General features: G+C 35.3%; 1 protein-coding gene and 2 long non-coding RNA genes across 7 annotated transcripts; all 3 read right to left on the bottom strand.

Annotated features, from left to right (window-relative positions):
- Nucleotides 1-2,108: 2,108 nt before the first annotated feature.
- Nucleotides 2,109-9,175, bottom strand: LOC149771567 (uncharacterized). Its single transcript, XR_016418214.1, has 3 exons — nt 9,037-9,175; nt 5,163-5,218; nt 2,109-2,196 (listed from the first exon to the last, which is right to left on the bottom strand). It is a non-coding gene; the product is annotated as an uncharacterized LOC149771567 (long non-coding RNA).
- Nucleotides 9,176-10,264: 1,089 nt separating this feature from the next.
- Nucleotides 10,265-16,466, bottom strand: LOC149771566 (N-lysine methyltransferase KMT5A-A-like). The gene is made up of 4 exons (XM_089948344.1): nt 16,422-16,466; nt 13,698-13,791; nt 12,811-12,964; nt 10,265-10,397 (listed from the first exon to the last, which is right to left on the bottom strand). Exons 1-4 carry the CDS (start codon nt 16,464-16,466, stop codon nt 10,265-10,267), a joined length of 426 nt encoding a protein of 141 aa, XP_089804470.1.
- A 23,272-nt stretch (nt 16,467-39,738) lies between these two features.
- On the bottom strand, nt 39,739-57,443 carry LOC149771565 (uncharacterized). 5 transcript variants are annotated; one of them, XR_016418209.1, is made up of 6 exons: nt 52,854-53,203; nt 42,477-42,598; nt 41,428-41,624; nt 40,770-40,927; nt 40,468-40,574; nt 39,739-40,015 (listed from the first exon to the last, which is right to left on the bottom strand). It is a non-coding gene; the product is annotated as an uncharacterized LOC149771565 (long non-coding RNA). The 5 variants fall into 5 exon arrangements; XR_016418210.1 differs by lacking the exon at nt 52,854-53,203 and adding an exon at nt 42,913-47,531 and having other exon boundaries at nt 42,477-42,566; XR_016418212.1 differs by lacking the exon at nt 52,854-53,203 and adding an exon at nt 42,913-43,608.
- Between the last annotated feature and the right edge of the window lie 4,943 nt (nt 57,444-62,386).

The following is a 62,386-nucleotide window of genomic DNA, read 5'->3' as shown; positions in this document are numbered from 1 at the left end:
GGTTTTTCATAGTCTTTAAAAACACTGTATACAATCTACCTGTGTTTTCTTACATATTTGAAGACGAAATATAAGGATGAATGTATATAATTATATTATCAACTTTATAACCCACTCCTAAACTGGCTTGTTATTTGCCAAGTAATTCATTTTCATCCACCCACTGATTTATCTTCTCATTTAAAATCTATGTAAAATCTTAATACAAGAAGTAAACTAATGCTTCTGCGCTTGTATTGTTTGAAGTTTTGTTTCCTACATGCAGACCCCGAGAGGTATAAGTGTAATTTTTGCTAGCATAAGTGGCATAATCTGAGTATAAAAAGTGTAATCTATGCATTAATAGTACTGATATTAGTACCCCTACTTTGCCAAGGCTACAACATCATAGCTAATATATTTCATACCATAATTACAGTTTACTGTATGAAAAATGTTCCTTTAGTTTTACTACTAACCTGGATCTGTAGGTCTAAATACTTGGCAAAAATGGGCAAAGTCCATGTGGATTATGGAACCAGAATACAAACACAAAACATAGTAAAAAAATTATTTATATTTCAACACTCACTTTAACTAGTCTACATGTCTACCTTTTGCCAAAGGATTGTGAAGTCTACAAATTATGCATTGAAGAAGAGCTCAATTTGAGTGTTGTATAATACAGCAATACAGTAATATTTCACTCATCACATTCTTCTTAGCAAATTTGTAAAGCAGTGTTGATTTGTCCTATTTCTGATTGGAAATGTTTTTAAGTTTAAAAAGACCCATCTGCTCAAAAATTTTCATCCACAAGTCAAACCGTAAAATCCCATTTCACTTAGGCCTAATATCTGGTGCCGTTTTCTTTAAAAGCAGAGACTGATCTGTGAATTAAGTCGACAATGAATATAATACATCTGAAAGGTAAAGTTTCAAATTTCAGAATTAAAGAAACCCAACGGTTTTCTTGCAAATGGGTCATATACAGCAGCTGTGAATAGAACATTTGGAAAGTACATATAGATCTATGATGGGCAAATTAGCACCTACACTATTCTTATGCAGCAGTGAGCAATTTATATACAAGCATGCATCCGACTAATTCGGTGAAAACAAAACATAATGATTATAACAAAAGCATAATGGTTGGCATGTATGGTTCATTTACATCATCGTTCTTCATAATTCATATAACAATAGCTGTTGATCAATATTCTTAATAATATCCAATATTGAATAGCTTATTATATAATATTGTTAATATTGGTACAGGTGGCCTAGTGGTTAGAGCATCCACCTCGGATGCGAAAGGTTGTGGGTTCGATCCCCGGCCGAGTCATACCAAAGACTTACAAAAACGGTACTAACACCTGCTTCTCTTGGTGCTCAGCATTAAGAGGTTAGTGTTAGGACTGGTCGGCCTGGAGTCAGGATAATGTGACTGGGTGGGACATCATGCTACATGTCTGCGGCATGATGCCCCAGTGCTAGACATCACTGTACACCAGAGGTGGGCCAACTTTCCAGTGCAAGTGCTGCATACACAAATTTACACCTTGTTGCGGGCCGCATAGTTCATTAATTAAAATAATTAATATTTGAAATAGCAAAAACAAAAGGTTTTTCTAAATAACATCATAATTCATTTTCAGTTGTTAATATGTTGTTAATATTTGAAAACTTAAACTTCAAAACAAGCACATTTATTTGATAAACAGAGTAACATAAACAGAATAAGTGCAAATGATGACTTGTTCCTAGGCCGCATGAAAACCCTTGGCGGGCCGCATGTGGCCTGTGGGCCAGAGTTTGCCCACCCCTGCTATAAACTGTCAAACTGCAGACATCGTAGCAATATGACTGAAAAATTGTTAAAGCTACGTTAAAAATCCAAATCACACACACACACACACACACACAATATTGGTACAATTATGTTGCCTGTACATATAAGGGAATCACTGGAGAAAGTATCATCTCCCCCAACTTTGCCATGCTTCAGTTAACTTATTGTAAACTGTATGGAAATCATAGAACATTATGTTACAGATACTTATAAAATTACACCCAAGTGTGTTATATATAGCACACAGTTAATTTCAATAGCATGGAATAAAATTTACCTCCAGCACACACTAAATGTGTAACATCACTGGTAAATTCTGTCCTCTGTTGGCCATTTGACACCTTCAGGAATTCATCTAGGGTACACTGGATGAAAGATATATTAATTCAGAGTATGAACAAAATCCATTAAGGAGTTTAGGAAATATAAGCACTGTGGTAGCTATATTAAACATCAGATCGACACCATTATCATTTGTGACCAAGTAGACATCAAAAGAAACCTTCTGATGTCAACTCCATGGCACTTCTTTTGTTCAGGAGGAGTAGTGATAACAAGATTTTCATGACAGATATGTGGTGACTGAACATCATTTTGTTTAGTTTGAACATGAATCTCTGGGGGAGCAGCAAGAACAACATTTTTAGGATAGCCTCTGCTGTGGCTATATTGGACAACAGATTAGTTCCATTTTCATATAGGACCAACTATATATCATAAGAAATCTTCTGGTCAAAACCCTATCTCAATATGACATTCAGGAGTAGAGATAACAAGATTTTGAAGATGGATAGCAGATCAGCAATGTTTCCACTATGAGACAACAAGACATCACAAGTTTTTTTAAAAAGTGAAAACAGAAATGTTGATATAACAGTCTATTCAGGAGGAGTGGCAATAAGATTTTCAAGATGGCCACTGTGACAGTCATACTGAATGTACGAGTGGCACCATTTTTTTGTAGGACAAAGTAAAACATGGGATGATTGTACATGTACAGTTTAATGGCAATCCTCTAAGTAGTTTGGGAGGAGTAGTGATAACAAACTTTTACTAATGGACACATGGACAATATACCATCCCATATGCTCTTCTGGTCTATGACCAATAGGGCTAAAAAGAGTGTGAAAAGCTGAAATTAGATTAGCTCTTTCTCTTTCACTAAGGTGCACCTCAAGGAGGTCATGTAGGCGCCTATTTTGATCGTAATACCAATGGACATTAATTAAAATCTGCCCAATCCCAACTTACAAATGCACCTTAACCATCATAATTAAAAAAAACAGACAAATATTTTCAATTACAATGGCTGTTTACAATGGCAACCAGGCACTAAACTGGATGAATAAAAGTTGTTGTTGTTGTTGTTGTTGTTGTGGGGTTTAACGCCATTTTTCAGCACGATAGGCTATACATGGCAGCCAGTATTAATGGTGGAGGAAGAATCCGGAAAACCCCGGAAAGAACCACCAACCCACGAGAAGCTACGGGCAAGCTTTCTCACATGCCCACATTGGCTGAATCTTAGACTCGAACCGCCGCAGACAGAGGTGAGATGGCAGTGATCCGTAACGAAGGGATGAATAAAAGTGGCTTTGGGTCTAATCATTAACATTGCAGGGAGTAGTATAAATTCTGTTCTAATATGCAGAGATGCTGCCAGGATCTGCAAGTGGGAGTTCCCTCTCATTACCAAAAGAAGGGGAAAGTAGGGGAGAAAAGAAAGGGGTGGGTGGGAAGGAGGAGGAGGAAATGGCTACAGTTCAATATTTATCTAATGACTCAATATCCGCCTCTCTTTCTTCCTGCTCCACGCTGTTGGAGCTCTACTGAAATCAAAATTTTTAAAAGATGTTGCATCTAGTTGTATAAGGATTAATCTGTGGCCTGTTTCTGAGCTTAATCTGTTCCTTATCTTTTTATGAATATTGCTTTGTGAAGAGAACACACCTTTTACAATCTACTGTCTGAAAGCACATATACATAGTAAGTTGGCCAGCTTGAACAAGTTGGGAAATGGATGTTAGAACAATTTGTCAACAGCTCACATGTATAGTCTTTTGGATACTTCTGCTCCAAAATAAATTTTTTCACTAACAATAGCTCTGCCCAAGTTTCACTTTCTTGAATCAGTGTTTTACTAATATGCAACACTTGTATCTGTTCTATCATGCTGTATTGGGGTTTTAACTTTCATCACTACCATCATCTGCTTGTTCAAAGAGAGGTATTTTGATCAAATAAATATCTTTACTTCTTGATTCATTTTTCTTTTCTTGTTTATTTATTCTATATTAAACCTTATAGGGCTATCTAGTTTTGTAGCACAAGATCCCCAAGGGCAAAATTGTTAGAGCAAAGAAATAAAAATTGCACTCTACTTTTAAATTTGTTGTATTTTAATTAGGCCTTTTCTACATTTAATTTCGGAATACTGCATGCCATTTGTTTTTGTCCATCCAGCATGTACATTGGATTTGTACTTAACAGCATTTCTGGGCTCAGAACCACTCAGTGGTATCTCCATTAACACTTTTGCAGCTTAAACTTAAAAAATCCTTATCATCATCGCTATCATTTTTTGCCATATGAAATCGTCATCTGAAAAAAGAAATCAGCAGTCTTGGGATTTATAGGTAGCCTGTATTTTAAACATACATTTGTAAAACTTCTTTGATACCAGGTTCAAACTATGACAGAATGCTTGTTCCAGGGATCAAGGTTCCTATCATATTTAGTCTAACAACCAGTCATGTCAAGCTGAGTAACCAAGATGTGTAAAGATGACCACCTGAAAAAAGCATGACATTGCAATAAGTGCTACAATACCTCTAATTCGACTTGTTTTGTGACATGCATTTTAAGGGTGAACAGTTATAAAAAAAAAAATGTATATTATGCAGAGTACATTTTCATATACCCAATGTTTAACTAATTTATAGGAGTTCTCACATACCAATGCTATCCAAGTGTGCAAATTCATACAAATTTTGCTTGATTTGCACCTTGTTAGTTTCTCTGAACATGCCGTGCTTTCATTGTAACATTCACCCTGCTACACAATGAATCATGTCTTGATTTGCCTATCCACTGTACTTTTAGCACTTATTTTGTTGGATTTATTTCCTGCAGAGCTTATGTAATGATCTTGCAATGATACTTATCAGCAGTGAAATAAATTAAATAACTGCCATTTTAAGGTATGTGATCAAATTCTCAAAAATGACACTAACACATGTAGTTTAAACAGTCTGTACCACATTCCTACATAAACTGAATGACTTGTACTTAAAAAGGAGGTCAAAGAGGTTTTCATACAAGTATCATTTACCTTTTTCATATTCACTCCTGAAAACAGGATGATTGGTCCACTTGGCCTTTGTTTCTCTGAAACATTTATTGATATGCAGCATCATACACTATATACAGTTTTAAGGTATTTAATATTTTTTTTCATGTTTGTTCTAACAAGAAATTGTGATTGTAAAAATGCATATACCAACACTTTTGGGGTGTCACAAGTAATTTGCTCAGCATTTTGAATTATAAACCAGCTCTTCCAGACATGATTATTGTGTGTATAATGAGCAAATGGCAAGAAAAAGTATAAAACTCAATATAGGTGGAAGTACACTAACTGTGCGTATGAACTGCAACTGCAGTACTTTAATTACCAAACCCTAACCCTAACCCTAACCCTATAGCTTATATGCACAGATTCTAGATTCTTATCATCTACATATTACCATCTTGTATTTAGAATTTAAATGAGAAAATGTTTTGAACCTGTTTTCTGCAAAATAAAATAATTGTATGCTATACCATAATGACAATTTACAATAATGAAAACACTAGGAGTGAAACAAAAAACTTCTGCTGCATACTGATATCATTTTTTTGTGATACACAAGCTATCAATGTCGATCCACATCTAATGTGATGGTCTTTTCATCTAAAGGTGTATGTAAGTGGTAGGGTGGTACCATTTTATCTGTGTTGACATATGGGTTGTATTTCTAGTAAACAGATTACAGACAGACATAGGCTTATCATCTGTTCACATGCCATTCTCAATCTATGACAAGGTACAAAAAGCACTTTCAAAGAGACTACCTGCTGGGTGTTAGTGATTCTTATCCAACTTTTTAGGCCATTTTAGACTGAAGTTTTGAAGTTAAATGGTGCTATGTTCAAAATAGAATACATCATGCAAAGGAAATCTTTTCTAAAGATGTCCAAGTGTGGGAGAGGATATGACTAACAACCAAATCCTTCACATTGTACTTACTGCATGAGCAAAACCAATGCCACAGCCAAAGATACTCATTTCTGCCAGTGAAAAACCAAACTGTTGACAACATCCACTCCACATCTACAAATTAACAAGGTGACTATACCTAGTTTGGAATATGGCCCCTGGCCGATTCTGTGCTATTTATTTCGTTATATTTTTAAAAACCTGTTGGTACATTCAGTCACTTATTGCATATATCAACATGTAATTTAAGTACTTTACACGTGATTTCACAAGTTTCTCTGTTGTTGTATATCTAGAGCAAAACAATAATCACAAATTAGAATTAAATGAAACATATTTCTCTGCATGACACGTCAAAAGTGTAACCTTCAAATCTGATGCAAGCAGAGAAGATGTGAGGCAACAGAAAAACCTTGTGTAATATGGTAATCAAATAGTAATCTACTTAAATTACACATCGGGAACAAAATCAGAAATGTTATCTTTACCCTGATATGTGATCCGTGGCTGAGCAGACTTATGGGATAAAAGAATCAGCATGGAACTGGTGGGGTTGGGACATGGGGTCAAAGCACTAAAGTTATCCACCTGATGCTTGTTCACTTTTAAAAGACAAATAGGTGCTATCAGCAGTTTTTCTTTTTTACTGCATGTTCCTGCTACTGTTGTCTCAAATGAATTCTCAGTTTAAAGAATGAACAGGCAAATGACTAATAAATTATTCACATCTGCTTGAGATTAAAGTACCTTGTAAAGGGTAAGCAGACTAAGTGGTTAGAGCATTTGCCTTGGATGCAGGAGTTCGTGGAATTTGAACCCTGGCCGAGCCACACCAAAGACTTATAAAATGGTACTGGCAGCTGCCTCACTTGGCACTCAGCATTAAGAAGTTAGTGTAAGGACCCATCAGCCTGGTGTCAGGCTAATGTGACTGGGTGGTACATTATGCCACATGTCTGCATCATGATGTCCCAGTGCTAGACATCACTCTAAACTGGTACACTGCAGACATTGTAGCGATATGACTAAAATTGTTAAAGCTACATTAAAAACACCAAACAATCAAACATCTAGTTAAGTGTTCTTGTGAAAACCGCATGTCATAATGACCACTCCTGGTGCAACTTTTCTGTGTTGCTATCTGCAAAAGAGTTGCTTGCTGTTCTTTTATTTGTAAACACAATTTAACAAAGCATTTTCAAAACAAATAACTCAACAACTCTTAACTTACCAGTTTTGGGTGACTGAAAGGTAGAATAATTAATTTAAAGGCATCTTTATTCAAGGCTTCTTTATTTAACAAAAACGTTTATAAAAGAATGTAAAAGTTCTCAATAAGAAAAAGGAGAAAAAAATTGGGTCATCTGCATAAAATATGTGCATTTTTGGCAAAATGATATGCATACATCCCACATCAAGTATGGTTATAATTTCTCTTTCTTTCCTGGTAATAAAAATAAGGCAAAGTCTGAAGGGCATATAGCACAAATGAAGTACAAAATTAAAGGATGTTAGGTTAAACGGTCCAATAGTGTTGATCATCATGAATATTGCAGGCAATCGATACTGTTCTGCAATCAAAATTTTATAAGCATAAATGTGCATTTCAATTCTAGAATGGCCAAAATTTGACCCTACGCTAGAAAAAATGAAAATAACCTCACCTTCTCTCTTACAAAACATTTTTGACATGGTTCACACATATATTTCATTAGGAAATTTAAGTACTTTTCAAAGCCTTTCAAAGACAAAATGTTTGCTTTTAAGAACTATAACTTACTGTGTATAAACTTCGGATGAATGTTGATAACGTTATGCAAAGTCCACTTAATTTCTTAATTATTTCATTCATAAAAAAACACTACAATATTTTTTTAAAATAAACTAGGTTTAGGAGAAGACAACAATGTATAATGGACTTCAGGACATTGGGGGGGGGGATAGAGGTGCAGTCATCTAATCTACATCATTTTGAGAGGCAGCAGTCTCCTTTGCTAGAGTTTCAGACTTATTTTGAGGTTTTCAAGATCAAACCAAAAGAAATTGTCTCAAATCATTCCTGCTTGCAAGGTTTAATTAATTTTATGCTTTTCATACTTGCCAATGGACATAAGAGCGCTTTCACTCACTGAGGTTACCACAGTTATGCAAGTTCCTAGTTATACCACTGTTGAGGTTACTTTAGAGCTAAGATCAAATGCATGGACATTTTCAACAGAGTTGTCAGATTCCATTGATTCGATGTTTTGTGCTAGTTCTATTGTATTTCTTCAGTGATTTTAACTGATTCTGTATTGTATTCTGTATTCAATTTTCTACTCATTTTTCAGTGATTTCAGGTTCAACAGGGCCAGAAACATACCATTCTGAGACTTTTTGATCGATGTGTAAGGTGTATTGTCAACACCATCGGTAAATCCTGGGGACTTGCAGAGCTAAAGCTACTGCTGAACCATAGTCTTTAGACAATCATGAGACACAACATTTAATTCATCACTTGGCCTTAACCATATATACAGTGCATAGAGCCCATGGGAATCTTGTTGACAATATGCTTTTGTTTATCAGTCTCAATGGCCTAATGTACACAGCATCAATTATTTTTACAACACAGGTCAATTACAATCCCAAATGAGACTATGTACTAAGGAGCTCATAGGCAACTGAACCAAAAGTCTTATGAAATATATTAAGTAACCAATATATCTTTGAAATTCAAGGAAGATTGAGTTTTTCCCTTTCTAATGAATCTTTCCTTTCTTTTCTTGATATTAGTAAATAAATGTTTCTATGAAATGTGTTTGTCTAACAATTTTAGCACTTTTCAAGAACTAGTATTTTCAAGCACTTTTCAAGTACTTTTTGGAGCTGACCACAAATTCATTAACTTTTTGAGGTAACCACCATAAAGCAAGCACTTTCAAGATCATGCTAAAACTGTTCTTACCTCTGTTTTCCAAGGAAGTTTATCAATCCCATAGTCATACAGTAATTCTTCCCCCATACTTATATCTCTGAAAAAAAAGGGAAAATAAGGGTCTATTCTAGATTTAACAAATGTAGAGGGATATTCCCCCACCCTCATTTAAAACTAAGAATCCATCAAAGGGACTCATCCTCTACTGATTTGCCAATCAATGAGAAACCAACGTTAAAGTAAACAAACTTGTGACTCATAGTCTGTTATGTTTATTGGAGCGGAACCACATGTTGCAGGTCGGTTAATGTTTTAGTATTGTAGCCAGTGCCTACATGAACCTATTGGTATATGACCAGTCATGCAATATGCATGAACACATTTTTATTAACCCAGCCATTACATCAGAATTATTGAGTCTAGTTGAATGAAGCTTCTACAATGTGTGTTTGTGATTTGAATTTTTAACATAGCTTTAACAATTTTTCAGTCATATTGCTATAATGTCTGCAGTGTGGCAGTTTATAGTGATGTCTAGTACTGGGGCATCATGCCGCAGACATGTAGCATGATGTCCCACCAAGTCACATTATCCTGACACCAAGCCGACCAGTCCTAACACTAACCTCCTAATGCTGAGCACAAAGTGAGACAGTTGTTAGTACCATTTTTGTCAGTACAGCATAGTTAAAGAACTTGAAACCCATGTTCAACTGTTATACAAAAATCAAGATGCATGTCAAATATAACATACTAAGGTACTATGGACATCTTACAATATTCAGGAAGCAGAATGCTGGATTCCTCTAAGACAAAATAACTTCTGGCAACATAGCAAGATTAGACAAAAGTTGTGGTCCCACGTTGCATCAAAAATGAGACTGAAATGTACTCTAGTATGCATTTGTGCATAAAATAAGATAAAGAGAACAGAATACTTAGTCTGATTTTTAAAAATGTTTTATGTGAATTGTCATTATTATCTAGCTTTGTAGCATGAACATAATACTCTGTATGTTCATAAATCCAATGTCAACGCTGAAACTGTCAGGATCACATTTCAGCTTAGTTACTGACCAGTGGCAATATGACATGGGAAAACAAACAAGTTCAAGTTTTTAGGACATCAGAATTTGATTATCCAATTGTAGAATACGAGTTAAATATCAGCTTATGCAAAGATTGTGATGTGTAAATTTAGTTAAAGTACATGTTCTGACAATAATCAGAAGCAATACGTCAAAGTATGCTTGCAAGCCTACCTGGTGCTGAAAAGGGCTAATGAGGAGTCTGACCCTTTAGAGACCACTTTCATTGTGCAATTCCTTTCTTTTTTTCCTCCATGGTTGACAAGTCGTCCTAACCTGTTATTTTCTTCTGTTGCATCAATGCTGAAATAAATGTTGTTTTATTTTTAATTTTAGGTCCATGACAAAGCACTGAAAGACAAAATATAGAATGCAACATATTTCTGACCCAACATTTCACTGAAAATTGACCCAAAGAAAAATGACAGAAATCTCTTCGAAATCTTAAGTAGTGTGGCAACATATGCTACATTGTAATATAAACATTAAATGGTTTATCTTGGGAAGAGTAAACTAATTTTAATTCTGTAATGCTTGTTATTATACTACTTTCACATTTCCTGGTACTAGTTCGTTGTCCAAGGCATGTTTCCTTCCTCCAACCAGAAATTGGAGGCCTCGAGAAACATCAGAGTGAGGAGTGAGGTTGGAATTTGATAATAACAACAGATAAGCATTTATGATTAAATGTAATTCAATCCCCCGAAATTACATTTTCATAGCAGCAACATATTACCTGTTATTATTCCATCGCACACTTTTCTAACTCAGAGGGAAGTTGATTACCGCATTGGCAGTAGATTGCTCTTAACAACTTGCTTGGCTGACATTATCTTACCTAATGCACTGATGCCTTTATTCTGGTGCAACATCAAAGGCAGAACAAAAATGTTGAGCGAGACCACCAGAACACGTCTTTTATAATATCATCCTGAGATAAAAGATTATGAAAGGCCAAAGACACAGAAATAGCCTGAACCTAATGGGCTTTGATTTTAACCCTCTAGCCTAAACCCAATGTCTGTGAGAGATTGCTTAGCTCATTGACAGGATAACCCACCTCAAGATGTTGGCTGCTGAAATATCAGGGGTATCTATTACAGGAAGAGAAAGAATGTTTTTGACCAATTATTTTCTATTTGACCTTTATCCAATAACACAAGGCTCTAACTAGACAAGAGGGTTTATCGCAGATGTGACTGAGACAACAGATTTCAAATGGTTCATGGGCTTTAGAAGATAGCCAATTCTTAGCTATAAAACAGGACAGGCAAAGAAGAATAAACTGAAGGCAACCCATTTCCACTAAATGGCATTAGTTTCACTCCTCACTGATGATCAAGAAAGAAGTCAGTCTCTAAGGTTCTCGAAGGAAGCCTCACTCAAGTGTTCATAAGGTAATTTAGTTAACAAGTGAAGGACACAAAAGATTCCATCATGGCACCGAAGAGTAATGGACATTTTCTGAAGCTAAAAGTAACTGATCAGTCCAAATCTTAATATGAGGGTCTGACCCATAGAGAACTTTAGAGTACTGCAGAGGTCAATTGTCCTTGATATTAGACGAAGCAATCTGAAAGAAAGGGGGAAAAAAACACAAATGTGATCAAAGATGTTAGCAGCCTTCAAGTTTGGGAAATGCAATCTGCAACTGTGCTTGAAAACTAGTCTTAATGGATAGAATGCTTGACAACAGGCAGTCTAATTCCCAATACTCCCAATATCCTTAATAAATGTCATGTATGTAAAGGTCACCTGATTTATATGGTCAGCAGCCAGGTGTTTCATTGCAGCCAGAATATCTGGTGTAGGAAGAAACTGGACAAATCAGAAGAACCACCGACCCCCAGGAAGCTACTGGCAAGTTTTCTCACATGCTTGTGCTGACTGAGCCTTAGACTCGAAAACCCCAAAGACAGAGGTGAGATATCAGTGATCTGTAAAGGCAAGTTCCTTAGACCACATGGTCACTTGGGGCCCCCAGAAACATAAGTCACCGTTTGTGCTAGTGTGACAGGTATAATTTGATACCTTTATCTATCTGTCTCTACAGGGTTCATACAGAATTCAGAATAATAAATTCAAAGAATTTTTCCAAACTTTCAAAGACCACAAACATTGATTTCCAAGACCTATTTTCACTAACATTTTGTATAAAAGTTATGTTATATGAGTTCAACTTTTAGAAGAGATATGAATTACATCCCTTTTCATTACTATTAGGTTTTTTTCCATATTCACAGTCTGTCTGTAAAAGCAAGTGAAGTTTGAGTTCAAAAAGAATAGCTACAGATGTTTTCTTTTGATTTCCTATTCCTAACAGGCCTCTTACGTAAAGCGACTGTTTTTTTAATCTTTGATCTTGGCAAGTTGAGCAACTGAGTAATTAAGATATTGTTTTTAAATTGTCAACTGAGATATATATTTCAAGTCAGTGATGATCTATTTTACAGGATGGGTTAAAGTGAGCCGGATAAAGTTATTTTGTTTGGAACATAAATTTGTGAGATAAAATATATGCACAATTTATGATTTTTGTTGCACTGTAAATATAAAACAATGTAATAATAATAACAGCAATAATAATGATGACGTTATTCGGTGTGTATGTCCTAAACCCAAGGTAACCTGTGTGCAAAGATCAGTAGCGACTTTACACATGGGCGCCACTAGTGACAGGTTTGATTGTACTAGATGACAGACATTATTAACTTACCACCATGACTGGCCATGATATTTGTAAAAGTATCTGAATACTGAGGGTAGAGACTCTTCCCGTCTTTCCCCCTCATCCGCAGTGACCTTTTCTCCTGAATATTCCAATATGAAATCTCCTGCTTGTCTTTCCGTGTCAGACACTATTCCTCGACCTAACAAATATGCACAATAGGAATGGAATTAACTTTACATTTAAGCTTTCTTTAAAGATCTTCACTTCACATTCTAATGGTGTGACATAGGCTTTTCAGGTGACAGATTTTAGACGACAAAGAAAAAAATGAGTCCCTTGAAGGGACCAAGATTCTAATGTCTGAACGGAATATCCAGGAATCCAAAATTAAACGATTTCTTCTTTCTGAGTAACAAAACCATCTTGGAAATTATGGAGAAAATCCAACATATAAAATGTGTTAATATCACTTACTCTAGTTAATGTGTTTACAAGATACCTTTAAGTGCACTACAAAACAGTTCATCATGCTTTTGATCTTGACCATAAATGTTGCAAATAGTGTTTCAATGGAAGTTCCATGTCTATGTTATCATTCAAGCTAAAGAAGTGCTAACAAAAGTTTTAAGATGGTTATGGTGCCAGTCTTTTGGGCACCATTTTCGTTAGAACCAGCTACATAATTGCTATATAGTGTTTGAGTGAAAATCCAATGCCAATACAAACAGCACTTCAGGAGAAGAATACACATAAGAAGACATATACTGATTTTCTGAATGGCCAATAGAGGGTATTTCTCTTTTTTTTTATAAAAAAAAACAATTTAGGGCACTGTGTAAGATAAACTTGCATTTTTAAATTAAATTTTGTTCATTGTATTTTAAAAAGTATTGAAAATTCTTGCTTTAAAGGGGAAAATGAAAATAACAAACCTTTCTCTTGAAAGTACTGTATGCTGAATCCAGGTTGGTCTTTACCTAAGGCTATCCATTGTCTTGCAACTTCTGACTGCTTTATTCTCCTCTGCTAGAAAAGTACATTGTAAATATGTTGGAGAAATTTAAAGAATCTGACAAGCAACATTATCAAAAATTAAAAATATATATACCAATGCCAGCTGCAGTTTTAAAACAATATGTTGTGGACAATTATCGCCTGTAAACTAACATGTTCCTTCCAATATCTCTAGAGAGGTACAAGTTGGCGAAAAGCATGATCTGAGCATAGAATATTTATACAGTAATGAACGTCAGGCTTGGGACATTAACAAGTTGGGACACAAAATCATAGTAAATGTTTTGTAAACTACAAGTTTTGGAACACCTGAGAGCCATTTCTTCAACTGGCCAATTAATGCCTTCCATCAATTTGATGGTAGTTTTTAAAGAAATCAAGTTAGATTGATATAAACTGTTTGAAAAAACAGTCAAAATGTTCAATAATAATCTACTTTCTATTGGAAATCAGTCCAATTTACTTGGTTCATTACAAGTATTTAACATTATCACAATGTTGTACCCATAATAACAATAACTTCTTTCAAAACTGACACCTCATGCTTTATCGCATAAAATTGTCAAAAGTTACCAAAAATTATGTTTTCTGCCTTGAAAATTTAAAAATATACTTGCTTAACATGATACCAGAAAATCAACAATGAAAACAGTATCCAGATATGATTCATTGCTCACAAATCAGAGCGACCTTGTTTGTACCAGTGTTGGCTACTAATTTAGCATATGACAATCTAAATATAAAGGATACTGCTTGAAATGAATTACTAATAAATATATATATATATATATATATATATATATATATATATATATATATATATATATATATATATATATATTTATATATTTCAAGTGGGTTTTTCAAACACAAGATGAAATATATCCAGTAATTTGAGATTATTTACACCAAAAATATAAATAGTTATGTCATTCTTCTTCCCAATTCAAATTAAAATAGCACATTAAGAAATAAACTTTGTGCCTTGTTGAATTTTTACTGGAGTCATCTGCAATGGAAAACGGCCATCTTTACCACTGAAACACATAAACATCTAAGAATAACTTCAAATTTCACTGTTATTTTGTTATCTATGCAGCAGTGAAAATATTTACATTTCACTCCAGTGCAATATCTTAATAATTTCACTTAGAAAATCCAGTAATTCATGGCATAGCGTAGAAGAAATACAGAATAACTAAATTCATGCAAAAGTTTTAAAGCTGATAACTATCATGTATAGTGCTTCTGCATATACATGATTGTGTGTGCATGAGAGAGAGAGAGAGATAGAGAGAGATATGGGGAATGACTGGGGTATGTGCCAACTGGTTTGGACTAATGTTGCTGAAGGAAGGGTTCATTTAACACCTAACCAAATTTCCTCTTTACCCAAGCCACTAAAACAATTAACAGGCTCAGGTTGCTGTCAGCAAACATGACATATTACAGCCCGACATCCACAACCAAAAAGAAGCAAAAAGAGAGCTAAAATAAGCTGCAGAAAGAGTAGATTTTTGGTAAGCCAAAATATAAACTAAAATGAATCCATGATGACCTTGTCTGGCATTATTTAGCATATTATCTTCTATTATTTTAATTCGTTAATAAATATATGGCATTTATGTGAATATACAGTATGATGATGATGTGCTTTATATATATACATATAAACATATAAATATACTCATTCATACATTTCTTATGTGCATGACATTGTGTTGTACACTTGCTTTTAATGTTCATTTTGAGCACATGATAAAATGTAAATAGCAATGGACTAAAGTGTGATCTGGAAAAATGAGAATTGGTAATAAAAATGATAACGATAAATTCAGCTTGCAATATTTTTTTTAAGAATAAAGGATATTAATGATGTTCTCTAAGTAAACTAAATAGGTCTATTTTAGGTTTCAAATTAAGTATTAAACGGTCTAAGCAGCAAGAAATCCTCCAGTAGAAAAATCAACAGTTATCTTCATTGACCCTGACATGATAAAAAATCACCGTCAGCTAGGATACGATTGGAGACAAGAGTAAAAAGTTGCCAATCCAAAGCAGCTAATTGTAAACAGCTGTTGAATATCAATTATTTATTAATGTGGTATATTCACTATGCATAAAAATAGAGTATTGAGGAGAAAACATGTTTTCAGATGTCCACACTGCCTCTTCCAAGAATAACTGATTATATACCAGTGTCAGCCTATTCTGTGCATCATACTGTTCTGCGCAATGATACATAATTTCTGTAGACCCTGGATCACATGTCGTTTTCGGTCGAAATACTGTTTGTATAAGGAAAATGGTCATCCTGTAATATTGGTAAGTAATATTCATAAAGTGTAAAAAAGAACAAAAAAACCAAAAAAAAAAAAACATTTCTATTCTAAAAATGGATATGAAAATGTGCCTTCTAAATGTCAACATGAAGACCCACTCCATGACCTTCCTGAACTTGTAACCCAGAATTTATACTATATTCTCCCATTCATCAAAATGAAATATTTATCTTTTAGAATAATACAAATAAATACATTATTTAAAAGAAAGAAATGTTTACCTTGGGACAATAATGCAACTTAATCCAAGTTTACAATTTTGGAAGAAATTGTCCCACATCTACTTTATCATCTGCTAACCGACTTGCCCTGCACAAGTGAGATTGTCAAGAAATTCTTGGGCATATTGTCTGTTTAATAATTCTTTAGTATTTGTCCCCCTATAAATGAGACCTTGTAAACACATGACATCCATTTTGTTGTTGTTTCTCTTCAACTTAATAACTTATTAAATTTATAAAATGTTGAACATTTTTACTGATTTTAAAAAAAAAAAAATCAATTTAGTTTGCTTAATATCTCTAGGCATTTATTGATATTGCTACACTTAATGTTCTGAAATCAACTATAAACTTGACCAAAGTCCGCAGCTGAAATGCTGACGAAAAGAGTCCAAAGTAATGTAGGGGTAGTATTCCATGTGTTCAGAATTAGTATTATTTTGAACATAATGTTCTGGTGACAATAGCTTCATTTCAAACCGTAAGCACTGTAGTATTTATTTTTTTATCAATCGGTCGAATTTGGTGTTCATTTTGTGCCAATATTGGTGATGCAAGCCTTACACATGCGGAAAAGCCAGATTACAGTGTAATTGTCTCATTTTATGTTGCAGTACATATAGAATGCTCTATTCGACATTTTTAGCAAAACTGGCATCATTTGCAATATTTCCTGAATACAGGAATGGAGATAAATGATAAATAAACAAGTCCAGCTTTCATTAGTACTGGCCCTTCTTGGATACATCCAGTGTTAAATTACAGCATTTCACCATACTAACAGAATAATGATTAGTTAACCCTTTACCTCATAGAGCAAAGTTACCAAGTGCAGCGCGGTATAAATAGAACACCTGTTACCTTATCAACTCCATACACATAGGCCTGCCTGTCAACTGTTAAGCAATGTAGTGTACGTTACGTTTAACAGCTATTTTAAAGATTTTACATTTTGGGTACACATCTATTATGTGTGGAAAAATTTAAGAGTAAAGTCCGATTGTTATAGCTGTGTAATTATTTTTCACAGAAGAATTTTTTATGTGCTTTAAAATCTTGAGAAAACTCATTCACCGTCAAGTCAGTGAGACCATGTGACCAACCGTAGCTGTCATTTCTCATACTCGAAATTTACATGTTTTTTGTCCGCGTCTACATCACTAAGTTATCTGAACTGGATAATTTATAAAAATTAATTGCTGCCTACATCAATGTCAGAGTATTTACCTAAGTTATTGAATCTTTCATAGTAGTGATTCTAATCTTGAAAACTTAGTAAGCATTGAATGAAATCCGCGACCTCCATTTTGGAGAGTGGAGATTATGAACCAGTTACTTTAAATAGCAGATATCGACCAGAGCATAAAGTGACCAAGTGATCTGACGTAATTGTCATTCGCAAAAATGAATGTAGTATTTAATAAGGGGTATTCCCCGAAGGTGGTGCTACGAGAACCGGCTTCAAATGGCTTATGTTTACAGCAGACGTCAAAAGGTGCTTCCATGAGAATGGCGTAGAGACATGAAAAGGCGCTTCCATGCGAATGGAGTAGAGTGTCCAAAGACGCTTGCACGAGGTAAATGGTTAAATGAGTAATCATTTTTCAAGACGAGATTTAGAATGCAAAATAATGCAAGTTAATTTGCTCGATATTATTAGTAAATTATAATTGTAATCAAGAAAAAATAGAAAATATGACAAAAATAATACCATACTAATGATTGTTTTTAAACTGATTCTGAGATCCTTGTGCATAAAGATATATAGTGGAAACCCGCTATAACACGATAATTGGGGTCCAAAAAATTGGATCGCGTTAATATTGGGGTCGCGTTAATGCAGAGTTTTACAGTATTTTGCTTTTTTTCAGATAACAACTCACTGGCATGTATTCATGTCTAATGTGTACAATGAATAGGGTATCAACACTGTTTACTATCGTGCCGTCCTGGCATGCAGTTCATCTATAATGCATGCAATTCCATTGAAAAATTGCACACATATTTACAATATTCAATTTTAAAAAAATTCCCAGATCATTGTGTCTGAATTTAACTTTTAATATACAGCATGAACAGAGTATCAACACCGTTTACTTGCCATCTGATATCGTACCGTTGGGGCTTGCAATTAATCCATAATATATGTAATTTCATTGCCAAAATTGCATACATATTTAAACTATTCAAATAATTTTATCACACATCATGATGTGTCTGAATTCAATGGGAAAAATTAACAGCAAGATTAGGTTAAGAAAGACGAAGCACGTGTATGGTTCATTACGATTCAGAGTCTATGAACAGTGTCTGTACAAATTTCATACTTCAAAAATTCTCTCATATGCATTTCCGTGTACATTTATCCACTGCAAATTTCCAATAATTAATGTTTGTACGCCTATTCGTTTGAGCGACCACAGCAAGAATAATTAACAATCAACACATACTTTCAGTGTGCATATAACTTTTACTTCAGATTTTATGAATATCGAAATAAAAAGTGTAAAAACTACTATACTAATCACTATGCAAAGTGTAAGAATGACTTGCAATTGTGAACTTGCTTTTCCGTAATGGTAAAATATTTTTTAAAAAAAATTGAAAATGAAAACGAGTTCATAAACACCATACCATTGTAAAACCCGAGAACTAAGTGCAGTAGGCTTGCGATGGTCACGAGTCACGTTTATAAATTTTTTAAGCTGAATGCATGAATAATTTCATACATTGCATTTAATAACACTGCCAAGCCTAGCAAATATCTTGGCGGCTTTCGTCTTTTTTTATGTTTATTAAATTGTGAGAATCTTTTATCAACCACCGCATTGTCTGCTGCTTGGTTGTATATGCAGTTAAAGAAGAAACACACGTTCGCTATTGTGAGCAACGACTGTATACAGAATTCATTGAAGACAAACACAAAGACGACTTACTGGCTTTACTCATGGATCAGTAATAAGCAACATTTCCGATAATGTTTATTTTTAGCATAACACTCCAAGAACCTGGTGAAATTGTTAAATTTCAGAAGCCAAGCCACAATCGTATTAGATTTGAATTTGTACGCGAAATCTTCCTCAAAATGACAATAAACATTTTACACATTATTTCTCGTACTTTGAAAAAAAAAAAGTATTTTTCTGGGTACGAGAAAAATACATGCATATGTATTTAAAATTTCAGGAACAACAGCACGATTGCATTATATTTGAATTCATACATGATCACTTCCCTAAAATGATAATAAATTTTTTTGTGCAAAGTGCAGAGAATAAATTGCATTTGTGAACCTGCTTTTCTATAACGGTAAAATATTTTTATAAAAGAATAGGAAATTAATAATGAGTTCATAAGAAAACCCCATACACAGGTAAAACCCAAAAAATAAGTGCAGTAGGCCTGCAATGGTCACAAGACACTTTTATAAAAAAAATTTACATTTGAACACATGTACAATTTCATACCCTTTAAACTTCCAGCTAATAAAGCGGACATTATTTACTGGTCAACTGATTGCATCTAATAACACCGCCAAGTCCAGCAAACATCATGGAGGCTTTTGTTTTTTGATGTTTATTAAACTGTGAGAATCTTTTATCAACCACCACATTGCCTGCTGCTTGGTTGTATATGCAGTTAAGGAAGAAACACACGTTCGCTATTGTGAGCAACGACTGTATACAGAATTCATTGTAGACAATCACAAAGACGACTTACTGACTTTACTCATGGACCAGTAATAAGTAACATTTCCGATAATGTTTATTTTGGCATAACACTTCAAGAACCTGGTGATATTGTTAAATTTCAGAAGCTACGCCACGATCTTATTATATTAAAATTCATATGTGAACTCTTCCCCAAAATGATAATAAACGTTTTACACACTATTCCTCATATTTAAAAAAATGTATTTTCCCAGTACGAGAAAAATACACATACATGTATTTAAAATATCAGGAACCATGCCACAATCATATTAAATTCAAATTCATACGTGATCTCTTCCCCATAATGATAATACATTCTTATATACTATTTCATGTCCATTGAACAAAATATATATTTTCATGTGCGAGTGAATATACAAAATTTCGGGAGCCACACCACAACCGCGTTATATCCGAATTTGTTTCATAGCAGGGTTGCACTGTAATTCCGAGTTTGATTTTATTTGTTTTCTATTTCAGAGATATATATATGGTGATTAAGACGTACTGTCTTTTATCTGTAATTTGTTTCTTGCTTAGTTGCTGAGAATACAGTATGCCAGTATTAAAGATACTCAAACTTGATTCAAATGCACACAGGTGGACACTGTTTGGTACCCCCTGGCAAAAATCAGGTAAAAAACTTATAAATTGATGAATGAAATGATTAAGTTTTGTGCAGTTTGGAATAGCCTCGACACCTTTTTGTTTTTAAAATCGGTAGTCGGGTACAAACAAATTGTCATGTTGCATGCTTTTAAGTTGGAATCACTTGTGCCATTTTTAATTTCTTGTAAGTGTCAATGCAACAATGAAAATTTCAAAATAATTCCACCTCAATAAATGGACTGCTAAACAAAATAAAGTAAAATTACAAGCCACAACAACCCAATTATTACAGAACTGAAACTCTGAATTGGACTTACGATTGTCTCCTTTACAATCAACTTCATATCCCGCCACATAAACTTTTGTTGTAATGATGCATTGTCAAGTATCTAATAGTGCATGCGTCAAAGAATTGTCACTTCAGACATGCGTGAACGATATAGTAACAAGAATTAAAATACAAAATAACCAGGGAACTACTAGTACTAATATTATTACCCCTACTCCTACCTTGTGAACAGGGTACTAACATGAGCATATAGGTGTCAATGGAGCAAGCCAGGTGTAACTCACACCCAGTGCTCTTTTAGCCTAATATTAACAATTTGAACATATTCCTTGCATATAATGCAATAAATTAAGTAGTCCTCTTATTTAATACCATAAGTATTGCGAATCATTGTAGAAATAGCTGTAAAATCTCGTTTACCTTTTACATTCTATATTTTCATATAAATCATCCGCCATATTAGTTCAAATAATGATTACTTCTGTTCTCAGCCTCGTTTGTTTGTGTGCCATATAAGGACAGTGAGGCCTTATTTGGAAAAGTAAACAAATCGTAGTAAAATACTGGCATGGTCTGAGTCAGAAATTCTGTGCATTAACAGCAAACATGGTTTATCAGCAACTCTGAAATGCCACCAAGAAGTTATTATTCACCACTGATTGATAATAACATAGTGCAGAATATCCAAATATGGTCTGGCAAGCCTTACATAGAAAAGGGGTCACGGCAAGAGTCTCGCGTTATCTGTCACTGCGGACACATTCAGGTTAGTGTAACCATGCCAATTTATTTTATCGTGTAAAGGCTTAATAAATTCAAAATAAGCCAAACTTCTTTCACAACACAATTATACTTATGTAGTAGATTTCTACACTTTGTTTTTCTGACTTTAGTGGTGATTTTTTTTACTCTTTGTTCCGTGTATTCAAATTCATAAAGGGCCCCTCCTCTAACATTTTCAGCCACTAAACATTCAGTGATCGATTAAGGCCTATACTGCATGGGGACCAGATACCGCCAGCGACCACTTACCGCCAACGTCATATTTCTCGTGCTCACGTGCGCTTTTTTTACATTCCTGCATAAAGATAGTTTTGCAAGGCCAGTTTCCTTCATTCCAGTGAAGAAAAATAATTTCCAGCTATAAAGGTAAGAAAAATATTACTGGTGAACTCCAGTGACCTAAATTCGATTATGTAAATATCATGGGGGGGGGTAATTTTTTTCCATAAATGTCACTTTAGTACATACGTAAGCTCTATGACAAAACAATTGGATATGGGACCTCAGATCCATGCAGACGACATTTCTATTGAAACGTTTTAAAAACTTTTATTCATCCATAAATGTATCCTCCAAGAATAAAATATCCACTTGAAAGTCATTGTTTATAATATACACACCAAAGGATCTCTCGAACTTACACTACTATGACCGCACCAACAAATGATGTAGCACAGCATTCCTATACGAATGTAACTCTTGTCATGAGTTATTCCTAGTACAGGGGTCATCTCAAAACCATCTATTTTAAAAGGGATGTAACTGTAACAAAACATCAGCTTATTATTAATTTTTGCTTCCCATTTATTATCTCTCTCTCTCTCTCTCTCTCTCTCTCTCTCTCTCTCTCTCTCTATATATATATATATATATATATATATATATATATATATATATAATGTGATTTACAAATGAAACACTACATTGAATTAATTAATAATTTATTGTAGAAAAATGGCAAAGCGTTTAAAGTATCTCCAAGAAGATCTATTGTCTGCCGTCTCGTCTGTGAAGAAGTTACAGCTCACCTGTAGTCAGGCCTCCAGGGAATACAATATTCCAAGGAAGACAATCGAAGATGCTCTGAAAGGTCGATATTTGAAACATGTCCCTGGACCAAACAGAATGCTGGATGCAACAGAAGAAGATGCGTTAGTATCATACATGAAGTATATGCTACAGCAAGGTTTCCCAATGACATGGGCTATTGCTAGAGGGTATATCATATCCATTATGAAGAAAAATGAAAGAACATCTCTATTCAGCTGCGAGAAAGGTCCCTCAAATAAATGGTTTGGAAAGTTTTTCAGCCGACATCCAGAACTCAGAGAGAGAGAACCAGAACGACTTGATAGGGGGAGGTCACGCATGTCCAATGAAAATGTCATGAACAGTTATTTTGCCCTTTTTGATGGACACCACAAAGAAACTTGGCTTAGAAAAGGAGCCAGACAGAATATTTAATTGTGATGAGACTGGTTTGAGCGGAAGGGAGAAGCCACGACAAAAAGTCATTGGCGTGAAGGGCCATCACACATATCAGCAAGCTCTGTTATCATCTGGACATATCATTGCCCACATCTGTATTGCTGCAGATGGTAGAGTCCTTCCCACGTTTTTAATTTTTGAAAAATCTTTCCCCCATACAGCCTATAAAGATGGTGTTCCAGGTAACTGGCTGTTTGGAACATCAGAGTCTGGATACATGGACAGCTATCTTTTTCTGACATGGTTTAAAGACCTGTTCATTCCAAATTGTGGAAAGATCGCCCATTGTTGCTGGTTATGGATAACCATGACAGCCATATCAACCTGGATGTAGTTAAACTGGCCAGAGAAAACCATATTGAGCTGATTGGACTTCCTCCACACAGTACACACAGTTTGCAACCTTTAGATGTTGGAATCATGGGGCCTCTAAAGATGAAATTCAATTCCATTTCTCTGAATCTTGGATTCATCAATCAGCATCAAACTATCAACAAAGCAAAGTTTCCAGTAATTTTGTCGTATGCAATTGATAATGTGTGCTCTCCAGCCAAAATTAAGGATAGTTTTATGAAGTCTGGCCTTTATCCTCTGAATCCAGATGCAATTGACAAAACGCAAGTTATGCCATCACAGTTCATCTTCAAAGTCAACTCTAGCCAGTTCCCATTGACATCATCCCAAACTGTCGCATTAAAATATCCAGATCTGACTTCCACATGTATAGAAGCAAAACCTTCAACATCTTTGATTACAACTTCATCATCTGCATCCAATTATTCTTGTGACAAGTGTGGATCTTACTTAGGTGGTAATCCATTAGTGAAGGAAGGCATTATTCCCGAAGCTTTGTCTGATCTTTTCCCCCAGTACCTGCAAAGCCCCAAACAGCAAAAAGAAGATGCATCACTGAGGCAAGAGTGATAACTAGTGATAAATTTTATCAGCATCTTCTTAACAAAACTGAAGAAGAAGAAAAGAGATTGAATGCAGGAAAATACAAAGAGAGGAAAGAAAGAAACAGAGAGAAGTAGAGAAAGAATATAAAGGAAAATACTATGGAAAGGGGAGAAAATCATCAAGCAAGAAAAAAAAGAACGATGTATGTGGGATATGTAACAAGGCCGAACCACCTACTATTGATGATGAGTCAAATGTAAATTGGATTTGCTGTGACTTATGTGAGAAATGGTACCACCTGGCCTGTGTTGGTTTAACAGATGAGGAAAATGTTGATGAAACTTACTTTATTTGTACCTATTGCTCTACAAAATCAAATTAAATTGAAGGAAATGCACATTTAATACATGTTTCAATTGACAATTTAAATGTTCATTTCAATGTTCATTTGTTACTTTTTGTTAACTTGTTTGTGAACTACTGGAGGAAAGAGAGGGAGCCTTTGGAATATAGAATTTATCGGTATGTGCAACCTACAAATATATACAACCCTCTCTCTCTCTCTCTCTATATATATATATATATATATATAAAAAGCTGTTTTAAGCTTTCCAATCACTGATAATGAAGATGTAATTCTTAAATGATGAAGAAAAGATTAAGTTTTTAAGAAGTTATACATACAAAGCAAATAATTACTGTAAGTGTAAGTGGTGTATATGATATCGACTTTAAGTTTTAAATAAAATAAGGTTTTGATACAAACCCTATTATGATGCTGGTTGTCATTGTGACGCATGCGCGATTCGTAATGTCGGTTTCCGTCAAAACTACTGAGATGATGACTATCGGTTGCGTTGGTTGCTAATTGTACGTGAAGTAGAATTTTTCTTTTGAAGAAAGTGAATTCTGCGGCATGAAATATGAATGTTTTGTTGTTATTATGCAGAAATAAATCATATCTCAATTTCTAATTGTCAATAACGGCACTGGCGGTAACTGGTACTGTCAATGCGAAAGAAGGGACTCGTTATTATGGTAACTTTACGTTATTCTGTAAGGCATGACTGTAAGTTTTTCATTACATTTTTCTTTTGAAATATTCGTAAAATAGGTAGAGATTAATTGGATAGAATTATAACTTTCAAATATTTCTAATTATTAAGAACGCGTTGAGAAACTTGGATAAAGTGGCGGTAACTGGTCCCTTGGCAGTAGCATATGTTGTAAAGGGGCCCTAAATCTAAATCTAAAAACATGCATTTTAAAACATATAAATGTGCTGGGCCCGTAGCATATGCTACTAGGATAATCCGGCACTGGTAACTTTAATAAAGCCTGCTTCTCATGACAGCTGGAGACAGTAGTTAATGACATGCGGCGACCGTGTCACCTACAGTATAGTACTGAAAATTTCCGTTAAGCATGAAACGTGCGTAAGATGACCGTTGTTATGGCCACTCTACTCAGAGTCAGGTTAGAAACTAGAGTCAGGTTAGAAACTATAAATCAGTGAATGAATTGACTAAGTTCCTTGCACTTTTTATCATATTACAGGTTTCCGTTATTTAAATCGGTAGAGGGGTACAAACAAACGGGTTTGTTTTATCATTTTATAGTTGTCAGTGTTTGTGAGCCCCTGGCGACAATCAGGGTAGAAATTAAAAATTGATGTCTAAGTTGTGTGCATTTCGTTATATCCCTGATGCCTTTTGTTTTTAATATCGATACAAGTAATGGGGTACAAAATATATCGCTATGTTGCATATTTTTAGGTTCGAACCGCATGCACAATTTTGAATTTCTTGCGAGAGGCAACACATCAATGAAAATATCATCGGCATTCCACGTCAATAAATGGTCTGCTAATGAAATAAAGTAGAATTACACACCAAAAAAAACCCATTGTTTTTAAAAAGAAACTTTGAACTGGACTTACAAGTCTCTGTTTTACTAACGATTTCATTCCTTTCCCGCTGCTTCAACTTCTTCGATGAGTCATTGCTCTTGGTGCAACAGCGCATGCGTCGAAACGTGCCATTTCCGGACATGCGTGAACGACAAAGTGTAAAGAGATTGTGTATGAAAATACAGCGGTTCCAGTAATATGTGTAAGCCCGGGTTTACACACGTCTCAAAAGTACTGGCAACTGAGACAGTCCAAATTTTAATTTTTTTTTCATGAAACATAAGAAATTAGCATAAATGCACATTTTGGCAAGTGACGACTTGAATTGGGTCCCCACTTGATTTTTAAGTCTCCATTTGTTGGTGTGTATTCAACATCTGGTCTTCACTTGGCAGCAGTTACAAACACACACACACACACACACACACACACACACACACACACACATATATATATATATATATATATATATATATATATATATATATATATATATATATATATAAATTGTAAATTTAAGACCAGTCTGCCATGAATTAGGTTGACTCTCCTAAATGACAACTTTTTTAAAATAATTTTTCTCAAAACGTAAGCAGTCTGTTCAAACTGTAGTATCATAGGGTCAATGTAAACTTCATATTAAAACCATGTATTAAAGTTGTTTGCTAACAGTGTAAATATTTTCGTCGAAATTATGTTGATCATAATTTTGAACTTAAATGTTTATATCACTTATACGCAAGGTCTCTGCCTAAGTGTTTATTCATTTTTTCAGGTGAATTCTTGTATAGCCTCTGCAAAATATCTCGTAAACGCAAATATTAAACAGTAAAGGCAAATAACAAACATAAAAAGCCACATCAAATGCTATATTGGTTCGCGATGCTACGTGGAACAACATATAGGCACTACAACAGTTGAGTTCAGTGGGTCAAAACAATTTGCAAATGCACTGACTTACGCTGATTTTGGGATTTTCATACATGTTGAAATAATATAAATATTAAGTAAAATATACCAAAAAGCTTAAAATACAAATGAGGAAACAACGCCTTGCCACCATATAGGTATTCGGGGAATGAAAATTCGGGCATTATAAGGCCAACGGTGCACAAAGAAGATGCGCCAAGAATTCCTTCTCTTTTCGATGGTATGGGTTTTTCACTAAAGGTTTGGCCCGTCGGTGCGAGAGACATAACAGATTCACTATGTGTCAGGCCTTTGGCCATGTCCCAGGGGTCTGCAAAAAACTCTCCAACCTAGGCTTTTTATGCAAAGAAATTAGGAAATAACTTTCTGAACGAAAACGGAGAGGGAACGATGACCCCGAAGCGGTAGATATACAACAAGAAGAGTAAGAAACACCCCAGACAGACACAACATAAAAGAAAAAAGTTACATCTTGATCAGAGCGCTATAAGCGTTATTATTAGAGATCGGAATATATGAAATACGCCCCCCCCCCCCAACACACACACACGCGAGAAAAAGAAACAGAAAATGTTATGAGATTCAATTAAACGGTATCACAAATGTAAGAGAGGACGATTGTGCAGAAGGGGACGTAACACGAGAACCGAGAAAAGACTTGGCAATGGAGAACCTTCAAGGGATTAGCTCCCCGATATCACCCAACCAACCAAATCAAGTATAGATGTAGATATATAAATATGTACAAGTGACGTTAAAAGATAATGTTGAGCAAATTGTCACGGCCGAAAAGAAACGTGGTGAACCTTAAATAAATATATAGCATAAGTTAAATGCGTTACAAAATGTCTAAGTAGAATATGCCCCAAAATGTAACATGTATGAACTCAAAATGAGGATTGCTTGTAATAACGTTAATGGAATAAACGTAACCCCTATTTTGTGCGACGACAGATTATGTTTTCCATGGTGGTCCCAGGTTAGTAATCAATGATGAAATCGACGCTGTTGTTTCCGTATTTGTTTAGAATAATCCAGAGAAACCGGGGGAGGGGTAAAACTAATCATGTCGCCCAAGTTCGAACAATGGGTTTAAAATTAAAAATGTGTAAAACTGGCATTAGTCATCTACAAGGTGTGTTTCTGGATTAATCACCTTTTTGTGCTACAGATTATGTTTTCCATGGTGGTCCCAGGTTAGTAATGAATGATGAAATCAACACTGTTGCCTCAACAAGGTTGATTTCGTATTTGTTTAGAATAATTTGGGAAGACCGAGGTGGGGGTAAAATAATAAGGTCGTCCAAGTTCAAAATAGGGGTTTTAACCAGGAACCTCCTTATATAAGACTAATTTATTCATAGCTATCGATACATTTATATTTGTAATTTGTACCTACTGTGTAAGTATGTTTAGTTTACATATTTGTATTGTCTATGGTACCTTATGAATAAACATGTTTTGTTTATTTATTTGTACGGTCTACTGTACATTATGTTTACGAATGTATGATTTGTTTCTCTGTACATCATACTTTACCTTATTGTTACGTGTATCTGGCTGGCTTTTCTGTACCGTCTATTGTACCTTATGTGTAAGTATGGTTTGTTTTCTTATATGTACTGTCTATTGTATTTATGAATAAGTCTGTTTTGTCAACTTCTGTGTATCGTGCCTATAAGTGAATTTACGTTTTGATTACTTCTCTCTACCGTCCATTTAAAGATTTGTGTAAGTATGCTTGTATTGCTTATCCGTACAGTATATAATGCCTTCAACGTATGCCTTGTGTCGAAGTATGTTTATTGAACTTCTATGTTAAGTATATATCTCCTTGCCGTCCAATCTGATCTCAAATATAGTTTGTACGCTGTATCAATGATATACCACGAGATGTGCAAATATTTCATTTCTAGACGACATGATATTTTTTAACTGCACACTATTATATAGGATCAATAAATAAATGCTTAAGAATGCTTTAACATATATTAATAATACTCTTAATAATAAGAATTAATGGGCCTTTGGATTATTTTCTCATTGGAAGATGATGTTTGGACGCCTCTAGGATAATTCAGTAACTTCGTCATTTTTGGGCTACGAAATATGAATAGGCAAGATTGACACAAAATCTTTAGCATGAGCTGTCACGTGGGGTATATTGTGAAACAATACTCATTATTAGAAGTAAATAAGAAAGGAACTGAGTAATCAGAATCATTCCAAATTTTGAGTCATTGACATTTATTGTGTTCCTTCTGTAGTTTACAGACGTGTTTATTGCTGTACATATATATTATCTAGAGGAAAGCAACAACATTTGTTTGGACTGCTCAGTTGAACTATAAATTACTCATCATTTGGTATATGCTATTATTTTGGAACTGTGGTTAATTTGTTTAAGTGGACGCCATCTTGACAAAGTCATGATTCGTGGCGGAAGAGCACAAAACTTGTTGTGTTTGCTTCTTTGACGTAACAGCAATTGTGAGTAGTTGTTGATACGAATGTTATAACTATTTCAGAGAAGTTAAAATTGTTTAGAAATTTAAATTTATTTTATTTTGGACACGTTCCTATCCATGCTCTTTTGATTTTGCATAATAAAAACACAAGGATTTCACAACGTCATCTAATGTGGGGAAAGTTATTTTCAATCCTATTCATGAAGGGTTAGAGTCCATGAAAAATGATGAATTGCTATAATTTCACAGACAGTATGATCTTCTATAGCCAAAATCATCTTTATTAAAACAAGAACTAAAAATGTATGGTTTCAATATTTGATAGTAAGGTATAAGTTATACAAAAGTGCTTTGAGTTTGATTAGTAAGTACTCTGACTTGCAAGTTATGGAACTGAAATAAAAATACAACTATGGAAAAGAAGTTACGGAAAAGATGTTGAGTGTAAAATAGGATAGAGAGAGGGAGAGACGAACTAAAAAAGAAGAAAAACGATGGAAATGAAAGTGAAAATGCAGAACAAAAAAGATATGCTAATGCAGGAGAGAGACAGAGACAGAGACATATTCAGAAAGAATACATATATTTGCAGATCAAATAGTAAAAAGAAGAGATGCAAATGAAATTGAAAATACAATAAGATCAAACTGTGTCATGCGAAGGGGCCGGACGAGGTGGGGTGTAGGTTGCGATGAGGTCATTACCAATAATATTGGGGCGCTTTGAGTGGTAGTTCGGCAACTAGCTGAATGGTTTCACTCGTTATTAAAGGTATTATATAGATACATTTGAATGGAATAATTACAAATAAATACAATATGGGATCCTTCTGTAAACAATTTCCTCTCTGCGATGAAGCTATACATTTACATGTATGATTCTATATTGAACAGTGTAGACCTAAATGCAAGTCTTGCGGATTTTTGTCTTCCAACTGTTGAGTGTTGAATTCCGTTTTTCATTGCCACCTACTTTCTCCGCACTTCGAACAAATTCGTATGTGTTTTTCTCACGTTTTTCCTTTGGGCGCGGTATGATAACCACACCGAAGTAGCTGACACAGGATGGTATGATGGCATGATTCCATCCCCTGTCCTTTCAGTAGTGAATTCGATATGATAACCACTGAGCAAAGTCCATTCTTGTTAAACGCTCTCTCTCTTTCTCTGAATTGTTCAGAGTGGTCCTTGTATGTAATCCCGAATAACTTAGTAATCGTGGTAATGACAGACCATAAAGTCAATAAATGGGTAAACAATAGTTATTGCTAGATTAATGTGTACGGCCTTAGAGCTAGTGCTGAATGAATATCCGAATATTTGATTTGGAATAATTATAGGGAATGTTCGAATTATTCAAAATTGGCATATAAATGGTGTTTCTTTGTTTTTGTTTCGTGTACTGTGTATGTGTGAGTGCTTGGGGTGACATCATGTTTCGGAGCATTTATAAAAATAAAACACGAAAGATGGGAAATTGTCACTAGGCAACTTTGATTTGATCAGTTTTCAGGAAAAGAGATTTTAATCGGTAGAATCACATGAAACATTCAAACACCTACCCACAAGGTAACCATCATATCAGACTTATGGTGCTTCGCATTGATTTCTTCGTCGCAATTTATGTTAACGTATAATAAGGCAAAATAATGAAAAACGTAGTGATTATATAAAAAAGCGAAACTGTATACATCAATAAACAAGACTTCCGAAGAAATCTATCTACTCTGGTCTGATAGTCATTCTTTCTGAATCAATTATAGTCAAAACCGTTTTCTCTTAGGTAACACTACGTCAATCCACATTGCTCAACTCGCCGATTATCATACGAGCTTGGAACGTTAACTCCAATAGTATTCATGTTTTCCAGTAATGACACATATGTGGTATTACCAATACGCTTAAAATCTGGCACTATACTCTTATTTTCCCTAATATCAGTAATGTAGATGTTAGAATTTAACCACTGAAATGAAGTAGGCCATTAAACATAACTTTGTAATATGTTAATTTCAGTTGCTTTTAAAATAAAGTTTACTACTCAGTTTTACCGTACATAAAATACGAAGCCATCGTTGCATGCAAATATTGCAGTTTGAGCAGGGATACCGTCACTTTTTATTGCTATGCTTTGCTGAAGAAAACAAATTCAAGCTGTGTGCTGGGAAATTCTCATTATTTATCTAACCGAATTGTCTATTTCCAAAACTTGGTTAAGAAGGAACTATATCACTGTTGTGTGTCCGTGTTCAAGAATGTATGATTATTTATATACCCCCAAATTAAATTATTTTGAAAGTTCGTTGAAATTACACTAAACGATAATAGAGCCAAGCGATTACCATATTCATAGGCTTATGTGGCCAATAGTAATGCGTTCTCCTAGCATGTTCTGATGCCAACCCTTTTTACAATCCATAGGATTTACCTGGAGACTTCATCCGGTCCATGATAAGGTCTGATAATTTGTAAGGACGGTTATACGACCGTTTTCCCTATATTAAATTTGGCTGATATATGCCTTAAAATACAGTCTATTAAAATTTGTGTCAAGATCGCCGTTTATATCACTGCTGTTAAGCGCACGTTAATTATACGACCACACCATTGTATATCATTTAATGCTTTATACAAAATATTATATTTTTTAATATGTATGTATATATATATATATATATATATATATATATATATATATATATATATATATATATACACGTTTTAGGTGCGTTGTGGGCAGTCATCCCGAAAGTGGGTTTACGGGAAGGACGTGATATAGTTTACATTTCAAATCAAAATACGTATACATAGGTTGTATTTCTTACATAGTAATTATGTATATGTTGAAAATAAGTATATACACTTATGTTATAGTCCTATTCATGTTTTCGGTTCGTGGGCAGATATATACATTTCATGGGCAGTTTTGACCTTTAGGTTGAAGATGACAAAGTAACTGCCCAAAAATACGTTCACGAAGAACAAACATATAGCATTCTGCCCGTGAATACGGCCACGGGAACAATATATAGCGTACTGACCACGAATACGTTCACAAGTAACAAATATATAGCATGACTTTCCGGTGTGCGCGCGCAAAATGGTTGTCAAGACACGACGATAAACATTAATCTATTAAAGCATCCTTTGCAATGGCCAGCGTACATATAGCGGACGTGAGGTTCGTTTTTCACAGTTTGTTTGAAATAAATGGATGATTATATATCCAGTGTAACAACTTGTCTTGACAGCTTATGGATGCTAATGTTTGACATTTATTGTGAAGATGATTGTTCACTGCTGGTTGCTGAATTCGTAGCTTCTGTTAATCGATGCTATAGCTCAATTTAAGTCATACACTGATATGTTTAAGTCTGCTTGCACAGTTAACTATGCAGAGTTATGGAAATATAACAAATTGGTTTTAATAACTTTCAGAGTTTGTTTTACTATTACTCAATATTTGTTTCAAGTACTATAAAGGCTGTGATAGGTTGGGTGGCTTAGATTACAAATCAGGCCCTTCTCACTTGGGGGGGTGGGGGGTGGTTACTGCCCATTATGAATATTACTGGTCCTAGATGTCCAACCTGATATTTATGACATATAGGTTCAACATTTTACTGCCAGCAGAAATGGTGTTCTGTAGTATTTTTCCCAGTCAATAGTTTATGGATATATTATGTCATGTACTATGCTTATTTAATTCTCTCATCTCAGTTCAGACGTTACCATTGAATGCTATAATGTTCCCAGATATCCGGTATTCTTATACATAAATAAATTATATACATACACAGATAACTGAAGGTGAGTTCTCATTATTCCCTAACAATTGTAATTAGTGGGGCTGTAGCAATTGATGGTCTGAGAATTCAAGTTAACTGGTTCAAAACTTGGGTAAACAACAAACTGTTTTCTTCCTTTGACAGGCATCATAAAGTTTTGCATCTTTGTCTCTCTGATGACTGTGGTACACAAGTTACAGACTTTGCCTTAGAATGAGCCTGATTTTTGATACTTGTTACTGAATGGGGTGGGGTAGGGAAGTAACAAAATTATTAAAGGTGGAATGTATGCAAACCATGCTGGAAATAGATATGTGCCAACAACTGCAACATGTAAGCTTCAATCAATTTGGAAACTATAAGCTTTATCCTGTAAATATTAACAGTTCACACCCTGTATAAAAGATGATTTTGTGTTTGATTAACTGGAACTGTTAATTTATTATGTTAAGGAATTTATTGTTTTAACCCTAGTAAATGTAATATAATTAGGTCAAAAGTTCCAGTTTGTTTATTGTTTCCAGAGTTGATTATTGTAACTGGAAGAACCTGTTTCTAAGTGTTAAATGAAACGAAAGAGATATTGTTTACTCAAGTGATATAAAATAAAAGTTTAAAATGAACTGAAAGAAATATTGTTTATTCAAGTGATACAAAATAAATGCAAAAGTGTATATTCATTAAGAAGTGTATTGTCAATTGCAAATAAATGAAGATTTATCTTATTTTGTTCTTTACTTGTGTACAAAATTATACCTGGATTGGGCAATAATTACTTGGACTCCATTTGGAAAAGAAAAATCTATATGTCCTAAATACCTAATGTTCATATCATAATGCTCTTTTAATGGATGATTATGCTTTTCAGCTGACGTTACCATATTGCCAAGTGAACTAATAGCATGGCCTTCGGTGTGGCCCACTAATCACATTTGTAAATGAATTATGCATACAATAGAGAAATAGCTCTTAAAATATCTTATGAGTTGAACAATTTGTGTACACAAATAAACATGAAGTAAATCTTTGAACTTGTATGCCACACATGCAAGTGAATTGGTGGTTTTCATATGTAACTTGTGTACTCTTATGGCTTTTGTCTATATTACTTTTAGCCATTTCTATTCACACACCAGAACACAACCTTTTTTGTCTGATTCAGGTACTAATGCAAAACTTATTTCAGCTGTAACTGAAGTATACAGAATTTTTCCTGACGTTGAGGCTTACTGTGTAGACAGTATAGCTGTAAGTCATCAAATCAAATGGAAGACAACAGTGTACATTTGAAGAAAATGATATATACCCAGTACCATTTAGAGTTATCTTAAAGAAAAGTCACAATGAACACTGATACAAGTAGTTTTAGAAAATGCATTTGTTCCACATACATTTTAACTTAACCCAAAAGTTCAGTCTCTTGCCTAAAATTCAATCAGATGTATGCATTTATTCCATAAAACACAAAGATATAATGAACCAAATCATTTTCATTACTGAGTTAGGTAGTAGGCTATGTTAAAGAGTGCAATCACTTTATCGATTTTTTTTCCATTACATTTTTATTTATTATAAAATGACATTTCTTAGTGGAGTGCTAGCAACTGTAACTTGAGGAATATTTTGTACATGCTGGCCTAAGTGTCATGAATATACTGTGCTACATTTTGCTTTATTAGGTATAATACTATCATGAGACTTGCTTGATTAAATCCTGAATTTGTCAGTTACACTTACAAGTCCACTGGCAGAATTTAAAATCTGTGACAGTTTGGGAACTTTTTTTGCAGTAACTGCAAATCACTTTGCCTTCACAGTCAATGAATTCAAGCCATTGATAATTGTCAAACCATTGTGACTGAAAATGTGATTGTCTCTTAGTTGTGTCCTATTTGATAATTTTGCTGCCACAGAGTCTGGATTGTGTCTCTGAAGAAATAGTTCATCTAGACTCTGTTGCAGTATTACATTTTATATGTTCAATTTAATGAATTTTCTTTCTTTGAATCATTCTTATGTCATAACTTGCGAAAATAGTTTAGTTAACAATATTTATTCTAACATAAAAGATAACCTCACTTGACAAATCATCCTACTAAAGTGATCATGGCATACACTTTTATCTTTGAAATTCAAATATTGCCCACTCGTTAATTAACATAACTAATATTGCACATTGAAGGTGATCATATGTATCATCAGTTTTAAAAAAATAAAGACATAATACTATCATTTAATCACTGCATACAGGAAACAGACACTTGTGTCTGTAAAATGCCTTTCATTGGATTACGTTTGTTTATTAAAACCAAACAGAGATCCACTCAGGATTTTCTAGGGTAGATACAGAGAATATATTATGGTCATTCAGAACGCTATCAATACATCAGACCAGATTGTTTTTATTATTATTTAGGCAAAATAACTTAGTAAGTCAGATGGCAAACATGAGGATGGTGATAGGTTATGTGGAATTTGCATTGAATCATCTGATCCCAGAAGATCTGATACAATGTCACTGGCTGTAGTAATCATCAAGTGCAGTTGCACGGCACCATAAGACTTATCAAGATACCATAAGCTAGAAAAATGAAGAAAAAGAAAAACGATGACCCAAAGACAAATCCTGCAAAATGTGTGCAAAAACGATTCCACAGATTATAGATGAAAACTTTACTATATTTAGCTTCAAGATATTAATAAATTCGGATTACTTCCTCCAGTCTGCTACAGTAATTCATGCCCATTGCACTCATAAATTGATTATAGTCCTTGCAGTATTTTGTGTGGGCCACAATATTTTAATTGATGCAGCTGATGCTCCATTCTTCAGTTCAGTGTTGATTCAAACATAGCAATGTCCCTTTGGGATGTGTGCATAAATAAAGAATGCCTGTCCCTTCATTACCACACTTGTTGAATTTATCGTGTCTCTCTGAAAACTGTACCATGTGAGAAAGAATTTTATAAACAAACTGGACATAAGAATTGCTAGACATATACTCAGACCTGAGACTTCATAAAAGACTGCTTACTTGTGAGGCATTATTAGTGCTAGGGTTTGAGGTAATAACTTGCTATATGTTTGGTAAGGCAAAATTAGGGGCCTTATGACTTAAATTGAAACTGTGAAAAAACAAAAGGTTCAAATGCAATAAACTTTTGTTTTTCCTCATTTGTTATATTACAGTGCCATGAAAGGTCATTTCTTTTATCTTTTTAATCCCTTGCCAATTTTAAGTCATCATCACTAACCAAGTCTCTAAATCAATTCTTGGCATATTTAGCTAAAATGGTGTCTACTGTTCCATTATATCATTGATTGTTTAGCTTGCTTGTATGGAGCTTAACACCATTTTCAGGACATCATAGACTTTACATGGCAGCCAACATATTTATTGGAAGAAATCAACACACATAACGCTACTGGCAAGCTTTCTCATATACACACATTGGTTGGACTAGAGAGAGTTGATGAGTGATGTGTATGCCTAGACCATTCTATAATACAGGGCCCCATGATTGAATACAGCTTAAAGAAATTAACCCTAACTCAATTTCCTTGTTGCATTTAAATCTTAACACCCACCATGCAAAGTGACACATGTCTCAAGATTTTCAAATTTGTATATGTTTTGCAACTTTTAATTCTGAGTTGATGCATGTGGATGTGGAAATTCAGTTACTGAATACTTAGCTACTTATATAAGGAGCTCTCACACTGGTAAAAGCATGCAATTGGGATTGTATTTGCAAGAGGGCAATTAATTGTTCAAAATACTGTTTTAGCTAACTACATATGCGAAGGGTTGATGTATAAAAAAGAGGATCAAGAAATCCTAGCTGGTAAAGATAATTGTATCCAACTTGATAGAAAGTGAGAAGGCCTTTTAATTTTGTACAGCAGTTTCATTAAGGAACCAACTATAATACCATTATAAGTTTATGAGCAGCAAAAACCACATTTAGGACCAACTAGACATCAAAACCATATGCATAGTTCCGTTTACGGCCAACCAGACATCAAATAGGTCATCTAGTGAAAGCACAATGTCAAAATGACCAGCCATCTAGGAGAAGTAGCAAGGAAGGGGTTTTCCAGATGCCCATTAAAACAGCCATATTGGAGGTTAGATTGGCACTATTTTCATTTACGTCCAACTAGACATAAGAAGTCTTTCACTGATATGACGATTCATTCAGGAGTAGTAGTTATACCAAGATTTTCAGGATGGCCACATTGGTGGCCTTATAGGATGTCTGTACAGCACCATAATTCTCATTCAGGACCTGCTAGACATCAACATAAGTATTTTGTACACATGTTGACACGCTGACACAATTATCCATTCAGAAGTAGCGGTAAAAAGTTTCTTAATATGGCTACTGTGGCAACCACATTGTATGTGTGAGTGGCACCATCTTGTTTTTTCTTCCAGATATTTTCACACAAATATCATATTTAAAGATAACATGAATTCATACAAGATCTTGTCGGTTTATTTCATAACAGATTTTTCCCTCATATTAATATAATCTTTTGAAAACATTTATACATTATAGTTCTAGAAATTTTTCATGCTCTCAGAAACTATTAAAATCACAGCAGAAAGTGTCATGTTATATCTTTATTCAGCACTGAAAAATATTTATGAACTCTTAAAGTTTTTTCCCCTATATTAACCTAATTTAATGAAGATTTTCAGACTATAACCTTTCCATTGGATTTATTCTTTCAAACATGGCGTAAAAAGTATGTTATAGTAACCAATTTTTACATTGCCTTCACCATTGCAGAAATCACTATAATCAATTTCCTAGTAAAGAGAAGCCAAGAAAATAAATGGACAGTTAATATTCAGTTCAGGATCACAGACCTGAGGCAAATATGTCATTGTTAAATCAAACATTTTTATTGTGTTTCCTTAGACCTAAATATATATATATACTTGCTGTTACTCTAAACGAAGGCTGGTGATCCAGTTGATAACCTTTTGGGGGTTTTAAGGATGTCTTTAAAATTAAGGCCTTAAAAATGTTGAGATCTTATATTAAAAATGACAATTTGAGCCTTGCAGATTCATGTCCACAGGTGCCCAAATAAAAAAAGGGGGGGGTGCAAGGGGCAAGCTTGTTGGTGTGTTATAAAATAACTGACTTATCATCGGTGTACTGACAGGTGATGTGTAATTAAATCACTGTTGTAATATTAATAATGAGTGAGTCTGCACAAAGGAATTTCATACAGCTAAACTAGCTCAACAACTAGAGGTAATTAAGAAATATATCCACATTTGTGATTCTGTCAAATGGCAGATACAACAGCATCAGGAAGCTCAAGTGGCATTTACAGAAGGTAAAGAGCAGCTATACTTGTTATCTTTTTAGGGATGTGCTTGGATTTTGCCCTCAAGCTGGAGCAGTCATAGGATATATAATAAATCGCCACGGTCGGAATTTATCCCCAAGCTGGGGTAATCGATGAGTAAAGTCTTATTCACAGTCGGGGTTTTATTCAAGCTTCAGGTGCAAGTTTTTGTGCATCTCCATGCCCTTGCATAAAACACAGTTACACGTTTTTTATATAGATATTTTTCAGTTGTAGACAGGAATAATATGTATTTGCGAGTGTTTGAAATGAATGGGTTCATTATGAATTGAGTGGCACTACATTTCAAAAGCAAAACTGGATTGAAATGCAAGAACTGTAGTATGGAATTAGTGTTGGTTCTGGATCGTAGCATGGAATTGTGTGTGTGTGATTGGATTTTTAACGTAGCTTGAATAATTTTTCAGTCATATTGCTACAATGTCTGCAGTGTGGCAGTTTATAGTGATGTATAGCACTGGGGCATCATGCTGCAAACATGTAGTATGATGTTGCACCCAGTCACATTATCCTGACACCAGGCCGATCAGTCCTAACACTAACCTCTTAATGCTGAGCGTCTAGCGAGGTAGCTGTTAATACCATTTTTGTAAGTCTTTGGTATGACTTGGCTGGGGTTTGAACCCATGACCTCCCGCTTCTGAGGCGGACGCTCTAACCACTAGGGCACCGGAGTGGTCAGAATGGAATTGTAACAATTACAGTGGAAGCAATTTGTATTATGCCTGTTGGGGCATTCCTCACTGATAGCTGTCAGTGACATCATCATGGGAATGTGTAACAGCCACATTTTGTAAGAACAAGGTGTAGTTGGTGAACAATACAGACACTTTTCTGCCATTTCCACTGGCATCATCTCATATGATGTTATTTAAAAAAACTTCCTACAACATACTCACAACATATAAAACCTATATGCAAATCTGATGAAAGCTGCTTGTGTTTCTGAAACACATATTCCATACTGGTGGCAAGAATGTCCAAGTCTACATTACAAAAATGAAAATATTACCATCCATCTAGGAGTTGCAAATGTATGAAATCCTCTTGTTGGGTAGTTTTACTAACAGGCTTTACAGCAGGGCCTTCGATTAGATTTAAATGTGGCAGGTAAGTTGACAAAGTAGGGTGGGGGGTTGGGGGGACCTACCCCAATGGGGATAATTCATTTTTTTTTAAAGTAGCATGGTGTAAAGTAAAAGTAGATGGGCTGATAAGGAATCCACTGAATTTACAGACTAAAGGTTCAGACATTTGTTTTTAAGAGAAAAATGAAAGAAGGAAACAATACAACAGATATTTTAATATGACTTTAATGTTTATTTTCTAGATTTAATTAAGATTATGAATCAGAATCAGTCTCCAACTCCACTGTAAAGTTTATATATTACTTCTTCTGCTCAGGCACCTGCAAATTAAAACAAAATTGTAATGCTTAAATAAAGTCATATCATCTCAGCACTAGTTACATATGCAGAAGTCATGTTAATCAGCATTATAAAAATGTATGAAATTTTCTTCACTGCACTTGTGCTTCCCTTACTATCGTTAAGCCATGATACAAGATAACTTTGCACTTACTTGTCATTTCTGGCAAGTGGATGGTGCAATCAATTTGCACAAAGATGAATTTATTTCATCCAAATATTTCATGTGAATAAAAATTCCAAATGGAGGCACTTGTCCGATCAGACAAGATATATGCATATTGTAGTTAGCTGAACTCTAGCTCTGATAGTCCTGGGCAATAGGATAAGCTGATTTTGTTATCAGTTTAGAAATGCATCCGCTTTGCAAATACTATGCTTTAAAAGACGAAACTGAATTCAATATTGATGAAATAAGAGTCATTTGGATTACCTTGTTTTTTATCATTCTGAGTTGGTTGGGTGCATATTTGAGGGTCTCTGATATGGTCTCTTCCATTCCATTTGCCTTTGCTTTGCCATTAGTTTTCAAGCAGGCTTCTGCAAGAGTAATACAATGTTTTAAAAAAGTTTCACAACAAATGATGCATTGCATTTTTCTAAATGCCAGCAATAATCAATGGAATATTTTTAAAACATGTACTTTGAAATGTGGTCTCAAGTTACTTTATCAATTCATTTAAAAATCTCTGGCAAGTCACATGAAAAACACAATTTAAATCAAGCCATACTTACTTATCAAAACCTGACATATCACAAGCTCTTGAAATGCTGTTTTACCTTTACGTTCCTTTGGACTATACTCTGGCCAGTCTTTTTGTTTTAAGCTTTTTCATCATCCTGCAGACACTATCCCCAATTGCAAACCTGCCAAGGGAGCTCAAGTAGCATATCTGAAAATAATAATAATAATAATATTACTATTTTCTGATTTTGATATTATTATTAGTAGTAGTATTTCATGATCGATGTGACAAAATATGCTTGTATATAGTTATTTTTTGCCATGGTTTTGCAAGCAAATTTAATTTCTCTAACTTGAAAAAAATTTGATAACATTAACTATGCAACACAATGTGCTAATAGCAATTATAAACCAAATTAACCACCGTGAATCTATTAACTTCATAAATGACATTCACTCAAGGATTGAATTAAAGTAGCCACATAATATGTAATAGTGTATATGTAGTAAAATACATGTTACATGTTCATCTCTAAACATGTTTTGGCCTACATCCGTAAGACAAAACAGCCGACCACTACATGTTCACCCCACCACCAAAAATAATTATACAGGCACTGCAGAACTTGTATAATGCATATTGAGGTTCACAACAGCAAATAAAGGTTATAACAGTTTTTTTAAATAGAAAATAAAGCCCCAATTTACCATCTTCTTGGAGAGTTTGGGATTCTCCTCCAACCTCTGGCAAAGGCCCTCTAGTTCCTCCACTGAATCACATGGCATTGCAAGAATTTCTTCTCTATATTCTGTGTCTGGGCCTTGTGTATGAACTTGGAGGGCCAGCTGCTCCAACAAATTCTCAATATTTGTGTCCAGTTTCATAAGTACATTGAACTGGAAATCTGTAACAGATTTGTGATGAAATTAGTTTTGAAAGATCAAGATCATTATTATAAACTCCTTAAAAAGATCTGTACAGTGAACATGGGTTTAACAATGAAATATATTTATGGAATGAAATATATGTTTTTTGTACAGTTTATATGAAAACTTTTCCCTATAATCCTTTATTTTTTTATTCCCTGGATATGTTGTTTCACTGCTGGTGTCTGTAAAGTCTGCATTCAATGTAGATGGTTTAGGCGTCTGACTTACACAAGACAATGGTATACATCAGAAAGAAAAATAAAAAAGACAATGGAATGATGAACAGTCGACACATCAATGAAAAACAATTAATTGTTTATTTGCACAAATAAGTCTTGAACAGCATGTTTTATGACCTATAATTTAATTAATTAACATCTCACAATGTTCTGAAATAACAGTATCTAAGCTAGAAGAGCTTGTGCTTTCATGTCATAATCTTCCATTTTGCAAACAAATTTTGATGTTGAATCAATGTATATGACCTTAGCATTGAACACTAACATTCAAAATGTCTACAAGATGACAAGACTATTATCAACTGAAGTGACAACAAACCAATGAGTTTTACGTGCACTGAACATAACCATTTTTAAATGCTACAAAACGTGTTTTTAGTGTATGGCCACAAATTACCCAACATTTTGTCAAACATAAAACAGTTCTACTACATTAGGTGAGAATTAAATTCATAAATACAGTGTATAATTGACCTACTCGTATTTAGAGAGCTGTAAATGAAATAAGAGATTATATAAAAGTCAACACCTGTAGTATTTGTTTCATTATTCTATAATATACATTTTTTTTCCATCCTCAATACTTACTACTTGCAGAGGAACTGGCAGAGAGAAATCTTTATATTCTCCACTCCAGAGTGGATGGGGATGGTGATGGTGTTGTCCTTCTGGATGCAGCTAAGATTATAAAGATTATCACTACTCCTTAACTGCAGTAAAAAAGAAACAAAGAAACCAGACTGGATTTTTTGGCATATAAACAAAATGCATACTGGTTGCAATGACCACTGTATATAAAGCAGTGATACAATATATCACAAAATGCATTCTTTTTTTAACAAAACATCTAATCTCATATATACAGCATCATGAGTAAGTAAGTACTCTTAAACACATCTTATTAAACAGACAGAAAAATGATGAAATTTATACATACTTTTGATAAAGAATTTCCAATTGTGGCATGGTATAAAAGCAATTGATAAAAAATAAAAAGAGACCAGATAAACTAAATAGAACATACCAGCAGGATAAGAGGAAATCTTGGAGTCTGCAAAATACTCTCCATTTCAGGAGGTTTTGGATGAGATGGCTGACCAGAAAGGTTTCCACTTGAGATTTTCATCTTTAAATAATCATCCTAGAGTGCACCAAAGTCATGTGAACTTGATCCAATTCCAACATTACTGCTGCTTGAGTGCTTAGATCAAGTATTGCCTTCACTAACTGATGTTATTAATACCTCTCTCTCATCAGCATAATTTCCATCATTTTTCAAAACTCCCATTGTAAAACCTCTGCTGAAGAAACTAACACTACACCATAAGGATTTAAAGAACTACTGCCCGGTTTCTAATCTCCAATTCATATAAAAAATCTTACAAAAGGTTGTTCAATCCCAGCTTGCATCTTGTCTGAATTCAAACAGTCTTTTTAGCAATGTACAATCTGCATATCGCCCTTGCCACAGGACACAAATTGTGTCTGCAAATAGATTACACTCCAGCCCAGTTGATGTATGTTGTGGTGTTGGACAGGGGTCTGTCCTTGGACCTGTTCTCTACACTCTATACACTCAGCTGCTCTCAAGTGTCATAGATCATCATCCAGTGTCTCACCAATTGTACACTGATGACACCCAAATATACAAATCTAGCCACTCAAATGAAGTTGATGCTACCATCCAAGGTGTAGAGATGTGCGTTTCTGATGTGAAATCATGGATGACTTGTAAAAAGCTGCAGATGAATGATGATAAAACTGATGCCATTCTGATCACAACACAAAGACTTTCTCATTCACATCCTTTACCTCACACAATAAATATCAGCAACATCCATATTAAATTCACACAATCAGTACAAAACCTAGGTGTTACTCTGGACAGTACTCTCACATTGCACCAACATATCATGAACATATGCAAGGCTGCATATCTTGAGCTGAGACGCATCAGCTCCATTCTCAGATATCTTTCAGTTGATGCCACTAAAACACTTGTTTGTGTGTTCATTACTACTTTCAAGACTGGACTATGGTAACTCAATTCTGTCTGGTTCATCTTAATATCTACTGCAGAGACTTCAAAAAGTTCAAAACATAGCTGCTTGGATCATACTTAGAGTACCACAATCAGAGCACACCTCCCCGCTGCTCTGTACCCAACACTGGCTATCCATTCGATCCAGAATCAAACACAACATTAGTTCTCTGTGCTACGTTTCACTGACAGACTCTAGTCCAACATACCTATCCGACCTCACCTATGTGTACACACAAGCAAGATACTTACACTCCTCTTCCGACAATCATATACTCATTATTCTCACTATGAAAACAAAGTCACATGGACAGCATTCTTTTGCATATCAGGGCCCAGCAACATGGAATGAATTGCCCACTGAACTTAGACACAAAGACGCAGTGATCCCATTCAAGAGTGCTCTCAAAACTACTTATTCTGACTACAAAAACAAACTTAATGACTTAATAATGTTAACTACCTTAAATATTCTCAGCATGTTTTTTATGTTTTCTAATTTCATGGTGTTTGTTTTTGTAATCATATCATTGTGTATGTTTTTATGTTGTCTAATGTTGCAAAGCACTTAGAGCTTCTAAAGATTAGGCGCTATACAAAGTCCTCAGTATTATTATTATTATATTTAGCTTGGATGAATATTTTTTAAATCAGTGGCCATAACTAAAAAATGGGATTTTGTTTTATGATCATAAAAGTATGTTGGACACCATCCATGATGTACAATGCTGTCTGACATTTCTATGCACCTAAGGTTTCCATCTCAAATATTAAAGCAAAATGCATACCGAATTTGACAGATTGACGAAAATAAAAAAAAGCAATGCTTACCATTTGAAAAGAGGCAATTGTCACTAGAATATTCTATTCAAAATGATATTAATTTTGGACACAGGGGATACCACCCCCATGTTTTCCTGACTCGTGATATGTCGGCCTATTCTGTGCACAGCTTTAAAAGATGTAATGTTTATCCATCGAGCTATAGAAATGAAATACACTTACTGTAGACTGTTTCTGTCAGCAGTTAAGTTGAGTAATTAGGTCAGGTTTATAGCTAGTTTACAAAATTCAATGTAGAATGCCAATAAATGACAAGATATATTTTTGCAAACTAAAGTGATCTTGAAAAAAGATTAGTAAAGTTTAACATTTTATAAAAAATAAGCTATTATGTGGAAAAGAAACAACAATGAAATAGGATGCAATGTGTTTACGTCTAGTTTTGGAAGGTACCGTCTCTAAGGTACCGTCATAATTGTACCGTAGTTTAATGGGTGGAAAGGCCATTGAAAGGTAAGGGCAGTGCGGAGACCATCGAGTATGTTCCAGAAGAGCTGAATCTTTGTAGATACATAGATCCATTCATAACTTCAGTCCGCAAGCGAAACACTGTACTTCGTATCCCAATCCTGACTCAGGTCCGAAGTAGACAAATCCTGTTCTAGCTAAAACATACGAAGAAGGTAATCCTTCCCTATCCGTAGGCCATTTTTGAAACGTGTCCAATCGACGGGCACAATCACAATAGTCAGGTAAGAAGACTGGAAAATGGTAGGGTTTGAACTTGGAGTTCTCACTGGATTTCTCACTCGATTCTTGCTGTGGCGAAGTCATCCTTCTGGTGGGTGGCTATCCTCTTACAACCAATGTTTTATACCGACATGTCCATACGGCAAAGTAAAGTGGGTGGGAAGCCGCACTCGCTTCTGCTACACGATTTGATAGACTTTTTCCAAGGGTCGACTGACGATGTGGTGTGTGGGTAAACGTACAATCTTGTTGGGTTGATAGGTGGTCACTTTCTCTAGACTGCAAGGCTTCTTTCAATACGCCAAAGTTGACCACTCGACTGGTACGATAATTCAGAGTAAGTCCTTTCACTTTACACTTCGTGTGCACTTCTCCTTGTTTGTCCCAGTATTCGTAGCCGTAATTTTTGGGACCGCCACTGACGAAACTTAGAATCTTGTCATCGGGGTGCTCGTCTGTCCAGGCTCCTAAACGGTCTCCTTCGATGTCAGGGTGCTGTTGACTCGGGTGATCGATATAAATGCAACTGTCCATGTCAAAGTACAAGACACGTTCCCCTAACAGTTCTAAAGCTTCGTACAATTTTAAGCGAGCATGAGCTGTCATGTAAGCTGCAATGATGACATTTCCAAAGGGGTCATCTTCTACAAAGTTCAGATCTTCTTCGTAATTCACCAAGATCAAATCCTCACGAACGACATCCACGTGTTTCATGAATTTGGCTTTGTCGTGAATCATCTGAAAGTAGCGGGAAGGTTCGGTCAAATACTCCATCTTGGGTAAACACGGTCATTGTGCCATTTTACCCCACAAGCAATTTAACATCACTTTGGCAAACGATCGCCTGCCTTCGTTTTTCTCAATGTGATCTTAAGTAATGCCTTCTTGTGCCCAGAATTTATCTCTGAATGTCTTTTGGTCTTCGGGAGTGTGACACCAGGACAGATAGCCACTGGCTTCTTGCTCAGTTTCAAAAAGGCATCCACGTAGTCTGCGAAAATGCCTTTCTGCGTGGGGTCACCCTTGTGGAATTATTGTGTCTTGGGAAAGTGGCAAATTTCGTACACTTCTAACAGTTGGTATCCCATGTTCAGAGCTTTGAACAATTCTACGCTGACCCATGTCCCCGTCAAGGCCCGTTCTTCCTGGGTGTGATGACAAGGTTGATCTTGGTTGCACGTTTCAGCACAAGTACGGCACAAAGGAAACATAAGTTTGCCTTGGCAATGGCGAGGTAAGACGGGATGGTATAGGTTCGTGGGAGGCAAAACTTTGCACTTGATCAAGCCTTCGTATTGTCAAATGTATTTTAGGTCGATGTGTTCGGTGAACAATTGTGGGTGCCCTGCAGAAAGCAACAATATTTGCACACGTAGGGATACAGTGAACACACGTCCAAGTATTTGATTTCTTCCCCTTTCTCTTCGTCAGCTTGGTACAGCAAACAGGTGGCATTGGTCCTTCCTCCGTACAAACTATCACTTGGGTTCAGGGGGTCCATGAACTGGTAACTTTCCATGAGGCGTTTAAACTCGGGATCGGTGTTCAAACGGTGATTGTATTTGTGTTCCCACATTTCCACCACTTGGTATCCTTCCTGTTCTAACTTTAGGCGTCGCTGACAAATGGCCTGGTACAAGTCTTCCATGGTTTGTTGTAATAACTGATTTTTAGTGCCGCGGTCAGGGTAACAGACGGGACATCCGTGAAATAAGCAACCGTTAAACTCGTACATGATCTTGGGGTTTTCTAAGTCCCAGCCATCGACCGAATGCATTCCGATGATCTTTTCGCCCTGTCCGTTGCGGGCATACTGAATCCATTTGTCTTCTTTGTCGCACAAGTAATGCAACCAGCATGGGGCTTTGACCGAGTATTGACGTTTGACATAGTTGGTCGTTTGAGGACTGATGACAGCCACAGTGTTTTCAAGCATGAATCGTTGTCGGTAGACTAAGGAACACGCTTTGGCAATGGTGCAAGCCTCTTTTAAATGATCAACCCCTCCGTGTTCCATGAACAGTTCTCGAAATTTTCCACAGCATCGCCGTAAAATGTCCACGTCAGAACAACGATACTTTAGCATTTCTTCCTGAAAGTCGAAAGGGTCGGAGGCGTGAGCCTGGTACCAAGCGTAGAAAGTTTCTCGTTCGGTACGCATGTTGTCAGGGTCGTAATAGTGAGCCTGAGGCAAATGGGGTAGAACTGCGTGTTGATTGGCTTCTGTATTGAAAAAGTGTGGAAAGTACCCTTTAGCCATTTCTGTCATTCCAAACATTTTAGGCATTCGACTCAAAGGCATGGCTAAGTAGCTCATCGAATCTTTAAACTGCACTTGTCCCACTTGCATGAAAATGATTTTGGCTCTGTTCAAAGTGATTTTAGGACGCTCGATGCCACGTTCCGTATAACATCTCAAAAGAAACTGTCCATCGTATCCGGAGAAATTGTGAGCCATCACCGTGGCATGGTGATGACATTCTCCATAATAATGTTCGATGTCCTCTTGGCTCCACGTCTTGTCGATGGGGTCTAAGACCCATTGTGTGAAATCGGCTAGTGTGTTCGGTCCTTGAAAGATTTTTTCACGCCCTCCAGGAATCTTACTGCATTGAGGGCAATAACTCAAGATAGGTTCTTGAATCACTTCTCGCACGCTCGATGAGCCACGCAGAAATTAGGAATGTGAATACCGGTCTCTTGCATGCATTCGAAATCGAAAAAGATGAAATTGCCTTTCTTCTTCTTGTGACCATCCTCTTTCTCTGGTTGGGATTGGTATTTTTGCATGTAGCATTGGTGTTCCAAGTCCACGATGCAGTGACAAATGTGACATTTTTTCTTTCCTGAACATACGTGTGCCTTGGTACTGTTGATACATAGACCTTGTCCACACATTGGGCACAATCTCAGGAGTTGACAAGCACATTTCTTCTGTGAACCTTGCATCTTCAGATGTTGTTGGTAACAGGCAGGGCTGACAAATGTGCGCAGACAAGCAGGACAATGCACTGGTTCTTGCCCTTCGCTCAGACAGGGTTGAGAGGCCAAACATCCTGAGCATTTCGATCCACAATGTTTGTGTTGCTCTCGATTATTATAACCATCATAAGTCACATTTCTCACAGTAATATTTGTATCCCAGGAATCCAGTGATAGTGGTAATGGCATCGAAATGGTCATCGTGATGATAGAGGTGAATGTATTTTCCATCCTTAAAGTCTTTCCCTCGAAACAACAGAGACCCGCGCACTTCTTGAGGGTGCACTTTCAAGGTGTATCGTGGAGCTAGGGCATCTTGCAATTTTTGCATCTCAGGAATGTCACAGGATGTGTCTTTGGACAGGCATGCTTGTTGTAACAGAAGTTCTGCTTCATTTCGTTGTTTGGCTCGGTTCGATTTTCGAATGTTCTCCCAGGCTCTTTTCCATTCTACCGTGTCGTTCTTGTCGGCATAGGTTCATCCCACCACGATGGCTCGGGCTAAACACATGTGGTCTTGAAAATTGTTAATTTGGACAAGACTTGTTTTGGTAATGCGAAGGTTGTTGACCAATAAGGTCTTTCTGCATTGTCCGGTCCCTTGAGGAGGAGAGACGTGGGTCATGTCCAGTGTGGCTTTTCCATCGGTGATGTCAAACTGGTCATTAGATTGTTGCACGTGTTGAATCTTGTCCATGACTTTGGAAGTGGTCAATTCTGCAGGGCTGCTTAAACTCGATCCAAACAGGGGATTTCAAGCCGTCATGTTGTATGGAAAGTCTCAAGCGATCATCTTCTTTGGGTTGACATTGTCGCTTGAGTGTGGTAAGCAAAGAATCCCACATGTCGGTGATGAACCCTTCTGCTTTCTCTAACAGTACTTCAGACTTGAAATCTTTAAACTTCACTGTGTATTTGTAAGCCGTAGTTCTAAATTTTCTAGAGGGACGTTTTTCCGTCTCTCGAATGTCATAGTACTTTTGAGGGTTGACTAAGGGTGGTAAACTTTGTTTAGAGGGTTTGGATTCTGGTTCACTCATGTCCTCTACAAAATCACTGGCATGAATTTGTGCCAAGACTTCAGCCCTGGTACGAGGCGATAGATCACGTTTCTGCCTCTTACTTTCTTCTTCTTTCTTCTCAAATGAATTGGATCATTTCATCTCGATAGCAAAAAGTCAAATGACTAAAGTTTAAACACCATGGACTAATTTATAGTCATAGCAGACCAGCGTATATAAAGGGTATGTGTCTTGTCCTTTCCCTATTCATTTCACTCTCAAACTGAGCACAACGATGGAAGAGACTACCAAGATCGAACGTTTCATCAGAGCTTTGCGAGGGGTCATTAGAAAATTCTCTTCAGACCAGCCGAGGGACTACTCTCCTTCCTTTCAAGATAAAAGTCAAGATACTTGCTATATCTGTCAGAAGAAAGGGCATTGGTCTTCAGAGTGTCCAGACTGTCAAAAAAGAAAAAAAAGGGGTTAGAAGAGACAAAAGACAAGATACCTGTTATTGTTGTCAAGAAAAAGGACACTGGTCACCAGACTGCCCAAAAAAGAAACAAGAGGAGTCAGAAGAAGAGAGGGATTCTTCAGAGGAAGAGGAAGAAGAAGAGGAAGAAAACAGACAGGTGAAGAAAAAGAAACAGGAGAAGAAAAGAAGGGAAGAAAGTGAGGAGGAAGAGGAGGAAAAGACTATGACGGTGAAGAAATTTAAGAAAAGAGAGAGTGAACAATGAGACAGAATAAGTCTATGAACTTTTTAAAGTGCTCTGTTGTGAATTGTGAATTGTAAATATTTATAAAAGAATAAATTAATTATAAAAGGTAAGTGTCTTTGGGTTTTGATTTTAAAATAAGAACCTACACTCACGCACACTCATACACAGACAGGTACTATTGGGTAAAATGTTTTTCTTTAGTTATTGGCAATTTAAAGTCTATCTCTTTTCGAGAGACGTGGATGGCCCTGAAAATGGCCTTTTTTGGTGTAAGGGGTGAGTTTAAACAATCAACTTTAACTGTCTTAAGCCTTTGCCATGGCCAAGGCCTACTTCTGGACTGCGTACTGTTGATGATGATTTCGTTGAAATCACTAAGGGTGGTGCAGTAGGCGTAGTCACAGGGTTGGAGTGTTTAGCTTGGGAAGGTCATATTCTCTTCGGCCGTAATAAAGAAGTCTGATACATTTGTTTCAGACTTCTTAACTCCGCTAAAATGTCTACCAGTACCGTGACCGTTTGATTTTGACACCCTTGTTTCTTTGCTGCTGCTTCTTCTTCTTCTTGTTTTTTTCTTACCTCTTCTTCTTGCTGCTGTTGCTGTAGGAGAAAAGCTTGTTCCGCTTCCTTTTGCTGTTGTATAAATTTCTCCAATTCTTCTTTCTGTCTCTGTCTAAAATTTTCCATGTGCGGTAATGAAGGAGAAGGTGACGAAGGTTCAGGAACAAATTCTTGCAAGGTAAAAAAATCCACAAAATCCCAATTCACCTCTTCTGAAAGTAAGTCTGGGTTCCCTTGGGTAGTCTCCACCATCAGTGCACCCCAACTGATCGTTTTCTGAGTTTCCGTCATGTTGAAAAACTGTCGCTTAGATTGACTGCGCACAGGCGCTAGCGAATCTATATAGACTATGTGACGTCACAGACTGCTCTCTTCGGATTGGACGTTGGCTGACTGAATTTTGTAACGCGTGTTTGGATTGGTCAACAAACTCAATCCGTTTCAATCCTTCCTCTCCCTATAAATAAGTACAGTTCACTGCATTCCTTCACCTGTTACTCAGCACCCCAACATGTGGACCGACGTACAATCTTCAACGCTTGTGGCTTCGATGATGTTCTGGACGGACATATCAATGTATGTCCGATCCAACTGGACAGTTATCCACAGGACAGACACCAGCCTGTGGATGCGAAGAATCTTATGTGGAGCATCAAGGATGCCTCAAAAGAGTCTTAATCTATGGTCCTGCAGTCAGGCGCAGCCTAAGGTCAAGAAGAAGATGTCACAGATGCCCTTTATGTTAAGGGTATATTAACATAAAACCAAAGGCCATTTTTCAGGGCCATTCCTATCTCTCGAAAAGATCTTGACTTTCAATTGCCTACCCCTTTTTTTTATTTTTTTGTTTAAAAAAATAATAAAAAAATAGAGACCCCTCCCTATTTCAATTTTCGCCTGTTCCATTTTCATAGACCCATCAGGTCGGGACCTTATTAAAATAGGGTCCCGACCCTGTTCCATTTCCCCTAGTCCCAAGACAGTCCCACGATTTATTCCCCATGTTCAATTTCCCTTGTCCCTAGAGTGAATAGTTTTTTTCTTTCTCCCATGTTAAATTCCCCTTGTCCCTAGAATGGATATTTTTTTTCTCCCATGTTAAATTACATAGTCCCCAGAGTGGATATACCCTTTTTAACATGGAAGTTCCCTAGTCCCTAGACCGTCCCTATTCACTACTACCATTGTCATTACCAGCCTGAAACCCAATTTAATGCCATTTGTATAAATTCATTTCAAATAAATATTATGATATAGTTGAAGTGTAAAGTCAAGCAAGTATTCTGTTTGCAGATTTTACATTTTAGATATTATAGTAAAGTCATATTTTCTCTTGTTTAGTAAACTTTATTGCAAGTGGTTCCAAAATAGTAAATCTTATTTAATGTTCATTCACCAGAATAGGTATTAATATAATCCCGAATTAACTGTATGGTACTAAAATATACCCTGATCTTGTGTGAGATTGTAATATACAGAACTATACCTCAAGACAACAATAATATATTGAATTTATATTGTATCAAGACTGTTATGGTTATGAACTCCAACTTTATTCAGGTTTTTTCATAATAAATGATCATCTTGTGCTATGGTTGAAAAGAAATCAAAGTTCAGTTTAACTCCATTCTCTCCACATTTGTCAGTTGTTAAGAGGCATACTCATCCTCAGTGTTATAGTAAAATGTAATCTTATTTGGATCAATCTTGGTGGTGTAATATATGAATGGAGAAAGAATATTATCATCCAGATTAAAATATGTTTTATTCAGACTCTACTAAAATTTTTAGTTGGATATGGGTTACGGAGCCTGATGTGTACGAACAAAGCAATGTGTACCATGACCTTTTTAATTTAACATTTTAAACTCCTGCAGAAGAAAGAGATTTTTTAGATCCATTAAACTGTATTAACAAAAACATTTCTTCAGTATGATTTTCATTTACTTAGTATTGACAAAACTCATATTTTAAAGTTGTTTTTTGTGTTTGGTTTGGCCTTTTATGGTAAACCAACACAAGTAAGTTATTTAGTGCCAAGGCACTTTTAGTATAGTGCCTTGCCCAAGGACACACCATGGTAGCTAACCCAGGCTGGTCTGATGGTAGAATTTGAACCTACCTTATTTCACAGGTCCAGAAAGCTAACCACTGAGCCACTACAGCTCCCCATCTTATAGTGGAATGCTGGTATACTTTATGATCAAGAAGGATGGGTTGGGGTATGCATGTTGCATCTGAAAAAAGTGATGGAATTTTTGTTTACATAATATTTTAGTCATACAATATGAATCATTTTCTAAAGATTTAAGATGTATCAGATCAAGTTAAGAAAAATCATATATTCTGTTTCCTGGGAATGTACTAAAATTCACTGTTATTGTTTGATTTTTTGGTAGTAAGCTTACTTGGTATTTTTTTCTTTTTAACTTGAATACCTAATTTGTTAACATCCTATTCTAAATCTTCATAGTTCTGTCTATTAAGTGACAGCTGTTGATACTAATAGGGAAGTTTTTGTTTATATCTTTTGATTTTTGTGATTCTGGAAGTTGCAGTATTTGTTGTTGTATTATTAACCATTTCAGTAATTTAATGAATGCAGAGTATACTGCTCTATAAATGAAATTTAAGGGAAAATAATGTAAAAGTATGTATCACTGCAAATATAAATTGTTTAAAATAATATATCATTTATCATATGACTATTCAATTGTGGTAACTAGTATTCCATCCAATATCTATATATTAAAATATGTCTTTTCATACAGCTGGTGATCATTTAGATACAAGTCCAATTGAACATAATCAAATTATCAATGCAGGTGTTTTTATTAGTAGTAGTATTGCAAGTATAAGTGTTAGCATTAAGATTTCATATACAGGTATGATAAGTGTATCATAATGTTTAAATGATGCTCCTTGTTACAACATAAAATATGTTCATTGAAACAAATAGTTCACTGGTAAATTGGCAGCAAAGGTCTTCACTGAATTATGTTGCATAAACTATTTTACAATAAAACATATATGATGCATCTCAATCATGATGAATGTGAGGAGGAGGATTAATAATAATGCAATTTAAGTTATCTTCATAACATAAGTTCTAGCAGATGTGTAATTTTTATGTGGTTCATCATCAGTTTGAAACTGGTCTATGATTTCTGGATCTGGACATATCTGGTCCCATGCTGTTGTGCTGCTATGGTCTTTACAGTTCATTAGGATATCAGTTACACTTGGTTTACATTTAGAACCCCATGGGATGGAATGCCCAGTTTGAAACTGAGAGAATGGTTAATTATCCATAATATAACTCCTGCAGTTATTATTAGGTTTGATATCAAGGTCTTTCTTTAAAAGCTTTTCAACTCAGGTTCTGTTCTACCATACAGATAAATAAAGTCAAATTCAAGGCTTTCAGATTTGTCCAGTTTGTTTCATGTGTTGCGGCAGACAGACTGTATATTGCCACTGTACCAAATAAATATCAGTGCTTAGTCTGCTCTCAGTTGCTGTGGTTTGATTAGTTACAAGTGTCATCACATGTGACTAATTATTGACCAGTGTAATGAAACTTGTATAATTAGAAGGCTGTATTTAAAAGCTCTAAAGATCTTAAATGTGTGCTAGAGGGTAGGGTTAGCAGTTATACTCCCAATTATGTTTGTGATGAGCAAAAGCAGCTGCACAAATCTGAGCTTTTAGTTTGGTTCTGGTAGGGTCAAAGGATGCAGGTACATTTTACATTCATTTTTACTAGAAATAGCTATTTTCAATATTTTTCTGTGACAAGGCAACTAAAAGAATCAGTATGTGCCTTATGCATGAATAAAATTCACTAGTACTATAACAAATTAGCATACTTTTCATCACCCCTCTACCATCAAGATGTTTTTATATTTACCTCTGTAGCAGACACAAATAAAAGTCGGCAGCTCATTTGCAGACTAAGTTACGCATATGATCTCCAATGCTCATCTAACTGTAACAGGCAGTCACCAACAAGCCAACCTATTTCCATGCCTAACTCAAAGTAAATCTGAACCACATTATAGATTTAGCTTATGTGTAAATTTATAAATGCTAGGCTTGTGATAATTAGGTTCATGCCTTCTACCTTAAAATATAGAGGGATGTCAAAATACGAAACTATCCAGTGAGACCTATGATGTTAATTTTAATCCCTATGGGATTTGTGACATAAAAAACCCAAATGCTTTATGTATTAAAAAGGTAACTAATGGGGGCAGGATCTGCAGTGATTCAATGGTTAGTATGCTAGACTCCTGATAAAAATGTTTGTGTTAAAATCCTGTTATCAAGTCAACCAGGTTACCTACTGCGATGTACCCTTGCCTTACTCCAATTCCCTCAGTACTCAGTAAACAACTAGTGTTGCTGTACATAACAAAACCAGTCCATATTGATTTTACATATTTTACTAAATCCTGACAAAAATAATTCTCTAAATAAAGAATGATTAATATGTGATGGTCTCGCATGTAATCAAACTCTTCCAAGCTTTTAATGATATGAACCGATTTATCAATGTTTATCAAATTTGCATGAAAAACTATTTCTTATTTGTCATCAAATATGTTCAATGTTTTGATCATATAAGCATTTCTGCTACATTAGATCAAAATAATCTTTTTGTCAGAAATAGAGCCCTTATAGTATTTCCAAGGTCAACCAATCAGATGCAGAATTTGAGTTTAATATGAATGAATATTTTTTTTACAAAATTGCTCTTTTGCTATATCTTGATGAGATAAATCTATTCACCAAGTCTGATAAAATTAATGAGAAATAGTTTTAAGAGCAGTAGCAAGAATGGCTAGTGAGATGTAGAACCACCACATTATATGCATAGATTTTGCTTATAGCCTCAGACATACAAGCAAATAATTAAACAAGTCAGATCTAAATTGGATCATAAACACTGTTGTGCAAATCATAAGAAACTCTGCCAATCAGATGCAAGGTCACTTCACTACCATACCTTTATCACACTCATAATAAGCATCATTGTGAAACTTGACTATATAAGCCCAATGGCCAAGCACGATCAAACTTGAATCAGCAGTAGTGGTTATAACCTCATGTATTTGTATGCATCTTCACTACTTCAATCTAGATCTCATTTATATAAGCATGTATTCTAAGTTTAGTAAAAACTGCACTACATGTATAAATATTGCATGCTTTGGTAACATACTCAGATGAAAGATCACCTTATTATTATTAATGGTTAACACTCATCAAACTTCTAGGACAACTTAATGATTTTAGCCTATATTGTGGAAGCATGGCTTTTAGGCTGGTTAAAAACCTCAACTAATCTTATACATGATCACATGTATATACTTGGATTTTGCTCATTATTAGATTATCCAAGATGTTGATTTAAGCCCAAAACCAAGTTTTATATAAACAAATTGATCAGAACTATGGACTCCAAAGTAGCTAATTTCTAACTGTTGAAAGACAGAAGGGGATGTGAAATAAATAACACACTCTGGACCATTACATAAACCCACTTAGCCTTTTGACCAGTTGAGATAAAATAGCAACAATAATGTTAAATAAGATTGATAAATTATGTTTTCTCACATTACCTCTAGCCCTTTTCAACATGGATGGTATTTTTCTTCCACATATGTCAGCTCTTAATTAGTGGCCCTTTCCCATCATGAATGTTGTAGGTGAAACTCTCAGAATTAGGCTTTTTAATTTATATCTGTAGAAGAAAACAAACTATTGGTCTGCATATATCAATGTCACCATTTCTGTATTAGATTAAAATACCATGTGTGTGTGTGTGTGTGTGTGTGTGTGTGTGTGTGTGTGTGTGTGTGTGTTAATTTTAGAATTTAAGCAAACTTGTCTCCATGTGTTTATTTTAAAACTGATGATGATAACACATAACAGGTTCAATGGATAAAATGTTATTTCTTACTTCTTACAACTGCTCATTATATCTGAATTTACATCCAATGTTTGTTTTAATTAACATATTTGGGATAATGGGCAAATTATTTATTTTGTAGTTTATCATTATATCATTTACCAGTCTTTTATCATTCAAATATGTAAAATATAGTACCATTATACTGACTTCATATTCTATATGATATCTCAGCAATACATAGTAAGCAGATAAGTGCAAATAAAAATGTTCAGAATGTAAAATTTACTCCAAGCTCAAAGAAGATCAGCAAAAGATAATATCCAACAAATTACCAAACAAAAAGCGAAGTTAACGCAGTTACCTTTATTATGATGTCTCCAACACCAACGGTACTGTACAGCTACGTCTTCTGAGTTTTACCGTCATCTTGTCTTTCAAACCAGAATTAATTTCTTGAGCTCTTACAAAATGAAGAAACTTTTAAATACTATAATTTAAGCAGCTTCTTTACATGCCATCAGATAAATCATGGCACAGTGTTATGTCTGTCAGCAAAACGCAACTTCACATTTGGACGGCGCGCTGTGTGAGCATCGCCGACACAGCAACTGACATGAATTCTCTATTAGCAGACAATGATTCGGAATAAATCCTTCGCAAATCTAACATTCTCGATTTTTCATAGTTCCACTTTTCATTGTTGCATCTGTTTGATTGTACAATTGCTAATGATGTTCAATGAATCAACTTCAATTCATCTGCTGTCTGAAATCCCGGTTCAGTTGGTATTTTCTTCCGCGCATGATGCCGTGTAAATAATAGATACGGTCGACATTCAGAGTGGTTTAGGTTAATTTATTATTTTTCTTTATTAAGGTCATTTGCAGAAAGTGTTTCGCTAGGGTGAGAAAAAAAAATATAACAAAAAGAAAACTTTCTTTTCCAACGCTAATACTGTATATATTTCAATTTGTGATTGATGCTATAAATAAAAAAAATAATAATAAAGCATTTTAGCCCGTGGCTTCGGCACGGCACTCGTTTTTGTGGGTTTTTTAAAATGTTGTTAATGTTGTTTTGGGGTTGTTTTTTTGTGTGTGTACCACACTAAAAAACATACCAGGTATTAGGCCTAACGTAGGAAAAGAAATTATCCTCTATTTATTACTATTCTTACTGTCAAATGACGCAAAAGTGATCAAATTGATATTAAGATTTTGTTTTGTATAACACTTACCGCTCGTTTTCCTCGAGATAAAGTAGCCACTTCAAAATGATTATAAAATCTGTGACAGATGAAAAACGTGGTTTAAATAATTCGTAATCGCCTGCCTTAAAATACTGTAGGAATTTGCTAATGTATTTCATGGCCCTCGTTTGAATAGATACCAACGATCATGTATATCGACCAAAATTTGTATATTCCTGCCCACAATCATGTATTTTGTATTAAACCGTATATTACACGAGCGCTCTGTGGCAAACTCGGGGGGGGGGGGGGGTCTCTATTATACCCAGAGGCGTAGCTATGATATTTTGCGCCCGGGGACGAACAATAAAATTGGCGCCCCAGCCCCCTCCCCGTTTAATCACATTTTTGAATATTACCCTTGTTTACTTATTATAATGTAACGTTGTAAGCCTCATTTTGGCGCCCCTGTACCTTGGCGCCCGGGGACATATGTACTCCCCTCCCCCCCCCCCAGCTACGCCTCTGATTATACCTGCTGTATCAGTTGAGAAATATATTGAACAGATCAGGCCCCAATACTCTCGCTCTGAAAAACATTAAAATAATTATATGCAGAATATTGGTAGGTCTCCCGCTTGCCGAAAATATCAGCACCATATATATTTTGTAAGTAATGTAATGGGTATAATAACACACACACACACACACACACACACACACACACACACACACTTTTTTGGGAGTGAGGTGGGGGCACCGGACAGATGCCCCCATTTCAAAAAAAAATAAAAAGTATTTTATATTTGTGTATTTCCCCCTCAGATGTGTTCTACGTTTTATTAAGACAAAATGTTATATAAAAAATTTAGTTTTTAGAATTTTTGATCAGGTATTTATGTTTCCATAGTGTTATCTAAAGGGTTGTTCGTCCGAGTCTGGTTTCCCTCACCTTGCTCGAAGTTCCTTCCCTTGAAATGTTTTGTAACCTTTGCTATATGTCGCCTAGGTCTCAGTGTTTGCTATATGTAATGGTGTTATATTGTGTGTATGCTATGTTTTCTTTATGTTTGAGACAGCAAGTATAGATCAAATATCTTTCCCAGTTGTATTTCTTCCTTTATGATGTTATATTGTGTCTTTAATTTGTTTTATGGTCTTCTAATTTTGACGTTGGAATGGTGTACTATTTAGATTTTGTTTAATAAAAATAATTTCCTATTTTATTATTCGAGTGATAATATGTGTCGTTCCTCATAATAGTCTTTAAAGATGTTGATAGGTAGGTTACGCTCGATCCAAGGTTCACGCTTCTTTATTCTCTATGTGTTTTTCCTGGGTCGCGTTAGGCCTCCTTTATTTAGTTTATCTGATTATGCTTTATTGAAAGATTCAAACGTATTTATGAGACCACATTATTCTATAGTGGTCAACCATGCAGTGCGGGAGAAGTTAGTAGGGTTTTAAACTAAGTGTTATACAGTATGTATTTGTGTCTTTATTTTGTCTGTTTATGTTCTACATTGGGTGTTTGCAAAGACTCATGATGGGCCTGTGCACTTCACCGAGCCCTGTGACTTAGCCCCATGATGTCATCGCCATTTACTTCCCCCTTATATTTTCCCTGTATCCCTTCCTATATATGTCTTTAGAATTTTCTTTCAGAGAAAGAAGAAAACAAATTAAATTACAAAATTCTTTTATTTTTTCTTTCTTCCTTTCTTCCCTTTTCTCTTTTAAAAAAAAAGTTATATGGGTTTGTTTGAAATATTTGAAATAGAATTTGAAATTTTCTTTGAAATATGGCTGTTGTGGGGTGTTAGGAGGGGGTATGGGTATGGCATCAGCTCGCAATTGCGCTACGCGACCCTTCGGTCTGTAATACCTATTCCTCCCTCCCCCTCTCTCCCCCAATTCCAACATCAATTGCGTTATATCAACCTGACGGTAAGTATCTATTCGTCGTAAGACGTATTGAGTTCTTGTTGTGGTTAATAGTCTTATTTTTACCACGTATCTTATTTAAAAATCTTTATCACCTGTCCACAGGATATCATCGTAGTTACTATATAGTCTATACATTTTAGAACGATTTTGTTTTCGTAGTCTAAATCTATGAATAAAATGTTATTTTTGTTATACTTATATTTTTTGCAAATTTTCATTATTAACTTTATCCTATTATGTTTAGTTTTATCACATTGGACAATCGTATGTAGTTTGGTGAAGTTCGCTGTTTTACATAAAGGGCATTTCGGCATTATCCTCAGCATACGATGTTTGATTGTTTATTCGCCTGTTAGCCAGGTGTTGTGCAGGTATTTAAAAATTATACTTTGTGTTTTGACAGATCTTATTTTCCCCAATTTTTCCAATTTTTTGTCCAATTTACCCCCTCAGTTGTCTTGCTCTACTCTACATTTTATATTTTTGGTTACCTCCCCCCTAATCCAAGCGTGACTTTTACTTATTAAATTTTGCATAAATCTGTTTTGTCTCTATATTTTAAAATTAGTTCTCATATGTTTGCGTGGCACTTCGATTTTTTTATATTAATTTGTTATTTTTGTATATCTCTGGTCGGTTTCTCAAGGTGAAGCCGAACCAGTAGATGTACGGTGCTTCTCACGCTGTAGCCGGGTCTGAGTGCATTTTTTTTTTAATCTATTGATTATGTTAGTTAATTATAGTAGTAGAGGGCTCGGCAACCCCAAGCCCCCTCTACTTTTGGCCCTATATAATGTCTCTTTTTTTACATGATTCATTTTATGATTCCATATATAATCTATTATTTCGTTGTCTGTTTTGTTTAAAATTGTATTATCCATATCTATGGATTTAATTATGTAGTTAATATTTGAGTATAAATAAGTCTTGGCCACTTGGGCCCGCTCCATGATAGGTAATGGCGCCATGGCCAGATTTTCACATTTTCTCTTATTTTATTGATAATATGTTCATAATTTTCTACAGCTTCTTTTTTTTATTACCAAAGTAAACCCCTAGAGCCTTTACAGTGTCTCTCAGTAAGTGTGTGTGGGGGGGGGGGCGATAATACAGGGTGGTTGCCCCTCCAGTTAACTATTTTTAAGATTTCGTGCTTGTTGTGGTTTATTTTGGAACCCGACGCTTATAGCATTTCCCCTCTCTTATAAAGATTTTGCAATCATATGCATGTTAGAGCATTTTTTAATTCTTTTTTAGGTTTGGTATTTGTATGCCTTGTATAATCAGGGGCGGATTAAGGCTCACTGGTGCCCTAAGCACTGACAAATCTTGGTGCCTCCCTCTTTTCCACGTACACCTGAGAAGATAACCCTAGGGTGTACCATGATCAAGAAACAGGACATCATGATCAATTTGCACTAGTTGTATCAGTTTCTTTTACAAATCTTCATTCTTTTTTCTTTCTTTCTTTTCACCCTTTTCTCAACTTTGTGGTGCCCCCTTTGGCCCTGGTGTCCTATGCACGTGCTTAGCCTGCTTAATGGTTAATACGCCCCTGCTTGTATATCTGGGTTGTTTCTTATCGTGTGACGTAGGATTTATATTGCCATTACGTATTCTAGCATTGATAGTGGACATCCTTGTATCACTGATCGTTGTATTTCAAATTCTTTCGTGCATTTCCCGTTTAATTATCCCAGTGTGTAGGATTTTGGTCCATTTTGGAAATTGGGTCCGAAACCAAATTTTTTAAAAACATTCTTTATACAGTTTTGTTCAAATCAGCCGAAAGCTTTCTCCTGGTCGAAGAGTACCATAGCACTCATCATACCAGTTTCATTTATGTAGTTAATTATAGTTTTAATGTTTAAAATATTGTTTTGTATATCCCTCCCCCACAAGTTTGATTTACATTAATTATCTTGTTTATCCTACCCTTTACTGTATTTGTTAAAATCCTACTTAAAATCTTATAGTCCGTGTTTAAAAGTGATATAGGCCTCCAGTTTTTAATCTCGTCTCTATTCCCTTTCCCTTTGTATATAACTGTGATAACTCCCTCCCTCATAGATTTAGTCATTTTATTTTTACTTAAAACTATATTATTATACAAAGCGTTTAAGATCGGCGTCAGTTCACCGTGGAACTTTTGGTAGAATTTCCACGATGAGTCCATCTTTCCCTGGTGACTTTTGTGAGTGTTGATATACTTTTTGTGATTTCTTCATCTGTGATGACATCATCACATTGGTCTCTATGTACTGCTGATGTCATCTCACAGTCGACATTTTTTAAGTAGCTGTCGATTGTGCTGAAGTATATGTTCTGTGTGGTGTGTGGTGTATAGTTCTTTATAATATTTGGAAATATTATTTAGGATATCTTCTTTTACAGTATGGGTTACATTGTTTATTTTGATATTGTTTAAAATTGTATCACCCCCTTTTCTAAATTCTTCTCGCTTATATACGTTTTTTGTCTCGTTGTAGATCTCTGTAAATTTTCCCGCCCTTATTATTCTCCCCTGATTTTCGTCTTCTTCAACGATTTTAATTTTGTCTGTCAATCGTTTTTTTTTTTTTTCTTTCTCCATCGTCGTTTG

Source organism: Sinohyriopsis cumingii, unplaced genomic scaffold (assembly GCF_028554795.1).
Source record: "Sinohyriopsis cumingii isolate HCF-2022 unplaced genomic scaffold, ASM2855479v2 utg001770l, whole genome shotgun sequence".
Taxonomy (NCBI): Eukaryota; Metazoa; Mollusca; class Bivalvia; order Unionida; family Unionidae; genus Sinohyriopsis; species Sinohyriopsis cumingii.
This window is presented reverse-complemented; position numbering and strand designations above follow the sequence as displayed.

Coding starts and splice junctions, on each gene's coding strand:
- LOC149771566 (XM_089948344.1), bottom strand. CDS start 16,466: ATGCCCAAGAATTTCTTGACAATCTCACTTGTGCAGGGCAAGTCG. Junction 13,792..16,421: donor CACTTGTGCAGGGCAAGTCG/GTTAGCAGATGA, acceptor GTACTTTTCTAG/CAGAGGAGAATAAAGCAGTC. Junction 12,965..13,697: donor ACAGTACTTTCAAGAGAAAG/GTTTGTTATTTT, acceptor CATATTTGTTAG/GTCGAGGAATAGTGTCTGAC.